We start from the raw sequence: 60,948 nt of genomic DNA, 5'->3' as shown, positions 1-60,948 counted from the left end.
GTTACAAGTTTATTGTCCGCATGATTGACCTAGGCATCAAAACCTAGACCACTTAAACTGATAGAAATATAAAGAAAAATAAAATTCGAGTTATTTATTAAAAGAAAGATGAAAACATAATTTGATATAAATTTTATAGGTTGAAATAAAAAGCAAAATTTTAAACATAAACTTATATTTATTTACGCTTTGATGTAGAACGATCAATATCAAATATTTAGATGCATTGGCTAGCAACAAAAATTGACATTAACAATAGACTGGCCAGATGAATAATCATTAAATACATAGAAAAATGACTCATCATTAATAGAGTAAAGGTGCTGCTATTATAATTTAACTATAAACTAAGCTAAATCTTAAAACTAAATCAACGGTTGATAAAAATTACTTATTAATTTTACTAACACAAACATAATTCAGATAAAACTTTTTAACTTTAAGCGAAAGTCTTTAAAATTTTCGCAAAAAACTAATTCACTTAAAAGTTTGTTCCATATTTCATCAGACCAATAAAAAAAAAGAATTCTGCCAAGCCTCATTATTGAAATATTAAATCAACTTGGGACGAGTTGAAATGGGAAAAAAACTTATTAAGGATGTTTATATCCGGAAACTGAAAGCTCTTTAAATCTTGAGAAGATGTAGTTGATGCAATTCGGTAAACGTAATTAATATGGTGAGTCAATTAAAAATTTTTAGCAATAAAAGTTCAAAGATCTTTAAACACCTTAGTTGAAGATAAGTTGATATTGTTTATTTTAAACTCAAAAGTAGAGATATGAGTGTTTTTTTTAATATTTAGAACTTGATGTTTACTAGGGTTTTAGTTTAGTTTGCTTTACTTAAGCCAATCGTAAATTTTATCTAAGGAATATTGTAAAGTTGTGTTCGATTGGTAAAATATTTTTTTGTCATCTGCGAAGAGGCTAATGTTGCTGCCAACATTAACTTCTGAAGTTATATCATTTAGAAACTCTTTTAACTAACTAACCAGACTGCTATAAATTTTGTATTGCAACAGTTTTTTTTTCAAATGGAGAGACAGAGTCAAAAGCTTTTACTCTGTATAGATAACTTAGTAGACATATTTCTCAAAAAAGATACCAACTAAGAGTGTTAGCAATCGAGTAGTTGAACATTTTAATTTAATTGTATTAAATATTAAAAAATCTGTATTCATCTAGTTTATTTAAATTAAGATTATAAATATTAATTAATGAATTGTGGTACGTTATTATATTGTTCTACGTAAAACTTCAAATAAAAACATTACATTAAAAAACTACCGCATTTTATTCATTCAAAACAGCTTGCGTTTAAAAGCGAATATTATTTAAGAAGACAAAAATAAAATTAATTAATTTAATTTTTATTGGAGAAAATAAAAATTAGAAGCGCGCAAAAGTGAAGCTCCGTTCAAAATTGATTGTTTTTTTTAATTTTTGCAGTTCATAAGTATACCCGTGAAAATATAACGCCGTGCAAAAATAAAGCTTTGCAAAAATGTCGCCTTGCAAATGTAACGTCGTGCAAAAGTTTTGACGTGTAAAAATGTGGCCGTGCAAAAGTGACGCCGTGCAAAAATGACCCTGCGTGCAAAAGTGACGCCCGCAAAAGTGTCCCCTCGTGCTAAAGAGACGCTCGTGCAAAACAGTCGCCGTGTAAAAGTCCCCTCGTGCAAAAGTGACCCTTCGTGCAAAAGTGACGTTCGTGCAAAAGTGTCTCCTCGTGCAAAAGTGTCTTCGTGCAAAAGTGAAGCTCGTGCAAAAGTGACCCGTTCCCACCTAAAACATAGTTTCAACAATGCTAATGTTGTCAGATAACTACTTATTTTATTTTGTGTAGCTTTTATTTGATTAATCATTTGGCAACTATGCTTGATAACTATTAAAGTACTACCAATTCTGTTCAAGTAAATTTTAAAAAATAAAGTGACCTGCTGAGTCTGTGTTGTTAAACAAGTTATGTCATTTCACGTTATTTATAAAACATTTTCACATATGACGATCCCCTAGAGAAGAAACCCAACTATTATTTATAACTTTGAAAAAGTGTACAAAGACTCTCTATGATTAAAAAAATCATGAAGTCTGTTAAGGATAAGAAAAAACAAACACGTATAAATATTTGTCTGTCATAGAAAAATGGAAACAAAATTACTATGAATTAATCCATTGGTCGTTAACTTTTTCGAAACTTTGGAAAGTAAGTTACTTGAAAATAAATTCTGCGCACACTAGACTATAAAAAAAAAAGTTAAAAAAAAAAGTTTTTTGTGGTTTTAGTTTCTTAAAATTTGATGATGTGTTATGTACTTTTAAATTATGTTTAACTAGCTTTTTCTTATAGAACTAGATAAAACTATGGAAAAAAAAATCTTTTTTATATAAATAAACATTCTGTGCACAGTAAAATAGTTTTTATGCACAAGTGCATATCGTGATTACCACTAAGTTACTCAATCGATATGATCTAATTGATTCAGTTAAGAAAATAACATACCAATATAGTGAAAGTTAAAAACATAATTTTTGAATTTTTATTATACACTATTATAACTTCTATAGCAATGAGAAAAAACGCTTCTAAACCTATAAAGGATATAATAGATATATAGTAAATTTTGTAAAAGTGTTATAGACGTTTTTTTACAATAGTTTTACAAAAGACTATTGCTCTTTTCAATAAATTTGATTCGGATTTTGCCGGATCAACTTTTATTAGTTTCAAAAAATAACTTTAAATAATTTAGAGCTTCAAAAAAAAGTTTTAGAAAGCTTTCACTAATATTTATTTTACATAAAACTTAGCTCTTAATGTCTGGTTCAGCATGATTCAAGCACTCTTTTATTTATGTACTTTTTGAAAAAGTTCTTAAAAATAATTATTGCAGGGACATAGATTAGGTATACATAAGAAGTACTAGGCCGCGTAAAGTATGTACTAAAATCTAAATCTTGAAAACGAGTGAGATTAAAAATAAATTGTCAAGTAAAACTAACGAAGTAAAATTTTCAAGATCCTGATAATAGTTTGATTCTTGAAATTAAAAAACAACTACTTTTTGAAGAGTACCTATCTTTAAAATAAATTAGATTACTTTGTATTTTGATAAAAACAAGTTGATATTAACTATTTTGCAGTGTGAAAGGTTAAAGGTAGTCTAAAATATTATGTAAAGTATGCCTGTCAAATAAAGTACGACTTTTGCTTCTGCTGCGTAATACGTAATGCGTATCTTATCAATGTTAGTTCGTAGAGTTTTATGTTATCTTAATTAAAGGGTTTTATTAATTTTGGTATCTACTTTTAATAAAATTGTAATATGTGTCAGTAAAAATTTGGAGGATTAAAAATAAGTGCCGTAAGAATCTTAATGACGCCTCTCTGAGTTGAAAGTTGCATCATCGAAACTTTTTATTCATTCATATTTAAATAGTTAAATAAAAAACATAGCTAAAGTCATAAAACTGTTCCTATACTGAATTTTTTTTCATACTTGTTTAGTGGTTTTTCTAATTAGATGTAATGTTGAGAAGCTACTAAAGAAGTATAGTAGGAATTTTAGTATATTAAACCTTTTTTTTTGTTTTTTTTATAGCTGTAACATTAATTTGATATGGAGTTTGTACAAGTAAAACTTTAAAAGCTAAATCGTGAAAAAAATCAAGTTTAGACATTTGAACTATATAGTTTAAGTAAAATACTTTTGTTTAACTTTTAGTTTTTACTAAGAGGAATAACTTGTTGAAACATATTTGAACTATAGCTAATAACGCTAATTTTAGGCTTTTAGTGTGAATCTAGTCTAAAATAGCAAACCTCTAAGTTTTTATTGAAATTAAAATCGTAATTAGCTTATATACATAATGCTACTATGAATGACAGAATAACTATGTTAAATATTAAATCTTAATCATTTTACTTTAGATCAGCATTAAACAAAAAAAACTGTAGTAAACAAAAAGAAAACGGTGAGTTATCTAGAAACACACTTATATATTTGAAAAAATCAAAATTTGAATTTTATTTGTTAAAATTAAGTTTGCTTTGTAGTAAAGTATTTATTGTTATTGGTGATGAAAAACATCTAATGTATGTTTTTAATAACATTAGTTAATTAAAAAACGTTCTATAGTCATATTTATTTTATATTTTTTCGTCAATAAAACAAGAAACGTACTTTGATTAGAAAATAAAATCTTCAACATAGTGATTGAATTAGATCTTTAAATCTTTAACTACCTCAAACATACTAAATTTGTTTTTAATTTGAAACTGCTTTAGACTACATTTTCCTGTTTTCTCCAAAAACTTTATTGTTGTTAATTTAGTAGTCATTAATCTTTAATTAGAAACTAGCAATTAGCTTTAAAGTTCTATACTTTTGTAATTTATACATGATATAGATATAAAGTTAATGCTAATGCAATAATGTTAATTTAGTAGTCATTAATCTTTAATTAGAAACTAGCAATTAGCTTTAAAGTTCTATACTTTTGTAATTTATACATGATATAGATATAAAGTTAATGCTAATGCAATACTTATTCAGTAAACACGACCTAAAGTATATTAAAAATTTATTTATACAGGTATATATAGGTATATACAGACAAAAACTTTATACTTTAAAAAACATAGAAAATAAAAAATATTCCAATTATTAAGTTTAACTTTTTAAAACTATGTGAAAAAACAATAATGTAATTTCAATAACAACTTTATAATAAACATTGGTAGTTATCATATCGTATTTCTGTTTTGAAATAAAAACCTAAGCTATAATTTTTAAGTATATGATGAAGATATACTAACTGCATACTTGATACCAATGTCCTGCTAAAACTTAGAAAAAGGATATGTTAGATAAAACATCTTAAGTTCGATGTAGTGTTTTCAGAATGTACTTGCAGAGAAAACAATCTTAGTTTTCTATTATTAAAAAAACTGTTTGCCGATTTTTCTAAAAAAAGTTTTAAGTAAGCAAGCTTGTTATTCCTGTTTATAAAAAATAATTTTTTAAATTCTAAGCAAGTTGTAATTTAAAAGATTTACTTTCTATATAAATATTATATAAATGAGAATGTCGTAATTATTTACAAAAAAAACTAAAATCTAAAAAAGTTAAACATAAAAGTTTTTTATCATAAAGTTAGTACTTCAAAACATAGTTTCTCACTTTTTTATTTGCAAACATAAGAACGTTTTTAAACTAAATAAAAAAATAAATAAAATATTAAAGAAAAACTTCAGTTTTTGTAGAAGAATAGATAATAAAGACTAGATATTATTAGTTATTTATTTATTAATTTAGTTATTATCAAAAACATATAATGGTTTGCATACAAACATTGTTTTAATAGTAAATCAAAATACAAAAAAAGTGTTCCTAAAACTAAAGTTAATCAACTTGACTAAATATTTTTGTAGACTACATAACACGTCTAGATTTGAAATTAGACAAAAAAGACCTTGATTCAACTAAATTAAAACTTTATTTAAATATTTGTGTAGCTATGTAATTTAAAAAGTGGCATAAAAAAATCATAGTTCTCTGCAGTTATTTATATTACAAGTGTATCTGCAGTGTTTAGACATAATTTTTAAGTAGGTGCGTGTGTTGCAGTGGTCAGCTAAGTCAGTACAGTACTTATACGTATCCTCACATCCGAGAGCTGAAAAATTTAGTAAAGTGTCTAGAACCCATTAAATAAAATATTTCGGTATAGAACATAGTGTTTTAAAACTTTTAGAAAAGTTTTTTATTTAAAATGACCGGAATGTACATTACATAAACTTAAAAACTTTTTGTTCTATAGTACACTACATACTTTTTGTAAAATTATAAAAAGCAAAAACTTTAGTTTCAAATTTTACTTGTTTAGTTAAATAAAAAGTAAGTTTAAATGAACAATTGATAATTAAGTAAAGTTTTAAGTGTTTATTAATTATACATACTTGGTTCTTAATTTACTAAGGTGTTAAAAATTCATTTAATTGCCTGAATTAGTTTAAGTTATATAGTTAATTTATCTGTACTAATTCTTACTTTTCAGCTATGTAAAAATTTATTTAAAATGTGTTGTAATGAAATTGGAAAACTGAGAAAAAATATTTAGTTCTAAATGACAAAAATTTTATTGTTATTATATTAATGACAAAGTTTTAAACTAAACTTTGAAATTACTTATAGTTCACAGCTAACTGTTTTTTTTAATTCAAACAAAATATTACTGATTTAACTAGATTTTTTGTACATCACAGAAGAAAATGTTCTATCAGTTTAGTAGTTATTTAATTATATCCACAAAAAACATCGGCGAAAGTCAGCAGAGCAGAAGCCTGGACTTTCGTTTGCTGTGAGACAAGCTCAAGTTTAATAAAAGGGTTGATCATGCAAATTCGATAATCAGACCACAAGTTTCGGTAAACTGAGACCGGTTTCGTCCTTATTAGGACTCATCAGTCAGTCACAACCGAAAAAACTTGCGGTCGTCAATCTACAAACGGTTTATCATGCTTTCACATAAAGCAACCATTTGCTGGCAATGATCAGTGACGTCAGCATTGTCGTTTGCCGTGCAACGTTTAAAACATTGTCCACTAGGCAAGACATCTGGTACGCTCGTTTTAGTACGATCAACAAAAAACATCGGCGAAAGTCAGCAGAGCAGAAGCCTGGACTTTCGTTTGCCGTGAGACAAGCTCAAGTTTAATAAAAGGGTTGATCATGCCAATTCGATCATCAGACCACAAGTTTCGCCGAAAACAAGATCATCAGACTTAGTGGTATCAGTTTACCGAAACTTGTGGTCTGATGATCGAATTGGCATGATCAACCCTTTTATTTAATTATATTGTTTTAATTATTATTAAGATAATCATTTTGTTAACTATGGTTAACAAAAATTAAGTCCAAACTAAGAGTCAATTAAAAAAATACCACTAATAAGTAGAAAAAAACTAATAGAGAAGATACAAAAACTAACTCACTGAAAAAACTTTAAAAGCAATATTTTATGAGACCTTTATTTTTAGTGGTTTTATTATAAAAAAAAATTATATGAGTTTGATTGATGATTTACGGGAATATTTTTCTACTGATGACAATCAAGTACTTATTCTATCAAAAAAATCGTTTTATTATCTGTTAGTGAAAAACTACTATATAATAAGTTTCTGTATGATTATTATTTTTTTCGCTACTTTTATAAGATATTGTAAATTAGTTTCAATCATCAGGGAACTTTCATTCATTTTCTAAAATGTCATCTAGGTCATGTATTTTAAACAAAAATAAACATTTTTGAATATATATTAATAGTTAACAGAATTTATTTTTCTCTTGTATAGTACAATTTTACGTCAGTTTAAGTACCGTTGACAGTGTTATAAATATAATTTGGTATAATAAAGTGTAATTTGAGTTTGAAAATGCACAATGGTTTACAATTTCAAGGAAAAAACTTATAGGATAAAGCTAAAAAACGTATGTTTAATCAATAGTTTTTTGTTGCTATTTTCAATTAAAGTCTTTAACTTTTTCTTAAAAACAAACTATAATAGTTAAGTATTAGAACGTTTTTCCTAGCTTTTCTACACTTTTTTAAACAAAAATTTGAACGGTGAGAAAAATTATAAGTAAACAAAAAAATTTTTTCTAAAGTATGAAAACTGTTTTAGATCTCAAAAAGTTTTTTACCTTTGTGTGCTAAGCTAACATATTCAAAGATATTGAAATCAAACTTTGTATTTTGATTTCATTTTTAATTTACATACACTTATAATACTTTGCATTAAGGTAAACAAGTAGTAAGTTTTCACTAATTTTATTTTTGAAAACTGAATACACTATCATTTTGTAGACTTTTCGGTTCGATTATAAAAGGTTGTATATATTTTTTTAATCTGAAACAAAAACATGTATAAGTTTAAAGTAAAAAACTAATTGTATAACCGCTTGAATTTAAATAAATTAGAGCTTGTAAAGTCCAATATATCATCAAAGAATTTAAAATAAGTTACCATAAAAAAACTTTTAGAAGTTTTTAAAAGTTGCTTAAAATATTAATCTACTGGTTTTTAGAAAGCTAGTGGAAAATTTATTAAATTTTGGTAGACATGTTTTAAAGTTATACTATTTTTGATACACCTAAGGATAAACTTTGTTAAGTGTATTAATTGGGTTCAGATGACATTGATCCAGTTTAGCTTGTAGTAAATACTATTGCATCTTAAATATACTTAGATTTTTATTAGAATTTATTTTTTACTAAAACAATGTTTCACTCATTTAAAACAATTTAAACGAGATCCTCATTGATTAATAAAATCTTATTCAAATAGAACATCTCGTTTAAACTATTTTAAACGTGTGAACCATGGGAAAGGAATAAGACAGAGAAACGAAAGCAATGCAACTGCAGAGATAAATGCATGGTGGATGGCAATTGTTTATTAACAAATTTTATCTATAGAGCGACGGTAATAGCATCAGATAAAATTAAACAGTATGTTGGCTCATCAGGTTGATCGTTTAAAAGTAGGTACACACGGCATAAATGTTCTTTTAACAACAATAAATACAGACTAAAAACTACGCTTTCGAAGCATATCTAGGATTTGAAAGATAGAAATGAAGATTTTAGCATTAGCTGGGAAGTTTTAGCGTGAACAAAAAACAAACTCAACTTAAAACATGGCTGTACTCTCTACAATATGGAAAAACACGAGATCTCAAAATTAAACTCAAATTTAGCTGTAAATAAACGAAATTAACATTTTAGTAATGGTAAACATTTTTCAAGCTTTTATTTTAAACAACTTTAAACATTATACAAAATTAGTGTGTATTATATCTTTTAATGATTTATTTAGTGACGTTACAATCCTTTAAGTTTTTGCTTAATTTCATGTACACTTTGACTTATGTTTTAAGATATTATCACAATAAACAAACTGAAGATCTGTTCTGTTTAACAGAATAGTGAAATAACTGTATTTGAAAACTTAGTGTTTTATTAATATATATATGTATGTATTTACTTTTATATATAGTTTAAAACAAGTCAATAAGGCTGAGTTTATTGTTCTAAGCAAAGTACTATTCTACCACTAAGGTATCACTTGTTTTTTCATGTTAAGATGTTCTGAGTTAAATATCTTATTGTGAATTTTTTTTTCTTTTGATGTATGTTTTTCTTCTTATACTTATGTTTAAAGTTCAAATTTTTAGTGCTAAAAAAACTTTTTTTTAAATTGATTATAACACAAAGTAGATAAAGTAAACAGTTGAGGTGTTTCTTGATGAGCCTTAATCTATACACTAGGTCCTTTGACCAAAATTTTGAGCACTAACTTTTTTAAAGTGTTAAATAAAAACATTAAGATTAAAAATTTAGATTTTCAAAATGCTTTTTTAAAGAAAATAAACTATTGATGTTATGCACACATTTTTAAGAGTCATAACTACTAGAGTATATCTATATAACTATAGATAATTAGTTTTATTAGTTTCCTTTTTTACAACGTTTTATATTTAATATATAAAACTTAAAAACTCACTCAAAGAAGTAACTACAGCTTTTTTTGTAGACTGAGTGGTTGTCATTTTTGTGGTTGTTACTACTTTTTGCGTCATTGGTTTTAATGTTGTCATTTTCAATGATGTTGGTTTTATGGTTGTTTTTAAAGTAGTTGGAACTACAGTTGTGATAGGCGTATTTGTTATATCGTCGCCTGTGATTTTTGTAAGACAAAAATGCTAATAATAATCAGTATTTATTAAAATGTTTTAGAACAACATAGATTTACTTGTTCAATAGTGATTATGAACAAAAACATAACACAACGAAATAAAGAAATGTACAAGAAATTACAAAGAGACAATACAATACTTAAACAAAAATATAAATGTTCTAACATTTTTAGAGTCACTTTAAAAATAAAAAAAGCGAAAACAACTGTTATTAAATTTCACACGGTTGACTATTTTGTAAAAGTAAGTTCCATATATATTTAGGTATTATTTTTAAACTATAAAATATTCCTTAAATCTCCAATTGTTTTAATATTGGTAACTTTTAACTTTAATATTTAAAAATCAACGATAGTAAAAACACTCTATTTTAATCTATATTTTATTTTTAATATTATGTATAATTGTTCTAAAGTAAGTTTTTTGCTTTGTTATGTTCCTTTTACTTTTATAAATATTGAACTTTATTTAGTAAAATGTTACAAATACTTTTAGTTGTTTAAGTTAAGTACCTGTGCAGAGCCCACATGATTTTCTGCATCCTTTCCGGGCAGTTGCACTGTATTTGCAAATTTTCTTCCATCTAGAACAAGTTAAATCATTGAGGTTGTTGAAACATTGAGAGCCTGCGTAAATTTTATAAACAAATTAGAGATCTTGTATTTTTAAAACGATGTTTTAAAAATTTATGCCGGTCAAGGATTATTTTTCAAAGGCTCAAAATGAACAAGTACATATAAACTGTTAACTAAATACTTTTTACTAAATAGATTTTGAACAATTACAAAGAAATATAAAAATGTCACATTAAAAAAAAAAAAGGAGTTTTGTTTTTAAATTGAAATTGTTAATTTAAAACTGGTCTAGTAACATAAAAGTTTATTTTCTAAATAACTTATAGATCAGTGCTTCTGAAATGGGGTTCCGCGACGCCTCTCAGGGGTTCCGCGAAGCCTTTCGAAATTTGAAAAAGAACATTTATTTAATTAAGCATTTTATGTAAAACTAAAATTAGGTTTTCCGTGGAAAAGTTAAAATTTTAAAAAGGGTTCCGCCACTAGAAAAAGGTTCAGAAGCACTGTTATAGATCACAAAAAATCTGATGAAAATAAGTTTCGGTGAAAGAGCATAAAATGTGATCATAAATAACTAATTCTTGATATAAAAAAATTTAAAGCTTACTATTAGTTATTCATTAGTAATAAATCTTAAAATAGTTTGAGATGTTTAAATTTGCTTAAATATTTTATTTCTAAATAAAGTTAATAAAATTCTCAGCTGGTTTTTAGACTGAGCTCTGCACAAACTCGGGTGGGTAGCTGTCAAATTTTCACGATCGTACACAATTGCTTGAAGACACTTTTGCATTAGGGGACAAAATTGCACGAAGATACTTTTGTACGAAGGGTCACTTTTGCACGAAAACACTTTTGCAACAGCAGACAATTTTGCACGGAGACATTTTTGCACAGGTTGAATTTTTTTTTTTTATAATTTTTTTTGTTAATTGTTTTTTTTTATTGTTATTTTTCTTTATTATCACTGTTACCCCTAACCCTTACCCTCGGTCGGTAGCTTTTTTTTCTTTTTAATTAGTTTATTTTTTTTATTCTTTTTTCTTGTTTTTTTTTTTATTAAAAAAATTTGTTAGTTATTTTTGTTTAGATTTTTACTATCACGGTCACCTTACCCTCGGTCAGTAACTTTTATTTTTCTTTTTGTTTTTTTATTAGTTTAATTTCTATTTTTTTATTTTGCTTTTTATTGTGTATTTTTTTACTCTCGTACAAAAATGACCCTCCGTGCAAAATTGTATTCGTGCAATTTTGTCTCCTCGTGCAAAAATTATTTCGTGCAACTTTGTGCGCTCGTTTAATTCTGTTCTCGTGCAATTTAGTAACCTCATGCAATTTCGTCTTTGTGCAATTTTGACCCGTTCCCCACTCAGGTATAAAGGTAGAGTAAAAATAAAAGTAACTTGATTAGTACCTTATTAAAAAACTAAATCTAAATTTACTTTCAATGCATAAAATGTCTATTATTTTTACTTATGAATAAGACCGAATAAGTATAAAAAACTTACTTGAGTATGGTGTTGCAGCTTGTTGTGTTGCAGCTACCGAAAAGACACTTCTTGGAGCAGAAGTACTCTTTGAAGCTAAAGCACTTTTAGTAGTTGTAGTTAGAATCACTGGAGGTGATATAGTGCTCACATATTTACTAAACTCTGTTGCCCTTGGAACCGTGAAGCAAAGATTACATGTTCGTCTATAATATTAAATGTTAAAACGAAATAAACATAATGTTATTTAACTTTTATTCAAAATTTAAATAAGTTTCGTTTCTATTTTAGTTAATATGTATGTATATGTAGTTTTATACGTTTAGATTGATCTTTTATATTATTATTTCTTAAAAATATTATAAAAAGTTATGTTCCATACGAAGAATATCTATTACATTTCAATATAATGTAGTATGTTAGAAATGTTTTACTAGTGTTTAAAAACTTTAATTTATAACTACTAACTGCACCTTTAATTAAAGATTTTTTATTTATATAAATATTACACAACTATTTATTTTTTATTTATTTATTTATTTTCTGGTATTCTATAAACACAGGCTTAAATAACTTCTTTACAAGGAATTTCACGTAACTATCGCTAGTTATATGCAAATGTCTGAAATAGATATTAAAACTATTTTATACTGGGATTTTGATAAAAATTTTTAAATATTAAGTTGTACCTGCAATACAGTCTCATTTCCCTTCTGTGTTTCATCTCATCACACCATCCTTCCACGCGTGGACAAGTTTCAAACTCATCAATACATCGACCTAGAATAAAATTATTTCAAGTAGGAAAAAATTAATTTATGTGTTAAAAAAAACATAACAATAAAGAGTATTTTAGAGTTTTTTTATTACTAGGTCCTGTTTTATAACAACATAACATAACTCGTAATAAGAGTTTTAGAAGAAACTTAAAAGATGAATAATATAATTTCTAAAAACAATGTAATATAATATTATAATAAGCCTTGTAAATGTAAATCGTAAGTTGATTTTAGTTCCAATCAAAAAGTTCTTATACATTCATTAGGTTTGATAAAAACATATATAAATTCTAAGCCTTATTATGTATAGTTAGTATTACATATGTTTGTAGATTGTAATCAAAATATACTTTTTATTTTCAAATATACATTTATTTTTAATGACAGTTAACATTGATATTTGTTTATTTCAGTTAAAAGTTTTTATTAACATAAAAAAATTAAAGAAAAAAGTACATAATATTTAAAAATATACAGTACTGGTTTTAAGTTACTTTTTTAATACTAAAATTTCAAAAGTATTTTTAACAAAGTATTCACTAGTATTTATTTTTTAGTAACAACTTTAGTGTTGTTATATCACAAAAACTTTACATAAAATTAAAGCATTTTAAAAACTCTAAGAACCCTCACAAAAGTTAAACTCAAGCTGACGCACGCTTTTCTCTGAATAACTTTAAGTTTAGTATACAGTCATTCGTTTAAAGTGAAATTAATTCTTGTTGCGGGCTATGGTACTTTACCTGAAAACAAGATTAGCACTTACAACATATCTTCGCAAGCTTTATAGTCATACTATTTCTAGCTAGATTATACAGAAAATAAGCTAAAGAAGTGCTAAAAACGTGGCTAAACGGATTTGCAAGTTCTGAATTCGCTTTACTCAGTTTTAACATAAATATTGCTGCAGAGTAGCATGTCGTCTAAAATGGTACTGACTTTAACGTCTTCAACGGCGACTTATCGAATGAAAGTACGGGTGTTTTGGTAAAGTAAACAAACTTTGACTCAGATAATAAAGAACATGCAGCAAAGAAGTGCCCGTTCAACTTACTCTATTTTATTATTTTAATGAGAAGAGGACCATACGTTAACCGACGAATTGTTGCAAATAACGTTGCTGAAAAAATTGTGTTGGTATTTTTCGAATACTCCGAATATTTAATAATTGATCTTATGCTTACTATACTATCTTATATATGCTGAAACTACTCAAGTTCTTTAGATGAATCTTTAACCACAAACTCTCTTAACTACCAGAAGTCGTAGGATCGAAAAAATTATTATAGTTATGTTTATAATAAAGCATAGACTTTGTTTTAGACATTCTTTTAGTATTATAATGTTGTGAAATTTTGTGTTTTTATTTACGAAATTTACTTTGTTGAATTACCTTATTTTGAATCTTAAAAAAAATTATCATCTAGATAGAAATAAAACTAACTGAGAGGATATTTTGGTGTGTATTCTGTTGTTGAAATGACTGCTGTCGCTTGCTTGGTTGGTGCAACTGTTGTTAATAGAACAGGTTTGTCGCTGCTTTCGCCGCACAATCCGCAAGTTTGTTTACACCATTTTCTGAACTGAGCTGACAAAAACCCCTGTGTGCAGAGTTCTGGGGCCTGACTACAAGTTGCAGATATATCTTTGCAATCCTCATCTACAATATCTGTAATAAAGATGTCTTAATAAAAAGTTGTAAATACAGATGGGTGTTATTATAAAAAAAATCAATAAAACAATTACGGAATACAAACCTGCGCTTTATTTGACTCATTTCTAATTAGTATTTTATTTTTGCTCTTAAACATTTTTAGTAGTTCACTATAAAAAAAAGGAAATAAAAACTTTGATTTTTAGAGTAACTTTATTCTTAAATAAGTATAGTCAGTTCAGTATTTTAGTCAAAACAAAAGATTATTTTGGTTTGATATATATTCAAATAAAAAAAATCTAGTTTCTATTTATTTCTTTTTTTATTATCTATTTTAAACTTCTTATAAAATGTCGTTACTTATTCTCATTAGATAACCATGAATGTTAGACAGAACAATTATTCTTTTTTTTTTTTATTTCACTTAAGCACTTAGATTTATCTAAAATTTTAGTTTTGTATATAACTTTTTTGATGAATATACAAATGTCATTGTTGTAAAATATTTCTTAGATGGGTATAAATACTCTTTTTTGTTTGCAACTTAAATCTTATTGTAAGACTGCTAAATCGTCATCATGGTCTTTCCTTAAAAATAAGTTTAATCACATTCTGAAGGTGCGTTTCCAGAAAATTTGAACTAAGTCACAGTGTTTGGCTCCCATGTAACTACCCATAGTTACACATCGACCACACTACTACTAGTTTGTGTTCGATTGGAGTCGTTCTTGCCTGTTAGAATTGTTACGCAGTGAAGCATAGTTACATTATTGTAGTGTTTTGTAAAACAGAAGTAAGCTTTCGAAAATTCAATCGCTTTATACAGTTCATTACATCTAATGAAAGAATTTATATATATTTAGCTTCAAGAAGTTTAAATACTAATACTAAGGATACTAATTTTTAAACTAATGTATTGTATTCGTAAAATTCAGATATTGTATTAGATTGATTTTATACCTATTATCTGAATTTGGTGCTCGGCAGTTCAAACTCTGACAGTTTAAACTTTAAATTTTTAATTTTTTTTTAATATTCCAAGTTGTTTTTCGTTTTCTGTAGTTATAAATACTTTTTTTTACCATCATAAACTTATCAATTAGACCTACAGAAAAGTATTTTACTTATTTTTTAGTTTAATTTACTTTCAATTTATTGCTAAAAGAAAATTTGAAACTTACTAAAATAAAATTATTTTTAGTGAGAATTAATTTTGTTGGTTTTTAAATTTTAAATATTAATTAGACTTACATGAGATTTTATACTTTTTCAAATTTAACTTATGTTTTAAATTTAACCTAATAAAAGTTTTAAAAAGAGTTGAATTATAGTAGTTTTAGTCTTCCTTGCAACTCTATCTAGATCAGAGTTGTTGAGTTTAATATTCTACATTCTACTTTATTGTGGAATTTTTGTTTATGATCCTTATTAGTAATATAAGCAGATGTTGTCTTAAATTTTTTAATTTATCTTCATATTCTAGGGTCTTCTACAATATTTTAAGCGTTTCCGCTTGTAGTGCGAATGCTTATAAAAGTTTTGTTTATTTCTTTTGTTTCATGCATTAGCTTCATGTATTTTTTATAAAGTACAGATTTCTATTTGTGTCACTAAGAACGACTAGTTTATGAATTGACTTAGTTTTTGATTTCTAATGTCAACTTGTTCTGGAGTTTAGGTTTAAAAATTATGAACTCTATGATTCTAATGAGAAATTAAAATGCTTCTTAAAATGGTTTTAAAAATCACACTCAAGTACTGAAAGCTTGTTAATGAAACAATTAAAATTACTACTGCAACTGTGCGTTTATTACCACTGTACAAAATCCATAACGCTTGCCATCTCATTTTTTGATAGATTTGAGATTAAATTTAGAACATTCTGGTACATTTTTGTTTATAGAGCTACCAGTTAAAAAGAGGTATGACAAAGAGTGTGTGATAAAGGTTAATTTGTTAAAGATCCGTAACTTATTGCTAAATTTTTAGTTTAAATTAAAGTTTTTTTATTAGTAATTCATAGATAATTGCTTGTACCTGTTAGAAACAAGAATTCAGCTGTTAGCAACACTGAAACACAGTATTGTAAAAATGTTAGTTGAATATATCATAAAACTTTAAAAGATTAGAATTAAAAAACAAATGAATACTAACGTGTTGAAAAAGATATAAATCGATATTTTTACAAAAACAGTTTAGTTAAGTATTTTAAATCGTAGCAAAAGTCTAAAACTATCTAAAAGACAATTATAGTCAAGCTATAACACGAACATAAATTAGTACAATTATTTGAAATACATTTCTTTTAAAAATTTTAAAGAAGTTTTTGTTTAGTGTTCTACTCTATTCACGATTTATTTGTGCTTTATATTACTTTTGCCTCTACTTATCTAGTTTCGTTTTTAATTTTAAATGTAATTACATTAGAAAGTAAAAAAAACCTATTCTGCAAAATCCACATGTAATTGGACATTTCTTTCTTAGTTCTTCGCTGCCTCCACATTGAGATTTTTTTCCGACACAGAAATTGTCATCTTGCTCGCAAACGACTAAATCATTAAAAAAATAAGTCGACATTAGTAAACTTCAATATGAACAAAAAGGTATTAAAATAGTAAACGTTTTATTGTAGAATTAATTTGTTAATTTTTGAGATGATTTTTTACTGACTTTAAACCACTTAAAAAAGGTTTCAACTAATAGCTTATAATTATGTAATCCAACAGTAAGGCTAAAGCTTTAATTCAGGAGTAATTCTTAACAGGACAAAAAAAAAACTTTCCTTACAAATGATAGTATTTAAAAAAGACTTCATAAAAAAAATAATGAAGTTCTTACTAATTTCTCCCAGAAGTGTTGAGTAAAAAGGATAAAAAAACTTTATACCCATTAGATGATTTTTAGCTTTAAAATGGGAACAACAAAACCACTTGAAAATTGTTTTTCTGAACATTAGTTAGAAAAACTGAAAATAACTATATAAACGCTATTTAGAAAATAAAACTACATAAAACCAAAATAACTCGAAAGAATAGATTACTTATCAAACATTTATATCGTTGATATATATGTACGAAAGTGTTCAAACTTTCCGTTTTTTCTTCTCCACACTTATGAGTGTTACACATCTGAGACTCAATAGAACTTCCTATCAAGCAAAGTCCCTGAGGAGCGAGTGTTCCAGATGCGTACAAACACGATCTCTCCCTCCTCTTTGTCCCACCTCCGCCACATGAAGCCGAACATTTTGTCCAGTTGCTCCATTCCGAGTATTTTGGTGCTGCAGATTGTCAAAAAAAAAAAGAAGTAGGTGTAAGTTTTATGAATAGAAATATATAGGTAAACTTATGTTTAGTTATGTTTAATTAGTGATAACTTTTACTTGGATAAGATGAGAAAAGAACATATAAAATTTCTTGCTTTCACCTAACTTAGAAAATAACACATTTTACTAAACCCACCAAAAAAGTTTAAAAACAAAAGACATAATAATAAATAAAAAACACTAGTGTTAAACTAAAACTATGAATTGAGAATTTTTTTAAACTTAACATACTTTTTTTCTAAACCAATTTTTATTATACTCAAGAAAAATTATAAGAAAATAAAACCTAGGGACTTGATACATTAATAGATTTGTTCTAGTATATAAAACTGCAAGTAGGTACTGTAAAAATAAATAGTTTATTGTTTAAACAGTTAAACAGTAAGACTCGCATCCATTTTTTTTGAAGCGTTGTTTAACTATTTTATTTTTATTCGAGCGATAATCAAACAAGTTCATTACAAATAAACAATTTTTTTTTATTCATACCAAACAAGTTTTTTTACAATATTTAACAAGAGATTGTTTTTTCACTAATTTTATTTAATAAAACGAACGCTTTTCTTAATTTTGGAATGTAAACACTCTTTTAGGTTAGACATTAATAACTTTGTGTTTTACAAAACTTTTAAAATAAGTACATTGTTGTATTACATGTATAAAGCTATAATGTTGAAATTAGTGGAAAAATGTTGACAATAGCTTTTGCTTAACATTCGATAACTTTTAAATTTATTACTTGCAAGCTTTTAATAAGTACAAGACCTCTTCAATATTTCACCTTAAATTTTTGTTTTTAGTGTGAACTAAAATCTCAAGTTGTTTAGTGATTCGTTTTACAATTTATAGTTAAAGATTAATTTCAAATAAATAAGTTAAATATGATTACATAACGATTCAAATTCCCATAATTCAAATTCTTAAAAAATTGTTTAAGAGACCATATCTCAAAAAATAGCATATACAGTAGCCTCTCGCATATTTACGCACTCTCGTTTAGTTACGCACTCTCGTTTAGTTACGCATTTTAGAATTCTAAAAAATTCAAAAAATAAAAGGTTTAATTTTTTTTAATATTGCACAAATTAGGTTTATTGTAAATTTTTAATTTAAAATATGTTTTTAAATGCTAACTCACCTCTCTATATCTGTAGAATTTGTTAACTTATGTTCCTTGACTAATTGATAAACATTTAGTTATACCTCAGTATTATCAGAAATTAAGTTAACAATAAAAGATTAAATTAAAATTCTGAAAGAAATATGACAGTGTTAAATAATGAAAGTATAATGAAATAATGAGAGTTTAAAACACAAAAAAATAATGCACCACTCTTCCCCTATATATGAATAAACATCTAAAAAAGATTTCTAATGAAACTTCCTAGCAAAAAGTAGCAGTGATACTTAATAAATATAGAGCTTACACTTAACATAAATCTCAATTGTTTTTTTTTAGTACATATCACTAATATTATATTTCTTAAAAATCTACTTATTATTAAATGTAGTAAAATTTTTCAACAATATTATTACTTTGTATAAATTTAAATCCTTTTTTTAATATATGTACAGTTTAACCTTTTGTTTTCATATTTATGAATAACTAAACAAATTGTTATAAATGGATAAGTCCTCAGTCTGCTTTTAACTAGAAGCAATATCAAAAAAACAGCCATTATAGTAAGTATTTTTTGTACCTCTCGTATCTTTACGATCTTTTGTATCTTTACGCATTTTTTGTGGACACAATGTGCGTAAATAAACGAGATGTAACGCCTCTGGCTAAAAATTAAATTTAGCAAAAGAGTTTTCTCTAATTAGGGGTTTTTTATTAACTTGTTAACTTTGCCGCCTTTAGTTTTGAATTATTAGATTTGTAAAAGCTCAAGCTGAACTTCCTATGTGCTAAATTGTGAGTATTGTCATTAATCTCTTATTTTCTAGTTCTGTCTCTTAAATTGAAATTTCTAATAAAGTTTAATTAAAGTTAATTTTACTGTGGTTTGCATAAATATGAATAAATAAACTCTGCTGTTGATAAAATTAAATTGAAGTTAATTGTACTTTTGGTTTTGCATAAATTTAAATAACTAAACTTTGGTGTTAATAGATCATTATATTGAAATTATCTGTAAATTGGTTATATAAAATTGAATAAATAAGCTTTGTTGTGGATAATTAATTAAGAAGCAAGCTGCTGTTGGTGCTCTTAATAATCTCTGAAATTTACAAATCAAATTTAATTAATTTAAATATCTAAATATCTAAATATCTAAAATATCTAAATTTAATTAAATAACTAGTGGGCCATACCTAACTCTTGGTATATCATAACGAGTAATAGAGCCAAGCCCACCAAAAAGGATAGTATGTTCTCTAAAGAGAACATACATCACACTTTAGACAAGGTCAACAACCCCGAAACTCGCTGTAGCCAGCGAAACATTGACAGAGGAATCAACAAAAGGGGTGTTGACCCACACTCTTCGCGCCGTAGCCAACCTGGTCCATCAGACCAACCACAAGCAACGTGCGAAAGATATGGTGACCACGACGTGAGTGAACACGCTCTAATTGATACACAGGGTAGAGAAATCAGTGCCGAGATTGACATGAACATAGGGGGGTATCAGTCAGGAAATAACCAAAAGGAAGAAGAACCCCAGGCAGCAATGGGCAGTTATCAACAACCTAGAGACCAGCCTAATCCAAGTGGTCTGCCAAGACAAAGCTACCCACCCCAACAAAATTCTACACCTAGCAACTATGGGCCTCCACCAAGGGTGACAGGACCACCTAGCAACAGCTCCATTCCTCCAGCAAGAACTTCACCTTTGCCATTCCAACAACAACTCCAACCTAACCACTTAAACATGGACTATTCCCTCCAAAACAACAGGAGACCCCCTATTCAAGTGCCACCTCAAGAACTGGGTGCCGAGGAGTTAGTACAGGGGATCAAAGATTTGAAGGAACAAATTCGACGGGCTAAACTTCTAGAGGAATTTCGAAAATTACAAGAAGAATTACATGAATTGAGAAGTCTAAATCCATCCACAAGGACAAATCACGACATCTCAACTCAGGTTAGACAGAATACATACATGGATCCTCAAATCCAGGTTCCCCACCAGGTTTCACACACCTCAAAGGCTCAAGACCTACCAAGGAGCCAGGTGATATCTCCGCCTCATGCAAAAAACGAGCTCCCAAACTCTCCGCAGTGAGAGGGAGAGTGATTGGGGCTACACTATCTCACACCCAAGCTGTCCAGTTTGTAAATAAAACCGCCCCTCGACAGCAACCCCCATCTCAACCGAGATCAACCAGAAATGCCTCAAACTGCGCTATAAGTCATCCAGGAAATGAAGTGTCCACACCTTCAAACAAACCAAAGATGACTTTTCATATAAAGCAAACAGCCTCACGTAGTGCAGCAGAAACACCTGATGAGAACCAAAGTTCTGAGCAACCGCAGCCAGCATCAACAGGGCCAGCGTCAACGGTCAGCGCCACCAAAGCCAGCACCTCCACGACCAGCGTCAACGATCCGAGCTACCTTAGCCAGCACCACAACGGGCAGTCCCAACGGTCAGCGCAAACACAGCCAGCATCACCAGGGCCAGCGTCAACGGTCAGCGCCGCCGAAGCCAGCACCTCCACGACAAGCGCCAACGATCCGAGCTACCTTAGCCAGCACCACAACGGGCAATCCCAACGGTCAGCGCAAACACAGCCAGCATCACCAGGGCCAGCGTCAACGGTCAGCGCCACCTTAGCCAGCACCTCCACGACAAGCGCCAACGATCCGAGCTACCTTAGCCAGCACCACAACGGGCAGTCCCAACGGTCAGCGCAAACACAGCCAGCATCACTAGGACCAGCGTCAACGGTCAGCGCCACCTTAGCCAGCACCTCCACGACAAGCGCCAACGATCCGAGCCACCTTAGCCAGCACCACAACGGGCAGTTTCAACGGTCAGCGCAACCGCAGCCAGAACCACAACAAAAATCTCTCGACACTACCAATCACAATAAAGACAAAAGTGTAGAAAAATGGACTTTTCAACTGAATAAATTCCCTGCACCCAAACCGAAAAACCTCCCTCAGAATCTATTATTTTTAGCGGATTCAAACACAAATGTTATCTTTTTGGTTGACAGCGGATCCGAAATTTCAATCCTGCCGAAGGAATTGACTAACGGTATAGACAAATATTTTCCTAAACAAAGTAGAACCATCCAGGGGTTTGGTAACAAAACAACCCACCCTATTGGTAGCGCGGATGTCGAACTTCAATTGGGGAATTTAGAACCCATCAACCACTCGTTCTGGGTTATTCAAGAATCACGCCACTTTGGCATTATTGGCATGGACCTGTTAAGAAAGAACGAACTAGCGATCCTGCCATCTACCTCTCAACTATGCAAGATGGGGTCAAACGAATCAGCTAGACTGTTCGCACCTGCTGAGTTGCCCACCCCTATAGTCGCTTCAGTCAACCACATCAATCTGGGTGGTAAGAATACGACTCCGTTAGAAGAGAAATGCAAAAGACTATTAATGGACTTCCCTGAAATTACCAGGAAGCCAACCTACCACGCAAAGCCAAAACACAACTACGAGCTCGAGATAATATTGGATAATTACAAGCCTGCCATGGTCAAAGCCAGGAGACCTGGTGTTTTTTTGTACAAGCATAGAAAGATATTTGGTACTTTTTAGATGAATACTGCTTAAGGGCTTATTCAAATAAGCAACAGTTGATTTTCACTGATTATTTTGTACAACACCTAGAAGCTGCTTGCATTGTTTATATTACTGTTAAATGACTTAAATTTAAGAATTTTTTTAATTTTAAAATTAATGGGGTTTTTGATTTTATATTTATTTGTACAACCATTAAAAATTGGTATCTTATAGACATGTATTTTTTTTTTTGTAATTATCTTAGCTAAAATAGGTACTGTGTGATATTTTATATAAAAATCTAAAATTTTCTATATTGCATTGAGTTTTGGTTGTCTCCTGTTTAGCACTGGGAAAGCTTGCCAAGCAAATTGTAAAAATCATGGCTCAATAACTTTCACTCATCTAGTTTGGTGGGGTAAGTCGAACTGCCACACCCCAGAGACCTCAGAATGAACCATTCTAATAGGAACAGACTGCCACTACGTACAGCAGAATTGTAGTGACGATGTCGATTCTTATGGAAATGCATACATGGCAGCACACCTTCGAATGCCATGGGGGGCAATGCCAACCCGTCTGCTGATGATGTCAAGCAGACCCTCAAATCCGTTGGCGTTGATGACGATGGTGAACAACGCCAGGTCGCCAGCGATTAATTCGCGGAGAAGGACGTCAGTGGAGCCAAACTTCCCGCCAGAGTTCCGGGAGAACCGCTACAAGAAGAGCGGTCGCAGCTGGAGCAACCAGAGAAGAGGAGGAGAAGGCGAGTAAGAAGAGGCCGAGCCTCAACCTCCAGTGTAAGAGTAAGGAACCATCATCATGAACGGTAAACATTGACTTTTAAACAAACTTTTGACTCATGATTGTAATTAGGAATTTGTAAATTTATATTCAAAAAAAGTCTTTTCTTTACAATTTCTTTAGAATTTCTTTTTTATTTTGTAAAAAAAGCATTTTTACCACACTTAAAAAGTGTCTTAAGCATTTACTACATTTAAATACTTATAGTTTTAATTTTACTTTAAAAATAGCTAGTAGAGTGTTTAAATCCAGATTTTGAATTAGCTCAAAAATGTTGTTATATGCAAGTACGTTTTAGCACATAAAGTTGATGATCATAAGTATCTCTTAAAATATTATTTCTGTTTATTACATGTAAATTACAAAAAGAAAGTTATAAACTTATGTTGCATGCTTATATATCTCTAAGTTGAGTGCTTTAGTGTATAATGGTTTTCACCTGGACTATATTTAAAGTTTTTTTCAGTTTAACAAACGTTTAACACCTTAAAACTAATATTTATCTAAAAAACCTAAGTTAAAATTCTAAAAATGTTTAATAAGAGGGGAAAATGTAACGCCTCTGGCTAAAAATTAAATTTAGCAAAAGAGTTTTCTCTAATTAGGGGTTTTTTATTAACTTGTTAACTTTGCCGCCTTTAGTTTTGAATTATTAGATTTGTAAAAGCTCAAGCTGAACTTCCTATGTGCTAAATTGTGAGTATTGTCATTAATCTCTTATTTTCTAGTTCTGTCTCTTAAATTGAAATTTCTAATAAAGTTTAATTAAAGTTAATTTTACTGTGGTTTGCATAAATATGAATAAATAAACTCTGCTGTTGATAAAATTAAATTGAAGTTAATTGTACTTTTGGTTTTGCATAAATTTAAATAACTAAACTTTGGTGTTAATAGATCATTATATTGAAATTATCTGTAAATTGGTTATATAAAATTGAATAAATAAGCTTTGTTGTGGATAATTAATTAAGAAGCAAGCTGCTGTTGGTGCTCTTAATAATCTCTGAAATTTACAAATCAAATTTAATTAATTTAAATATCTAAATATCTAAATATCTAAAATATCTAAATTTAATTAAATAACTAGTGGGCCATACCTAACTCTTGGTATATCATAACGAGTAATAGAGCCAAGCCCACCAAAAAGGATAGTATGTTCTCTAAAGAGAACATACATCACACTTTAGACAAGGTCAACAACCCCGAAACTCGCTGTAGCCAGCGAAACATTGACAGAGGAATCAACAAAAGGGGTGTTGACCCACACTCTTCGCGCCGTAGCCAACCTGGTCCATCAGACCAACCACAACCTCCGTGCGAAAGATAGAGAGGTTACTTATGTAAAAAGAATAAAAAAAGCAGTAATAGATCTATTTAAGAAGTTTATGATAATAAGATAAAAACTGCAAAAAAAAACATATATTAAAAGAGAGCTTTAGGAATTATTTAAAACTACTTGATTTTAAAACAGTAACAAAAAATTCAACAAGTAAAAAGAAAACCTCATAAATTTAAAGAAAAAAAGTTCCGAAAATGAATAGTCTTAAATGTATATAATTAATAAAAAATACCTGACTGTGTACTAAAGTAACATTCTTTTCTTGACTCATCGTAACAACAGTTAGATTGTTCACATTTGTATGAAGGAATATTGCTTATTCCACACTTCTGTCTATATAAATTTCATATCCAATGGTTTGGTATAAGTTTTTATTAGAATATTATTGATAATAGAACACACTGCTAGTAAGCAAAAACAATCTGCCCTTATCACTAAATAATTTGCATGGTTTTAATTTTCTTATAATGCAAAACCTCACCATTGAAGTAAGATAAAGTATATTTGAATGTAGTAAATAGATTATTTGAGTTAAATTCTTATTTATCTTAATTTATTCAAACTTTGAAATTAAAAACAAACCTTTTGTTTAACTCGATGTTGCATGCATCTTGACCTGTGTAAAAAAATATTATAACAGTCTTTTCAGTTGAAGTAGTTAAAAAGTATTGGTAATCTTTTACGATTAATGACAAGTTTCTAAAAAAGTATTTTCATTAGTCTAAGAGCGTTACTTTTGATTCCATATATGTAAAGAATACATAGATTACTAAGTATCTAAAATAAAAAAGCTACACTTTTTAAGCTTTGATAATTTTTGTTGTAGTATAAATTTGTAAAATAAGTTTTTACTAAAAACATTTAGGTTGAAATATATATGGTTTGAATATGTTGTTATAAACAGATAAGTTTTTGACTTTTACTTTTAAAAAGTTTAGATCAGGGATGTCCAACCTTTAAAATTGATGCTCGTATTGCAAAAATTACTATTTAACTAAGTCACAAAACTAACTCTTTGCTACTGAATTTTTAACATTATTTGCTTTTTGATAAACAATTGCATGGGAACTTAACTTTACCATCTTTATAAACACGTTGCAGTTAAGCCGGTTTAAATTTGTAAATAAAAACCAATCGTTATAAACAGCTAATCTAGTATTAAGTTTTATAGCGTTAAGTTTTTGCTAAACTTAACCAAACGCTCTTCACAAGTTAGTGATTTGATCATTGTATGATTGTGCACTGCAGGTTTGGCATCTCTGGTTTAGAGCATAGGTAATATAACCAACATACTTTAAGATTTTTTTAAATAAAATTTATTTATTTTTTGTTATTGGGTTATTTATATAGTTTTAAATATTATTTAAATTTAAATTTACTAAGTGTAAAATTCATCAGATTAACTTATTTTTCAATAATCTATTAAAAGACTAACCATTATTTATTTCGGCCATCATCAACCAAATTGAGATGTTTCGTGCCATCATTAATAGATAATGAGCTTCAACACACGACCAACAACAACAGCATCCGTGACAACCTACGATCGGTTTCGTATTTATTAGAACTCATCAGGCAGGCATAGTCGCGACAAACTGCTGATGAGATCTAACAAATCGGGCTAGAGTACATGAAGACTGAAACGACCAACTTTTTTTTCAACTCTACCAATAATCGGTCGCTTCAGTGCTTATTTACTTAATCTCGCCTGGTTAATATCAATAGCGTATTCTCACGACTTTGCCTGCCTGATGAATCCTAATAAGGACGAAGCCGGTAGTAGGTTGTCTTGGATACTGTTGTTGATGGTCGTGTGGTAAAGTTTATTATTTAATATTGAAATAAGGAAACATCTCAACTTTGTTGATAGTCGTGTGGTAAAGTTCATTACTTAACAAAAGACTAGTGTATACTTAAAAACTAAAATATCAAAAAACATATAAACAAGGGGTCAGCAAACTTTGTTTTAACGTGCTCTTTTTTATTTGCTTGAGAGTAAACTGTGCCAGCTACTTTATGTACACATATACTAAATCTTTTTAAAAGGTAAGTTGTCTAAAAATACTTTTACCCGCAAAGGATTTTTTCCGTTTAGTGTATCCTGAGAATAATAGTATTTCAACATACTAGCCTCTTCTTAAAAAAAGGCTTTATATACTGACTTAGATAATAATCTTAGTGTTAGTTTATGATTTCTTATCAATAAACTTACCAGATGTTTTTAAGTAAGTACTTTTACAACTGTTATCAATAACAATAGTTGAAACAATTTTGCTAACCACATTTATTTTGAAGGAACGAAGAAAATAGTTTTTGTACATTTGACGAAAAAGTAGACAGTTTTAAAAAGATTGTTAATAAAATCTTCAATCTGCTAAAAATACAAGCAACTTGTTTTTTAGCATTGCACTTCTAGTTTTCTTTAAACAGAAGTCTCCTGATTTCGAAACAAAATGTATTTCCTTTAAATTAATGTATATAGTTTTATAAAAGTTCATATTTTCTGTCTAGGCAATGTAGTTAAATAGACTGGTTCAAACAATTTAAAATGTTGTTTTTTAAACAAACTAAAATTAGAGAAAAGAGAGCAATAATATGCATTTTAAGATAGCTTACAATTGTTTTTATCTGTTTTAAAACGTAAATTTTCTTAACAGAAGTTTTACTCCGACTATTTTGGCAACTTTACTATCAATTTTATGTTATGCTATTTTACAGAACGATAAACGTTGTAAAATTGTTGGTGTTATCAGTTTTAAACCTCATTGACACTAAAAACATATTTTTGACATAATGACAAGTTTTAAACTACATGATGTAAATGTCAAATGTGTTGTAAAAATAACTTAGAGCTTAGGTTTCTAGCAATATTTTAAGGAAAAAGGTAGATAATCTTAACATATTTTAATAAATTTTGTGTTTTTACTCAAAAAGTAAGCTAGTTTAATTTAATTGAAACAATATTTTAGCAAAACCTCTGCTAAAATAACTTAAAGTAATTAAAATATAATTTAATTAGAAAAAACGCTTTCAAAAAAACATTAAAGGATAAAGACATTGAAGCACTTTTTCATCAATGATATATTTGTATTATTAATTACATTTTAAGACACTCTGGTGTTTTTTGTTAGTATTAAAGTATGATAAATAAAGAATATATATATACTAAACTAACATAAAAAAAAAAAATTAAGTTTAACTTTAAACGGATTTTAGTATTAAATCCAATCTATAAAGATACACGAAATTTGAAAAAAGCTTAAACATTTGAGCTTTAAAATGATGTCTTTATCAAAAACTAACTTAAACTTATCCGGTAAGCTCTTTTCTATTTTGAATATAAACAAATTTTGGTAAAAGACACGTGCTAAGTTTTTTTGTAAATTATTTTTTGTTACATGGCAAAAAAAAAAGAAAGTTAAATTGAGGCGGAACAAGTTATGAGTCTATATGATTTTATCAAAATGACTATTTTAATTTTTTTATAATTTATTTTTCTATTTTTTTTTATTTACTTATATTATTTTCAAATAAAGTATAGCTTTTTTAAAGTTTAAATAGTTTAAAATAAAATTAGTAATTTTGAAATTAAATTCATAGTATTTCTGAAAGCTTAAAGTTTTGGTTCGAAAAATTTATGCTTAAGTTTTAAAATAAACCCTTTTAATTTTTACTTTAAAAACCTTAAAAAAGAATTAGAACTGAGCTTGTTTTTAACGTAATTTACACTCTACAGCTTTAAGTATGCTTTTTATAAAAAAAATATATAACATCTAGTTTGAGTTCTCTGTCTTAAATAGCTTAAACATTTAAAGTATAAAGTTATCTTATATTATAACACTTTAGGTAAAACGTTGAGTTTGTAAATGACTATCAATATATAGCAACTTATTGTCTTATATATTTTAATTTTTATCTTAACCTTAAATATGTAGTAATAAAACAAAACCATACCTGAAACAACGGTACAAATAAAGCTAGTCAAAAAAGCTAACAGTTTCCACATATTGCTTTATTACTGACGGATTTACTTTTCTTTATTAATTTCTTAAAACAGTTTCCTATAAATGTACATCTTTTAAATTTTATATACCTAATTTATCATAAAATAAAACTATTTTGATTGTAAACATTTAAGCATTTTTCGCACTTTCTACATGTAATTTTTAACTAAATACTAATTGAGTGTTAACAACAACGTAAACTTAACACAAATGAAGTTATACGGCATACCTCACTTAAAAACTGTAAACAGCCCTCAGGCGAGTAGTACGTCCTAAAAAGTTTTCTTTTTAACGATGATCGCTTGCTTAAATAGAAGCAGAAGTCAAAACACCGGTGATAAATTTATTTATAAAAAAGGAGGGTATTTTGAACATTTTCGTGTCGAACAAACTCTTTGATCAAAGTTTGTCATTCATTGAATTACAAGCTTATCAGGATGTTTATTATTGTTAACTTCTCCTAAAAGCACTTTTCACAAACTTTAAAAAGTTTTGTCCTATAATTGTTTTTATTAACATTTTAATGATTTGTTTAGAAATTAGTTTACGTCACAAAGTTAGGAGACATCACCTTTGGAAACTGCTTATCTACATCAAGATAAATATACAAACTGGTTTGTCACGTAATTACTAAGGTTTTTAACACTTCTGAAAATAAAACGTTTTTAAAATAGTTTATGGACACTGGGCAGTGAATTAGCTTAGTATGTCGCTGCATATCTTTATCAACATATGAAAATTGATTATAAAATAAACCTATACTTAATTTATTTCTATTCTTCGGCTTTGTAATTAATTTCAAAAACTAAAATAGTCAGATTAAAAGTTAAAATTATAGTTATTGTTAAATTTACGTTAAACGATAAATAAGTTAAACACGATTCTGGTGTAAATTTAAAAAAATCAAACAAAGTGTAATAGCTTTCTACTTTCATTCATATAAATAAATCTTTATTATTTTGTGGTAGTAGTTCTAAAGCTTAACAATCTATAAGTTGTGTTTAAATAATTTCAATAAAACAATATTAAAAAGCATAATATATATGAAACGTTACTAATATAAAAGACAATTCATAAAATAATTTAATATAATTAAATAAATAATTAATACCTTCAGATTTTTACAAGCACTAAGGAAACATTTTTCATATAACAGTTTTCTAATTTTCTAAAAATAATGTTTTAATTTTATATTAGTTGCAAATTTTACTCGTTTTTGCATTTATTGTAGCTTAGTTTTTCTAAGTTTTTAGTTAGTTTTATAACTACCCCTATCTATGTAACAACAAATGGTATTGTAAAGTTTCTGAACATTAAACATATTTTAAGTAAAAGTACAATAATTTTAGTATACTTTCGCAAGTTAGTTTTAAAGGAGTTAAGCCTTAATATATATAATTTATTAAGGAGATTTGATTTAAAAAAAACAGAACATACGTTTCATAAAAACAAAAAATATATTTTAATTTTCAGCTAGTACGGTTTGAAATAGCACTTGCTGAACAATGATACAAAAGTTAAATAAAAAAACAAAAAACACTATGACTTGTTTTTATGTTATAATGTTTTATATGATTTTTGTTATGTTAAGAAAGTAAGAACAGTATAATACTTATTAATGACAAAAACTTGTAGGAAAGTGGATATTTTGTATAATTCATCTAAAATTATTTCGAACCTTTTTAAATACAAAAAGCCTAATGTCAAACAAACTCTGGAATTAAAAACTTACAGATTTGTTTAATTTTAAATCGTCCTTGTAAAGCTTAATTAATTTGTTTTTGTGATATAAGTTGTTTATTATAAGTCCTTGAGCTGTTAGAATAAACAATTATTAAATCGACTTTAAACAAATAAAACGAACTTTTACAGACACTCTAACAAATAATGCATTAATTTTAGAAAGTAAATACTGTAATTCGAAACAACTGCACGGTGTATTACTAGTAAAACTAAATTGCGAGACTTTTTGTTAAACAAAATAAATTATTCTAAAATTATTTGACTAGAGTTATTAAAAACTATTGTATTATTCAACTTTAGATTTTTATATTAATTACTTAAACATTAGCTTACTAAAATTCAAACTACAAAATAAGTTAATTTTTTTATTAAAGTAAATACACTAAACAGATTATTTTAATAGTATTTCGCACAACAGTTTTGATAGAGATCAACTTTTGAAAACTATCTATTAGTTGATACTTAAACTGATTTAAAATTTGTTTTAAAACTTTTAAAGAAAAATTGTTCTACATAAAATAAGAAGTTAATATACTTTTTAATTGTTTATCATCGAAACATTCCAAAAAACGTATATTAAAAGGATTTAAAAAACATTTTTTGAATTCATTAATTCGACCTTCAAATATAATCTTATGTAATTTAAGAAAAACGAATGATATTTTATAATACTTTGAAACGTTATACACAGAAAGGTTTTTTTAAAGTAATACTTTTGCAAAAGTCTTAAACCTATTTTCTAAATATTTAAGTATGTATTACGATAAAAAAAAAAGTTTTAAACATCAATATTTCTTGCGGTCTACACATTTTACGCTTGACATTAAACGATTAATCTAATTATTGTGCCACTGTTGGAAATAATTTTTAATTCTTGCGGTAAAATAATTTACAATTATATACACATATATATATCTTTTTTATTTAAAAGATGATAAATTACAAAAAAATTCCCACCAAAAAAGCTGAAAATAATTTTTACTGATTAAAAAAAAAGTGTTTTTTTTTAGATTTTACTATATATCACAACTAGCTAGAGGCTAACAAACTATCATTGCAATCTAAAGTTATTTATTTAATTTTCGATCACGTTAAATACTTTTTTGGTGTTAAAATAAAGTCATGTTGTTTGTTATTTTCAATGCATAGAATTTAAAGTTTTAATTTTCAAAAGTAAACATTAAATTTTTCAAATTAATTTTATTTTTATACGAAAATTACTAGGTAGGCTATAAAATTATATAAAAGTTAAATCAAAAAAATCAAATACATTTATTTTGTAACATATATTCTAATACATAATAAGTTTTCTATTATTATTTTATGTTTAAACTATTTTCGTCGAAATTTTTAAAGTACTACTTCTAGTCCTGTTTCTTATCAGTTTAAAGTGATTAATTAGTTTTATAATTTTAAAACAAATATATTTAAAGGTGTTATTGGTAGCTAAGTTTTTTACAAAATATTTATGTATTCTTAGAACCTTAAAACTATAACTTTATGCTTTTTGTTTTTAACTAGGCTAAAGTTCAGATTATAAGACAATTGGTAAAATTTTGTTGTATAGCACTATGTACATTTTTAAATTACTTTTCTGTTCATTAATGCTTTGGTAAACAAAAAGTTACACATACAAACTAAATTCTTTTCTATTTTGATAATTGCTTAAAGGATTATAAAGTGTTTTAATTAAAAAACGTGAAAAACAATTGCGATGAAGATGCAGGGTAGTTCAATATTATAAAAGTTGTAGAAAAAATATTTCTATATTGGTGTTATAAGCATAAATAAAAATAACTGTACTTAAGTTTAAAAATATATTTTTTTATTTTCAGTGAATAGGATTTTAAAAAATAATAATAACAAATTATACAGTATCCATCTTTTATTACACTGACATATGTTTCTGTGTGTAAAACGAGTCAACACACATTTAAAAAATACAAAGTCTATTCGAGTGTTGAACCATGCATTTTTTTTAAATTAAAATTTAGGAACATTGTGGGTTATTTAAATACAAATTACTATAATTCTTTTCGAAATAGTTTGTCTTCAATGACAACTCTATGCTAGTGATTTGTTACAAGTTAAAAGTTTAAGTCAATGAGGTGTGTTATCTATATGCTATAGAATTTACCAAAGCTCGGTTATCAAGTGGGTATGAAAAAATTAGACCAGCCATAATAATAGTAGTTGTTTTTTAAAAATTCTGATAAATTGTCTAATTTAACAGCTTTTGTCAACTTTAATATTTCTCATACATTTTAATATGAACTAAAACTTTTAGACATATGTTTAATGTAGCTTGCTTTAAATTAAACAATAGAAAGTTCTCTTTAAGGAAACGAACTAGATTTTACTTTCACAAATTGTTAAAAACAATACAATTTTTCACTCTTATATCAAATTATAAGAAATCATCAGTTGTTAAAATAATTTTTATTTAAATCGAAATAAATGTCAAAAAACACGTTGTTAAGCTCTACTCAACTTTTTAAAAAATTTAAAATAATTGTTTTTTTAATTAAAAATGTTAATCACATAGTAAGTCATAAAGTATTAGATAAAGTACTTTAAAGATACGATAGAAAAATAACTTCTGAAAAAAAAATAATACCTTGAATTATTTTTTTTTTAAGGAATTTGATAAAAATTTATATGTCTGCTTTTTTTCGTAACAGTTAGGTTTTAATTTATAGATATTAACTTACAGTTTGAAAAAAAAATGTTTAAATATTTTATTACTTATATTTGTTTTCCTTAAAAACATAGTTTTAAACTGTTGTAATCTTTATATTAGCTATTGTTTTATTAAGAAGTTATTAAAAGTTAGCACGATTTAGTTTATATTTTTCGATAACTTTTAGTTAGATCTGTATTACTCATGTGAATTTATTGATAAATTAGTAATTGCATTTAGTTTAGTTTCTTGAACTTATTTTTCAGTTTTATTTCTTTAGAATTAAATTGTGAATCTTAATATTTTTTCTTTCTTGTTTAAGCTTGTCTTATGACTCGATGACCAAGAGGTCCTTTCGTACACCAAGGTCCTCAGACCAATTTTTTCAATTGTATACTCGTTTTTCATTTTTGTTTAAAAAACTTACTTAACATATTTACGTCAGAATAATTCAATTTATTTAAAACACATTAAAAAAATAATGTAAAAAATTGTTACAAACATAAATATATACATAAAAACATTAAGCCTCTTTCTTTAATTTTATCCTTTTAACTGTTTAAGAAATAGGTAGAAGTATAAAGTTACTAAAACTTATAATTAATGGTTATGACAACTTTTAAAGAATATAAATTAAAAATTTTGGTATACGGTTTTACAAAAACTCTTTAAGATTTGTAAAAATATTATGTAGTTTTACATTTGAGTTTAAATAATTAAAACATATATATATATATATAAAGCTTAAAGGCGCGGTACAAAACATAAAAACATTGTAACAAAACAATTTAATTTTAAACAACTGTTATTGTTAAATTTTACTCGGGTAATTCATTTATGGCCTCTCCTTTTCTGAAGTTTAGTGATTTTGTTGCGAAGAAATAATACTCATGTTTCTCGTTAAACTCGACAAAAGGCCTTTTTCCTGACTCGGGATCTACAAATTCTTGCACCTTTCTTGAACCTACAACTTTGTAACCCATTTTCTTGTACATGTGCATTGCGTAAGCGTGAGAAACAAATGTCACGATTTCAACACACCCAACTTCAGTTGCTATAGCAACTGCCATGCAAGCTGCTTCTGAAGCGAGACCAATTGAAGCATACTGTGGGTACACTGCCCCAATTAGGCAGTCCATGTAAAAGCTACTTTCTCCTCTTTTCAATTCGTAATACTCTTCCTCAAGACACTTCTGAAGAGATTCTTTCCCATCAAAGTCTTCTGGGCAATTGAGAGACCCTCTTTTGTCCCCGAACCTTCTCTTTTCTTGGATACCTATTGCAGAAAGTTTCCCAGTTCCTTTATGGAAAGCTCCAACAGACAAACTGTTGTAAGCAAACTGGTCTGCATGCCATCTGGCCACTTCTCTAGCCTTCTCTTTGGGGATTCTCATAAAAGGGTGGACCCTGGCTTGCTCTAAAAACCATGTAAGAATATCCATGACCTGCTGGTCGTCATTGCTTCGGGATAGCAGACGAAACTCAAAGTCCTCCCGACTTTGAACGCATCCATAGTTGCGAGATAAGACTTTTTGAAGACCCATGATGTTATAAGTTTGTAAACAACTAGTAAAAAATGTAACACTTAATTAATTTTCAAAAAAAAAGTTAATGCAAGCTGTGATGAATTTTTCTCGTTAAACTTAAATTTAAAAGTTGTTAGTTAGTACTAAACAATAAATTAAAGCAAATAAGTTTACAATATGTATGTCGTCTACATATAAACCAACAGACGAGCAAACAAACACAAAAGTAAACATCAATTTCAATGCCGATAATCATGCATAACAAACAATCTGATTAAACTAGTTTTAAAGTTAACTAAGTTTAGTATTGGTATCTAAGCTGGTTTTTTGTTAAGTAAACACCAACATGTTTTTAAAAATCATAAAGTAAGCACTTGATAAAACAGTACTTATAGTAAGTGGACCACTATGTGCCTGCCTGAAAGTTTTGTTTTCTAGTTGTGTAAACAAGCTTGTTTATTTTTTAAATCATTCATATTAATTATAAAACAGCGAGCTGTTTTAAATTTATAGTTGAAGAATTTTATTTGTAAAAACTGTTTTCCTAAAACATGTTCCTTTTTTATTTTTGTGCTCGCGCACACTATTTTGCAGAGATAAATTAATATTTTGTTATTTTCAAAAAGATATTACTTGTGCAAATACTTCTGAACAAATACTAAATATTCTAAAATAAAAATTTAGTTAATGAAAATTTTTTAATACGAAAAATTTGCCCTTTTGTTAGCCATATCGTCTACTTTAAAAAACCTTATAATGTGTCCCACTGTTTAGTCGTTTTTGTTCATAAAAAGTTTTCAAAATTTTATTATCTTCAAAACTATTGCTTTTTAAATTCAGATTTTAAACATAAAACTATAGAATTATTATACAAAATAAACTATTGACAACAATTTTTTTTTTGTATTTACTAAAGTTTTGCTTGTTAGAAAACATTTAAATACTTACTTTTTATGTAAGAACCACAAAAAGTTTTTAACTCAAAAATATTCAGCAAAGAAAGTTTTGCTCAAATATTTCTTCAAATGCATGAAAAATGAATTAGATTTTGTTACAAGTCTTAACCAACAGCTAATTACTAATAAATCAATTAAGATATAATCTTTTATTACTTTAAATATTTTTTAGAGTGATTTAATTAATACACTGACGAGCTCTTTAAGCGAAAACTTGTTTGTTAAATGATTTTTTTGAAGTAGTTTTTCTTAATATATTTTTAAAATAAATATTTTCTTATAAGAAAACTTTAAAAGTTTTATAACTCAAGTTCTTTCATATTTTAAATTTAACTTTTTTCATTGAATTTAAAGTTGTTTTAGTTCAATTTTTGAACCGTTTCATCGATGATGTTTAGGTATAGTTTCATTACATACACTTAAAAAAATACAACCAAACTTAAAACATAATTATTGTGCAAACTCCGATTGCAATTGATAAAACTAAACTACAATAACATTAAGGATTACTAAATATGAAAACTTGCTAAACACTTTTAGTTAAGTTTAATTTAAAATAGTCTATAAATGTAAAACATCTTAATATTCTTTTGTTTTTTAAATTGGTAATTAAGCTTTTAATCAAAATTTAATCTTGTCGTTTGACGTTTACTAGTAAAATATTTTTTACTATTGTATAGAAGTTTTTTGAATGTTTTTTTTTTCATTCACAATTGTTTTGACTTGAAAGACTGCTTAGAAACATGCGGAAAAATTTTAACAAACTGACAATGTATTTTTAAAAACTAATAAATAATTTAAACACATAATTTATTCGACATTAGCAATGAATCATAGCAAATTATCTATCGTGTTATTGTAATCAAGATAATCAAAACTATTTCTTGTTACTATATTTATTGAAACACAAAAAAAGCGCTCAAAAAGTTCGGTTAAAATACCTGGTGTACGAAAAAACTATTCGGTTATCGAGTCGTACACCATCTGGATACCTTTTAACGTCTTGTCTAGGACTCTTAATCTTGTATGCCAATAGTTTTTAGCTTAAAAAGTCTTTTTTTTACGATGAATTTTCATGAAGTTTTCTTTTTTTTTACCAAAACATTTTTCTAGAAAAATTACGGCTCTATTGAACTTGTATTTAAACGATTTTGAGTAGCTTTATAAAAATTTAAACATTACGTTAATGTTTTTTTAATATAGTTTTAAAGTTAAACATTTTTTTTTAATTATCCTAGTTACTTTCTATTTATATAATTGAAAAAAAATAAGGTGATAATAATTTATTTTATATGTTTTTTTTTTCGTGACTAAATATTTATGCTTTAAAACTAGTTGTCTACCGAATCCAAGATCCGAATACGGTCAGATCTGGCCTTTTTTGCTTGGATACGGATCCAACCGGGTCTTTAAAAAAATCCGAATCTGGTTCCGGCCGGATCCTAGCTGAGATTTGACCGGATCCTGATCCAGTTTATAGAAAGACTTTGTTTTCCGCGATCAGCTTCTTTCAGTTTTATATTTAGATTGTTGTGTTTTTGCGTAGAAATAATTTTATTTTTGAAGATTTCACTGCTATTTAGCGCCTTTGGAATTTCTAACTAAACAATAAGGATTGTTATTTTTGTCTGTTTCACGATTAATTATTTATAAGCAAAGGTTAAAAAAAAAAATAACGCATGTATGAAAAGGAAATATATTTGAAAAATTTGTGTAAATAAAAAAGAAAGTAAAGTTTTAAGAATATTATTTAAATTAAGAAATGTATCGTTTTGTAAAAGTATTTTAATTAATGATTTTCTTAAAAAAACAATAAGAAATGTTTTTACTATTTAAGCAATTGGTTTAAAAATTTCAATAAATTTTGGCTTTGAAAAGACTATAAAATTTAAAAGAAAGTGTTCGGTAATAATATCGTGGATATGAGTAAATTTCATTTACTAAATAATATACATATATATATATATACAGTTGCTAAAGAAGTTAAGAAGTTAATGTTTTTATTTTTAATTTAAAATTTTATACATAAAAAGCTAATCATAAAAAAATCATTAAAATTTATTATTTTTTAACCATTATAAGTTTTAATTTATTTTTCTTCGCACCATACAAGGTACAACATTCCACTTCAATTGTATAAATAGCTAAAAATCATATCTTGGAAGTTACACCAAAATTTCGTATAGATTATTTTTGTCATTTTGTATGATATTAAATTTTCTTAATAGTCTTAAAAATAATATACTCAAACAACAACATTTTTTTTTTTTTAACAAGACATATGTTCAAACAATTTTTACTAAACTAGTGGTATTACAATAATTGTTCTTTATAAGTTTGTTCTCTACTGACATTACAAAAAACTATAAATATTTAGGATCCAGATCCTAATTTAAAAAAATATCCGATCAGATTTCAAATTAAAAAAGAATCATAATTAATGAATTCGGACTTCGGAAGATAATCTTTTAAAACACTATAATGATTTTTAAAATAACACTATTAAGTATACAGTTATGGTACAAACAGTTTATAAAAATATTTGTAATTTTTTATCGATACGAGTTGTTTTTCTAGCAACAAATAATTTTTTTAATGTAGTAAATACTTTTAACCCTGTTCTACTTAAAGTAACATCATAGTCTGATGATTTTGCTTAAATTCATTATTTAAAAGCTTCTCATTATTGTTTTTATTTTTTATTAATAAAGTGATAGTTTTAAATATCAATTTTACTATTATTGATATAAATACTATTTTAATAGCTTTAGTTGTTTAATTGAACCCGTATGATTGTATAGTATTGTAGTTAGAAAATATATAATTATTACTATTACTACATATTATTATTAATAGTTTTACCCAAGATTTTTGATCTATACCAATACAGTTATAACACCTTACCCAAATATATAATAAGTCAATCGAAAAAAACATTAATTGAATTTTAAAATAAAAATAAGCAAAGTTATAACCAATCAGAAGCGCTTAGAATTTTCAGCTTACAGAAATCACACATGCTTTCTAAACAACAACAATAAGTATAAACAAAATCAAAGTACACACATATAACTACTTGGTTTAAATAATTTCTAAGTCTATTACTTATAGCAAGCCTGATAATTAAAAATATATAAGTCATTCTCAAGTTTTTATTTAATCGAAGAATATAAAAAACGTACTCTTTCAAAAATTTATCAAAATTATACAAAAAAGGATAAATGTTTTAAAAGATTTTGAAAATATGTCTAGGATTATCCAGAATTGTCTTAAAGCATTTCAATCTGCTAAAGTATATTTGCTAAAGTATGTTTTACTTGAAAATCAATTGGATAAGTCTTAAGTTTCAAGTTTTTATTTATACTATTATTTAATTAAGATTCATCATTTATAGTATTTATACTTACTTGAGACTGATTGTTAATAGCCTTATTTGTTCTGTATGAGTAGTAATATAATAGTCCACAGTGGACCAGAGTCCTGCTGAACTAGAAATGGGTTTAAACAACCTAAGAAACTTATGTAAATGTACCTTAGTCTTATCTAACATGTAATTTATAACATATTTCAAGTATTAAAAAGTAGTTTTAGACTTTAAACCAAAATTTTTAAAGTTTTATTTCCATTAAAGTTAAAAAAATCTATATGACTAAAGTGAAAATTTTAGTTATAAGTACAAATTATAACTAATTTTGTAACATATCAAAACAAAATTTTTCTTTTGGTTTTACAAAACAATTGTATCATTTGAAACACTATGTGTCTAACAGGATATAATGTATTGAATTTATTAAAACAAATATCATCATGTTTAAGATTAATTAAAAAAATACAATTAAAAAAATTGTACGGAAATGTTTTAAAACTATCAAAGATCAAGACAACTTAAGACAATCTAATAACAGTTCATGGAGGCACTTCTTGATTGTATGTAAATGGTATCACTTTTGTAAATTTTCTTAAATTTCCTTTTTTTTTTTATCAAAATATTCTTCCATGAAACTTTCTTTAAATTGTTTTTAATTTGGCAAAATGTACATTTGTGATAACTTTCTCATGTAAAACAACTTGTTGTATTTTTTAGGTCCCATACAGTTTGCATTGTCTTGGTTTTCAGAAAATAAAAAATTGCTATCATGAAAGTTTCTTCAAATGATTTTAAATTTTCAGATTTTTTTTTGTGGTATTTTCCAAGCTAAAAGATTTTTTAGCTTTAAACTCAAAGGTGGTTGTTTCTTAAAGCACTCTGGTGTCCATGGTTGACTATGGTTTTTCAAGGTCAATGTTAGCATTAGTGAACTTAAAAAAGAGTGTTTATTATTTTTTAGTCTGAAATTAATTAATTAAGTATGGGGTTGCCACACACTCATGCTAGTTTGAAGTTTTTGAAAACAGAAGACTAACTCATGTCAACACAGTCTATTTGGATTTTAAAAAAAGGCCGACTCAGACTTATATCTTTTTTTTTTGCAAAACTCAAGCTATGTATGATTTTCATGCTAGTTTCTTTGACAATAGATATTTTTCTTAAAAGTAGTAATTTTGTAAAGTCTTTCTGTTATTATTTTGAAATCCAATGGTACTTAACCCAGATGAACAGTAATTTTAAAAGCATTTGCCTGTATTATTATATTTTTATTAGTTTTTACAAAGTTATTGGTGTGCATCTCCATTTCCAAAAGTTTTTTTTTTCACACAATTCTATTAACTACCGTTTTGAGTTTGCTTTTTTATTTTTTAAACTGTGCAAGGTAACACCAAAAAAATTGCACAAAGATATTTTTGCAAAGGGGACTAAATAACACAAAGACAAAATTGTTCAAAGACACTTTTGCACAAGCAGACAATTTTGCACTGAGACATTTTGCATGGGTTGAACTTTTATTTATTTTTTTTTTTACTTTTACTGTTACTCCTAACCCTTACCCTCGGTCAGTAGCTTTTTTTTCTTTTTAATTAATTTGTTTTTAGTTATTTATTTTATTATTTGTTTTCTGTTTTTTTTTATAGTAATTTTTATTAGTTGTTTTTCTGTTTTGTTTTTACTATCACTGTTATCCCTAACCCTTTTTTTGTTTTTTAATAATTTTTTTTTGTTTTTTTTTTAATATACATTTTTTATTTTTTTTTACTCTCTGCAAAATTAAACCTCCATGCAAAATTGTAACTTGTTTCAAAACTCAACTTTGTTTTACTTTTTATAAAATACAAACTTTTTTTAAAATGTAGTTTTATGTGTATGTAAAAGTACATTGATTTTAAAGTGAGAATGTATTTAAATTTTTGCTAAGAGGACTATGTTAAGTTTTCTCTTAGTTTGTAAAACCTTTAATTTACGCCTGTTTTGCGATACAAAAAACTATTTAGTTAAACTTGTTTAATTAAGATTTTAGGTAGTTTGGTATACAATTTTAACCTTAAAAAATACAAGTGCTTTATTAGTTTTAATTATTTTAAATAAATATTAGTTATATAAAAGTTAAAGAAAAATTATAATGGAAGTAAATAGAATCTTTGTCTTTAAACCATTTTTTAGTGTTTATAATTTTTCTCTCATAAAGTGCACCTAATCACAGCAATAAACTCAGGTTAATTTTCCACTGAACGCAACAGTTTTAATGACTTCAAAAAAATTTTCATTTTATTTTATTTAAAACTGTATTTTTTATTAATTTTATATAGGTTGGTTACATTTTTTAATTCTTAAAACTTTTTACTTAAAGAAAAATTTAACAATAAAAAGTATACATTATGAAAAAGTTCATTATAGGGTAGATTATTAATAATTAGTATTGGTAAATAATTTTTAGTTCGTTCTACTATTTTCTTCTAATTCTTATTTAAAATCAGAGCCGTTATAAAACAACTTCCATTAAATTAATTTGTTTTAAGACTTCTAGTTTTCATCTTAATTCCTCTAGTCTATTTGAGTTTGAAAACTATCCATTCACCACTACTAGATTTACGTCACAATAAAGTTAGGGCAACTATGGTCTATTTTGGGCCAAAGTTTTTTATGGTCATCCACTGTAAAACATGTAAAAAAGTCTTAGAACCACTGGTATGTGTTACTCGATTTGATAATTAAATATAGTTGTTAAATTATATAAGTAAAATAGTTGTAAACTGCTCTATGCTAAATCTTTAAATAATTGTACATTTGCAAACTAAACTACTAAATCTTAACCATACTCTATATTTAGTAATAAACTATTAAATTTAGAGTTAAATGTTTAAATTTAATTTGTTTGTACGAGATAAAACAACAAAAAAATTTTTCTAAACTTCAGTAATATACTTTAATGACTACGTAAGTGTCTATACAATAGTATAATATATAAATTTTTACAACAAAAGAAGAATTTTCAAAGTTAATTTAAGCTTAAAAAAGTAACAACAAAAAGCTTGTTAAGATTGGTATGAGTACTCGAATTCTTTTTGTTTGCATAAAGTTGTCTTGTAAGTAAGTACTAGTTTAGCTTTAGTTAACTAAATCAAAAACATTTTATAAATACACTTAAACTTACTTTACTGTTACTTTTTGCTTAAACTGGATTCTTAATCACGTGCTCTGCTATTGACGATCTTTTTATAAGCATTCTTAGCTGTAGTACCAACAGACTTTGGTTGATTTAAAACTCACTTTAGAACATGTTCTCTGATTCTCGTTACTTAGTGTCTGAACTCTGGAGGTTTAATTTATATAACTGTTTAACCAACATCATCTTAGCACCACTGTTGTAATTGCTGGGTATTAGATCTTTACCTCTTGGACTAAGAACTAATTTAAAAATGAAAATTAGTCTAGCTCTTGCTGTATATTAAACTTTTTGTTATTTTATATAAAACTTTAAATTGAATTGATTTTTCACTTAGATAAGGAAAAACTAGTGTAATCTGACATAATTCTGAGGCTTGTTCATTTATTAATACCCTTTCAATCAAATAATTATATATCCGTTGTTTAGTAGTACTTCTTTTATTATATCTAGTTCAATTGTAAAAACTGTAGGCGAGAATTTTTTTCTGACTCTGTGAAACAAAGTTTTAATAAATTCTACTTCTTTCTTCTTTTATTTTAGTCTGATTTAAAACTTTAATAATGTCTTTTAAATGTTTGTTTTTTAAAACAGACGTGATGAAGTTATCAACTTTTATTTTTATTAAGATGTTTAAAAATGAAAGTTGATCATTTGCTTAAGTGTCTTTTGTCAAGGTTATAGCAACCTTGACAAGGACACTTTTGTCAAGGAAAAACAACCTCGTCGCTGTTTGCTAAATTTAATTTAGCAAACAGCGACGAGGTTTTTTTTTCCTTTCATCAAAAAATCTAAAGTAGTTACAGTTGAAATTGAGTTCTAGCCTCTAGCAGTGTCTTATATTCAATATATCCCATGTTTATCTGACTACGTAGATCCTGATGGAGACCCTTCTGCTCTGCCATTAATTTGACAATACAGAACATTGTTGAAACAGAATATTACTCCTATATTAGCCAATATCATTAATTAAATAAAACTTGAAATTTTTTAAATAGGATTTTCTATACCCTAATGTTTTTTATATTTAGATTCTTAACAAGTTTCAGTGGTATATTTGTAAACAAACTTTTTACATCAAATGACAAAAGAAATAGATTGTTTACCTTAAATGATTGAGTTTGTTAACAAAAGTAAAAAAAAATTTCTAAACTTATTTCGAGAAAAAGATCAAAATTGGTTGTAGTAAACTATATAAAAATTTAACCAAGCCATGTTGATGAGACTTATTAATGGACAAAGTAGGCCTTAAAGGAGCATCTTTTTATTGCAGTTTTGGTAATCTATGTAATCTCAGTCTTTTGAACCTATTTGTTTAATTAGCTCATAAGTTATTTGTTTACAACTAGACCTTTAAAAGTTTTACAATATCTCATTTCTATTTTAATTGTTGCTGAGTTATCTTTAGTAATTATAACAGATTTTGAGATATATTCATCTTTTTTTTAAAGATTACTAAACCTGATCCTTTATTAGTTTTAAAAATGACAAATTTATCGATAGTTTTGATTTTTGTTAAACAGTCTTTATTTTTTTTGTTGTATTAATCAAAGAGTTTTTGTCTAGTATAACTTACAGTTTTTTTTTCTTATTTTATTTATTGTTGTAAAGTTATAAAACGTCTTGAAGAATGTATTTCATTTCAATAAAATAAACATAGTTTTTTTTTAAGTGACTTATGTACCTTCCCAGCTTGAAATTTTATTAATTACTTTTTCAATCTCTCTAATTTAATATTATAGTTTAGAAGAACGTTCAACTTGTAACCAAATAGTTTTATACAAATTTTTATAAAAATTATTTAGTTTATTTTATTTTATCTACCTTTCTAAAAATACCTTTTTTATACTAAAAAGTATTTTACGAATTAATCTAAATGCATACCTAAGTTTTAAAGCTTTTAAGACTAAAATTGTTTCTTTGCATACCTGTTAGTAAAAATCTAAACGAACAGAATAGACTTTTTTTTTGTTTATAAATAAACTCATAGTAAATTTACTCATTTAGAAAAAGAAGCAGTAACAAGCATACTAAAATCGTTAAGTTATAGAAAAAGTTGAAAAACAGTATGTTTTGAGAAGTACTTTGTTAACTAGTAAAACATTATGTTCTTTAGAATATTTTTATAAGTTTTAAAATAAAAATCCAAATGAACAGATTTCTGCTCGAAGGTGTTAGATTTCTGAATAAAAAGTATAAACATTTCTGTTATATTTATGTTTGTTTTTGTATAAATTTTGCTAGTAAGACAACCTTATTATTTATTAAAGTGTCAAATATATTCTTTTTTATCTACAGTTAATTTTTTTTAAGTAAGTTTGAAATAGATTTATATTATTTTAAGTTTATATGTATATTGATAGGTGTACTTTTGCTCGGGATAGTAAACATTTATAATTTATACAAAATCAAAGTACTAACTAAATATTAGTTAAATTTGAATTAAGAAAAGATTTACTCTATCATCAAATTTAACTACAAAGGTTTGGTTATAAGTTCAAAAATAGTTTTTTATCAAAAAATTTATCAAAACATTAATTAAAGATTATTAAACTAAAACTAAGGAGATCATGAACAATATTTAACTATTTGTCCTTGACTTGGTGTCAATCGTTTATGATAAAGAAATGTTTCTTTCTCTAAAATTGTTTTCAAAGCACTACGTGTTTTAGCTTATTCTTTCATTAGAATTTTCTTAAAATCAATAATTTTGATGAACCAGGAGAAAGATTTCTTTTTTTATAGACCACAATAAAAATCCACTAGATTCAAAACTTGCAATACTTTACTAAAAAATCTATAAAGTAACATTTTTACCAGTCAAAAGATTTTAAATGGTGCTCTATCTTGTTGTGTGGTAAAAGACTGTTCTAAAAATGTAGTTTAATCTCTTCCAAAACTGGAATCAAAATAATATAATCTTGAGATCTATGTCGATTCTAACAGCTTGTTGAATGCAATCATAGATGACTTCAAATATTGAAAACTGCTTTTGTTGGCGGTAGGCTCCTCTTACAAACTCATCAATGTCTACGAAACACTTTGCATAATTTCTGTCATTCTAATTGTTATGAAATACTTAAATTATAAACTATTTTATAAAAAAACATATCTTGCTCTGCTGTGAAAGGCTTCAAATTGAAAAGGAGAATTTTTGCATTTTGAATTTTTTGTTCTTGAAAAGTAACATGTATTATTTATTTTATACAATGTAGGAAAGCAGCTTGAGGTTCTTTTTGATTGTTCTTCTTATTAAGGTCACAGTGACATATTATGTTTAGCTATTTGCTTTGCAGATCTCTTTAGATATTCTTTTTTACCTTTTCTTACACAACTTAAATCATATTTTAAATTGGGCAGGGCGTGGTCTTTCTCTCTTATTCAGACTTTAGCTTGATAAATATATTCATGACATGATAAATTGCAAATTTAAATAACTTAATAATCTCTTAATTAGTTTGACCTTCCGCACATTTAAGTTAGGATTTTCCTCTTTTTTTTCTCAATTAAGAAAATTATTGTAAAAAACTTCTTTTTATAACTAACACAAATGTTTACACTTGTTACTAATTTAATTTCAAAGAAAAAGTGTTTGAAATGTATTTATTTTTTAGTTTAAAAGAAAGCCTCAGCTCTTTGCTTCATCCTATAGGTGTAGAATTAGAATAAATATTCAAAAATAATTTAAAAAAGTGTTTACTTTCTGCATGTTTTATAACACTGTTTATTGAACGACAATAAAAAAACACTTTTAAACTATGGTATAGGGATCTGGTATAAAAGAAAATAATTTAAGTTATTGAGTTGTACTCCATAGACACAGTTTAATGTCTAGTCCAGGACAAGTTTAGGACAAGAAAAAAATCAAATAAAAACATTCTACATGAGTGTTATTCTAGTAGAATATTAAAGTCTGGTTATATAATTCATTAACCTGATTATCCATGCTATAAGATTGATTAAATTATATATGTGTATAATAAATTTATGTAAAAATTTGATTGTACTTTCAGACAAAACTGCAAACTTTTATGAAATTTCGATTGAGTGAATATAAAAAATTATTCATTAATAACATTACTAAACATTATGAAAACTAATAAAACGACTTTAAATGAAATAAACTTAAAAGCTAAGAGTTTAAGAAGAAAACAAAAAATACATGATAGAATAAAAAAAACTACCATTAAAAACGACAAATGTAACAGTAAAAGACCACAAAGAAAATTTTCAACACACCCTAAATGTAGAGTGATTAACCCCACTAAATCTGATGTAGGTTATATATGTAAGGTCAAAATCGACCACATTAACAAAGCTGAGCACTTGAAATCCAAACTGATGCAGTGGACCAACACTGACCAAGTCTTAAGTTGGTTCATTGGATTGGAGGAACAGAAGTACAGTTTTTTTAAGTTTGAAGTGGTTGATTATTATCCTTCTATTAGCGAAGAGTTGGTGATCAAATCACTGAACTTTGCTAATTGAAACATTAGCGTACCTGATGAGGACTCAAAACTGATAAAAAATGCCTGTAAATTGGTACTCTGCGAACAAGGAGCTCTGTGGCACAAAAAGGGAGAAAATAACTCACTTTTTGAAGTACAGTAACCTCTCGTTTATTTACGCACATTGTGTCCACAGAAAAAGTGCGTAAAGATATGAGAGATCGTAAAGAAACGAGAGGTACCAAATATACTCACTAAAATGGCTGTTTTTTAATATTGCTTCTAGTTAAAAGCAGACTGGGCACTTTCCCACTTTTAACAATTTGTTTACTTTATTTATAAATATGAAAACAACAGATAAAACTATACATATATTAAAAAAAAGATTTGAATTTCTATAAAATAATAATACAAGTAGAAATATTTTTACTATTTTAATAATAAGTATAAATTATCTTTATATTTATTTATATGTGACATTTATATTCTATTCTACTCAGCAAATTCAATTTATAATTAATCATTTCTTTACAATTATAAAATGGTGTTTATTTATATATAATGCAAGACTGCTGTATTATTTCTTTGTGTTTTAAACTCTCATTATTTCATTATACTTTCATTATTATAAACAGTTATGTTTATTTCAGAATTTTGATTTAATTTCTTATTGTTTACAAAATTTCTGATATACTAAGGTATAACTAAATGTTTATCAATTAGTCAAGGAACATAAATTTACAAGTTTAAAGATATAGAGAGGTGTGTTAGCATTCAAAAACATATTTTAATTTAAAAATATACACTAAACCTAATTTGTGCAATATTAAAAAAAAATAAAATTTTTATTTTCTGAATTTTTTAGAATTCTGAAATGCGTAACTAAACGAGAGTGCGTAACGTCACGAGTGCGTAAAGATCCGAGAGGTTACTGAATATGATCATGCGGAGCTATGCAAACTTGTATGACGTTTTTTGTTAGACGGGTTAAAATATATCTTTGGTTTAAATAGAGTTGGGTTGTACAGAGAAAATAGTCTAGCTGTATTGCCTAACTCTTATGGTTTTAAAGTTGAGAAGCTAAAAAATCAAACTCCTGCCTTCTTCAAATCTATGTGGTTACAAGTCACTGTGGAATTGCCACTAGTGATAACTGACCTCCTAGATGTGAAGCTCAACTTAAATAATATCTCTTTTATGCGGTATAAAAAGCAAAGCGTAAAAGTTATGTTTGTTAACAAATAATATCATAAAACAAATTCCAAAGATAATTTATCAACGCTTAAATAATCCTGTAAAGAAGAAAATTTGCAATAAATATGAAACAATAATGAAAAAATGCGGTTATGATAATAATCTTAAATTTAAAAAACCTAAATAACAACCTAAAACTAATCAAAAACATAAAAGAAAAAGAAATGTAATTTGGTACAACCCTCCTTTTAAAAATTCATTAAAAACTATTATTAGAAGAAAATTTATAAATCTAGTCAAAAGAACACTTCAATAAACAAAATCCGCTAACAAAGTTGACAATCATCATATGCAAATAAGCTATTTGTGCCTGGCAAGTTTAAAGAATATCATTAAAGCATACAGCCAAAAAATTTTAAATCAAAACTCAAGAATTTGAAGTCAATGTGGTTGCGCTGGTAGCTGTAAATTTTATACTTATTTTAAAGGTCCTGCAAATTTCATATAAATGAAAATAATGAACAATTAGCATTTACATTTCTCTTGACTGTAAAATAAATGTTAAAAGGCCATGAAAAAAGCAATATTAATGTAAGTATAGAATAGGGGTGGGCAACGTAAATATTTGACTGGCCGGATCCAGAAAAGTATAGTCCTCAGCGGGCCGGATTATTTCAAGTTAGTGATCTTTTGGATTCAGCTGGATCCTTTTTTTAGATCCGGATCCCATTTTAAACATATTATCCGGATCCGCCTAAATACTAATTTTAGACAAAGATCTAGATCCGAATGGAAGCTAATTTCAAAAAGATTTGAATCCGGTTAGATGCTTATTGATCGGGTATTTCAGAATTTTGAACCAAGATATTAATTACCAAGGTTTTCAAGTATGAAATTTTATGTTAAATTTAGTTAAGTATTCATAATTCTATATATATTATAACTCTGGACAGAATTAATACTAGTTAGTCCTAAAAAAATTATAATTTGGTTACTAAAAGTTACTCGAGCCTAACATTTCAAGCTAAAACATAAAAAAATTGCTAACTATTCGAAATTAATTAATTTTGGAAATCCTTATCTTGAGTTTATATTGTTAATGTTTGTTCAAAAATTAATAAACAATACAATATTAAACTACTATTATTTTATTTAATTAAGCTAAAAAAGATTCATTACATTTTTCGCATGTATAAAAGAAACGAATAATAAAGAAACAAAAATAATTCTGATATAATAAACAGTCTTACCATAAAAAGCAAAAAAAAATAAATGAAGGATCTCGATGAAACACTTAAGGTTGATCATGTATTACAGTTGTTTAAATCTAGTTGCATGACAGTTTTGGAAAATCTGCTAGTGCATTGAAATACCGATTTGGTTTGAAGTTAGCTTATCCTTGTTAATGTTTGTTTTCAAATGTATGAAGTATCGAACAACACAACTAGTTCCATGGTCATCTTTAGAAGTTGACAAACTTTGGCTCGATCAATCATACATAAAATCTATCTAAAAATCTTATAAAAGCAACAAAAATTATATGTTTGGTTTCAAATTTTCTTATTAACTTATTTAAAAAACAGTTAAGCCTAGATAAAAAATTACTTTAGCTTGAAATTTTAACACGTTTACTTTCAAAATATCAAATAGTTATAATTAACCTGCGAAATTTAACTAAGTTCTGTACTTTAAAAATATTATTATCAAACAGTGCACCTAAAATACTTTAATAAAAGTACTAACATAAAATAACGAAATATTGAAACAAAATTTAAATTAATATGTATTTTTAGCATAACAAATATTTTAGATTAATTGACTTTTAGATTAAGATTGATTTCGCTACTGAAAATATTAATAAACGAAAAAATAAAACATAAAACTGTCACATTATACTTTAAATGTTAAGTTTAAAGAATTCAGCAAGAATAGTTACACTAAAAAGAAGTCAATGAGACATTTATGGATCATAAAAGTTTTTAACAAGTTGTTTAAAATCTGGAAGTTTATTTGAAGTAGATATTCTCAGTAATGACTGCAAATTGGTATCAGTAAGATTTGAACGCAGCTTACTTTTGTTTATATACATGGTTAAGAATGTTTGTTTGCAAAAATATGTAGACCAAAACAGAACAAATAACTTCATTGTCATCTTTTTTAAATTAACAAATTTTGACTTGTTAAGTAAGTCATAAATCTGTCAATTTTTCAGTTTTGAACTTTTCTTTTGTGTACTGCCACATTGAAGTTCAACAGTTCTAACAATATTACTAAGTACATTTTTGGTGTCAAACGTCGACGGTGATGAAATAATGTCGAATTCTTCACTTAATTGTTAAAAGTCTGCAAAAAGACGACCAAACTTATTATCAAGTGAAAGTATTGTCATCAATTGGTCATCACTAAACTTAACCATATATTTAATCAAAAAGTCCTTAATGAAAAAACAATAGCAGAAAAAGTGCATATTGTAGTCTAAACTTAAAACATTTGACAAAAATTTAAACTTGAGCAGTTTGACTTAAAAAAGTTGTCGATGTTTAAAAAGATTTTTTTTTACTGTTTTAAACATTTAAAAAACAACTCAATACTTATCTGGAAAAGACAGCAATTTTTTACACGTCTATTTTTTATGAAACACTATGGTAGGTATGATCATCAAAGTTACTTCAGCAAACAATTGCTTTTGGATAATTTGAGAAAGGATTACTTCAACTGACTTGAAACAGAACAAGATACTATAACAAAATAGTGTTTTATCACCACAAAATAATAAGCCATTTTAACAAACGTTTTCAGGATCAAAGTCTTACAGTCTTGTTTAATGAAATAGTTCAAAAAACGTTTTGTACAAGTTTTGTGATAATTAAATTGGTTCGCAGGATTTTATATAAATTTTGAAAATGCTTAGCGGGCCGGATCATCTACTTGCGGGCCGGATCAATGTTGTCCGCGGGCCGGATTCCATTTAAAATTAAAAAAGGTTTGGGGGCCGGTCATTTTCACTCTGCGGGCCGGATCCGGCCCGCGGGCCGTACGTTGCCCACCCCTAGTATAGAACATTGCAGTTGACAGTTGCATACCCCACGATTGAAATATAAATATAAAAAGCGTATAAAAAGCCAGATTAATGTAAAAATAAATATTTATTCAGCACACTGTTTGTAATCAATGACCAAAACTTCTTGTGTACACACTGCTGGTTGGGTAGGTACTTTTGCTATGTGTTCAAAGTTCATACCTAAGTGGCAGGTTATTGTATTATTTTAAATTAGGGTTGGCAAACTGCCCTCAAAGTCAAAATCTGCAGCCTGCTAGGTACATTTTAGTCAAAATTAAAACTTTTTAAATAAAAATAAAAGATTTTGTGGTAAAAACTTTCAACTAGGTTCTTAAATTAGTAATCAGTCTTTACATATGCTCTACTATTGCTACTTTATTGTTACTATTTTATCACATTTGTGATTTAAAATGTTATTTTTATGTTCATTATTAGAAAATAACAGCTGCAATTTGTGAAATGCTGCAGATCTCTGAGTTAAAAACTGCAACATAATAACAATAAATATATAAGAAAAAAAAAACACTTATTGTTGCTCATATAACTTTGAAGCCTAGAACCACATCTGTATTAAGTCACAATTTTATGTTTTTCAGGTTTAATCTTGAAACTTAGATGACACTTAAGTTTAAAACTAAGGCTAAGAACGAATTAAAAATATTTAGTTTTGTTTTTGCTATATTGTTTTCCTAAGTAACTCTCTTAAATATACCAATGCTATCTTCTAATTATAAATGTTTATCTATATAAGAGTTTATATCAGTACAAAAAGCAATAAGCTTTTGTGTTATAACTTAGTAGATTGAAAACTTAAAAAAGTGCTTCAGTATATCTATTTTCAAAATAAATATTTTAATTTTTATTTAAACTTGAAGCTTCTTTTATTCATAAAGTGGTGCAAGAAATTAGATAACGTTTTTAAATATTATTTTTTGTAAGTTAAATACCAATTTGTCATAAATTTAAATAAACTGTTAAAATATTTATGATCTTGGGAAAACAATTTTGATTTTTTGAAATAATGCTTTCTTTATGTCTAACAAGGTAGTTTCATTTTTATTTTTCCATAAAAAAAAAGAAAAAAAATTATAACAAAATAGATAACAAATATGTCTTTGAAATTGATTTTCTTATTTATACAACTTTTGTAATGTACGTTTTCAACACCATTTTTTATAAGTGTTTCATTTAAATAATTTTTATAAAGATATAGTTAATATACATAAACGTTGATGTGTCGCCTAACTACCAACAACACACAAAAAGTTATTTCCAAGAATGGTTTCAGCAAGCTTTCAGCTATTGGATTGAAGAGAAAACAAAAACTCCATCGGGATCGGCCAAATTTTGTTTGTACTAAGAAGAAAAGTTTTTTGTTGAAAGGAGGACGTGAAACCAGTGCAAAAAAACTGATGGTTAAAGCCAGTAAGGGGGATATGCTCATGACATCAGGTTTTTATAAATATAGCATTTAGGTGTTTCAAAGCACTTTTTTAAAATTGTTTAAAGTTGTTTGGATTTTACATGAAAGCTTAATGTGTACTTATGTTTTTTTTACTGAAAATTGAATTTTGTATTAACTTCTATGTGAAGAATGTTATTAGAATATTATTAGAGTTATGTAAAGAAAAAAAAAATCTTGTTTAAAATTAACAGAAAGTGAATTTTACAAGGTCAACTTTAAATAGCATTTTACTTTAAGCTTATCTGCTTTAAATTTTCAAGCTAGCAATGTTAGGTATTTACAAATAGGAAGGAGTTCAATAATTTTTGAAATATTATATGTTTTATATTTATATAAAATCATACTTTTGTGACTTGAAATAGTACTTAAACAAAAGAAAAATCAATATTTAAAATAAATTAAATTAGTAAATTAAAAATGTTAAAAGTTTCAATTATGTTTAGAATATAGTTAATTATAAAAATACTAATATGTTTTTTTTACTGAGCGAGTTTTATAAGTAAAAAAACATAAAATGAATAAAATTAGCTACGTTTAAAAATCTTTTAGCTGTAAACATAGCTTATGAGCAAAGCAATGGTAGATGAAAGAAAAAATTACTTTATATCTACAGTTTTCAAGCTAAAAAACATTTACTTTGAATTTTGTTTTTTTACTTTACTACATAACCGAAGTAAAACTTAATACTACAATTAAAATTTAATTTCATTTAACTTAAACAACTTTTATAAACAACTTTATATGCTTTATAATTCAAGTAAGAAGTATTTAATTTGTTGGAGATTTATATTATAACCGAAAGATTCCTTTGTACACCAGGTCCTTATACCAAATTTATTGAGCGCTTTTTTTTATTGTTCAATAAAAAATATATTATTAATATAAAAAAGCGGGTAGCTGTCAAATTTGCACGAGCGTACAAATTAGCACGAGTGCACAAAATTGCACAAAGATACTTTTGCACAAGGGGATAAAATTGCACAAAGATACTTTAGCACGAAGGGTCACTTTGCACGAAGACACTTTTACACGAGCAGACAATTTTGTACGGAGACATTTTTGCACTTGTTAGTATTTTTTCTACTATCACTGTTAACCCTTACCCTCGGTCAGTAAGTTTTTTTTTATTAGTTTATTTTATTTTTTGATTTTTTTAGTATCACTGTTACCCCTAGCCCTTACCCTTGGTCATTTACTTTTTTTTTAATTATAATTGTTTTAATTTTATTATTAATGATTTTTTTTACTATCATTGTTACGGCTAACCCTTGCCCTTTTTTTAATTATTTTCGTTTTATTTTCTGTTTTTTTTTTCTGTATTTTTTACTCTTGTGCAAAAATGCAACTCGTGCAAAATCGACCCTTCTGCAAAATCGTCTTTGTGCAATTAAGTAACCTCGTGCAATTTAGACCCGTTCCTTAAATACAGTAACCTCTCGCTTATTTACGCACATTGTGTCCACAGAAAAAGTGCGTTTAGATATGAGAGATCGTAAAGAAACGAGAGGTACTAAATATACTCACTATAATGGCTGTTTTTTAATATTGCTTCTAGTTAAAAGCAGACTGGGCACTTTCTCACTTTTAACTATTTGTTTACTTTATTTATAAATATGAAAACAACAGATAAAACTATACATATATTAAAAAAAAAGGATTTGAATTTCTATAAAATAATAATACGAGTAGAAATAATTTTACTATTTTAATAATAAGTAGAAATTATCTTTATCTATATATATATGTGACATTTATATCCTATTCTACTTAGCAAATTCAATTTATAATTAAGCATTTCATTACAATGATAAAATGGTGTTTATTAATATATAGGGCAAGACTGCTGTATTATTTCTTTGTGTTTTAAACACTCATTATTTCATTATACTTTCATTAACAAACACATTCATGTTTATTTCAGAATTTCGATTGAATCTCTTATTGTTAACAAAATTTCTGATATACTGAGGTATAACTAAATGTTTATCAATGAGTCAAGGAACATAAGTTTACAAAGTCTAAAGATATAGAGAGGTGTGTTAGCATTCAAAAACATATTTTAATTTAAAAATATACATTAAACCTAATTTGTGCAATATTAAAAAAAAATAAGATTTTTATTTTCTGAGTTTTGTAGAAATCTGAAATGCGTAACTAAACGAGAGTGCGTAACGTCACGAGTGCGTAAAGATCCGAGAGGTTACTGTAAGCATATAATACAGATACATATTTTACAAATTTGAATTAATGGTTATAATGAATCACTATTAGAAAAAAAATGCTTTTTAGGCTCTGAAGATGATGATGGATGTGAAACTCTAAGAAGTAGCAACAAAGAAGCAACAAGAAGACCGTTTTTTCGCAGCATACCTACAACATTTGCAGCTAAAATAGATGCAAAAAAGGTTTTTTCCATTAAATGCTTAAAAAAAAAACTTTGATAAACATTAAAGTTTATAACTTTTAAGATATATTAGTTTTTATTGCATTTTTTATTTTTATAGATAATCTACAAATCCATTAGGCTAATTTGATAAACTCAAAATTGGTTAATATATACTCTTTACTTCAAAATTTATAATTCTTCTAATTTAATTATAACGTAATTATCTTAAAAATTTATTTGAAAAAAACTAATGTATAATTTCATAAATTGTTTTATTTCGTTTATCTTAGTTGATAAGATTTTTTTTAAGTGTTGCTGCTATTAATGTATATATATATATTTTTTTTTTTTTTTAATGAAATCCAAGGAATGGTAATTTATTATCTAAACTATTAAAATAGAGAAATTATTTTTTTAAACCAGTGGTCTGCAAACTGCGGGCCAAATACATTCTGTAAAGCAAAATAATGCTGCTTGCAATGTACATTCTACATAGAAACACTTTTTTTTAAGTTAAAAAAAAAATGGAATAAAACCTTAAAATAAGGTTTTTTATTTAATAGTTAGTTGTAACTCATGCTTAAAAAGTATATTTTATTATCTAAAATTAAAAATAATATTTTTCTACAATCAATTTTAACAACTACGCCCTGCGGTTTTTTTTTATAAAGTTCGGCTTGCAAGCATCTTTTTCTGGAATATTGACCCTTAACTATAAAAGGTTGCCGACCATTTTAGAAAAGTATTACTAACTGAAAATAAATAAGTAACCTCCTTTCCATTTCTTTAAATTTTGAATAATCCTTAGTAGTAACATGTTTTAATACTTAAACAATTAAACTTTAAGGAGGAGGAAACAAAGAAAGAAAATGGGGAAGATTTTGAAATTACCAAAATTTCACTGAAACCTTTTAGTAAAGGTAAAAGAACTTAACTAATATTAATTTTATTAAAATTAAAAATATCATTTTTTAGAAGTAGTTATGTATCATTACAAACAGATTTATTTTTAACTTGAATAAAAATAGAAAAGTATGTGTTAAATGATGAGTTAAAAAAAAAATTATTAATGTATACTGATTAAAGTTGCTAATAAAACTTTCTAACCCTTTTTTAAATAAAAGCACATTTTTTAATAATTTTCAATCTTATTACGATAAGTGAAATTTATTGTCTAAGAATTGTTAACATTAAACTAGATGTTTTAATAGTATAATATTGTTCACTTAGACAAAGTATTTATTTTTTATGGATGTAGAACAAAATATTTTGTTCTTGGTAAGTTAGTAAAATTAGAAGTAAATATATGTTTTAATTAATTTTTCTTAAGTTTGTTTATAAGTAAATATTTTTTTAAGTTAGCATTTAAAGTTAAAAATAAAGTAAGATCATACAAATGTAGTGGAATGTAGTGGAAAAATTAAATTAAATATATTTTTTTAAACAGACGAAGCTCACTGCTCAACATCCAGATTGGTAAGACCCAACTCACCAATCCCTCCTTATGTGTCTTCTAACAACGTTGGAGCATCTAAAGATGTAAACTTGCTGAAATATTTATTTCGCCACCTAAAAATTAATAATTAGTAAAGAACTTTTATTGTTCCTCTAACTTTTAATTTTCAAATACACTAAGTTTTATTTTCTGCAAGTGTATAAATTGTACATAGTTTCAAAATTAGAATAGGTTTCAAGCAAAAGTTTATGGAAAACATATTTATTTTTAAGTACAAAACACCTATTTTAAAATAAGTTCTGTAAATTTTTTTTTTTTTTTTAATCAAAAATATCATACAGCATTAGTAATTTGGTTTTTTGTGTTTTCAATTTCATATATTTAATTTTTTTTTTCATACTTAAATGTATATATTAATTAACTTGTGTTTTAAAAGTGGAATTGTTAATCTTATATATATGCAAAAAACTGTACATGTTTAAGTCAGTTTTAATAAGAAAATTAGTTCATGTGTTCTTTCTCTTTCTTTTATATATTTATTAAATAATTTTTTGTGCTTTGTTATAAATATAATTCTAATCTTTTAATCACAACTAAAAATTAAAAACCACAAAGTAGGTAGTTCTTTATCAAATCATATTTCAATAATAGTAAATCATGTTATTCTTTTTTTTTTTTAACCTTTTATACATTTACTTCTTACTGGGTTGTCAAAAAAACCTGGAATTTGACAATTTAGGCTAAAAAACCTGGAATTTGAAAAATTAAAAAAAAAAAGGAAAAACGTGGAATTTTGAACAAAAATCACTAAAAAAACCTGGAATTTTTAAGATGTTAATAGTAAAATTTCGATTTGAGTCAAAAAATCTATCCTATAGATTAATTTTTTTGTCAACATCTCAATTTTGTTCATTAAAAAACACATTTAAAGTAGCTTTACTGTATCTTTTAATTTTTTTTTATACTATTTAACACATTTTCTTACCTTAAACTTCTCTTAAAACTAAAATAGACCCAAAAATGTGTAATATTAAAAAAATGGAAAAAATTTTGAAAACCTGGAAAAATTTGCTAAAAACATTTGACAACCCTGTACTTAAAATTATTTATATTTAAAATGCTTTTTTACACTACTTGAAAAAAAATATTTTAATTTTGCCTTATTTTATGTAGAGTTCAGATTATTTGTCTTTTTACTGCTCAATCTCTGCATGACACACAAAGGTACTATTTTTTATTTTAAAATTATTTACCTAGACATATGTTCAAGTCTTGTCTAATATTACTACATTGTGTTTCAGCTTTGTACTTGAATCGTTTTTTTTAATCACATAAATTTTTAATTTAAATTTATACTTTCCATTAAGTTGTGTTTTTAACTATTGCATCTTGCTCTCAATAATAAATTAGTATTATTGAACTTGTTTCTTTTTTTGTTTATAAAAGTCTGTTATACATCTAGTTAACTGCCTGATATATTTTTAACTTTAGTATTCAAGATACCTTATAAAATTATGCATAAAAAGGGAGATAAGTTAAAAAACAAATTAAATATGTACTGCTATTACATCGCTGTTTCAAAACTCCTTACTGCTAACAAGATAAGATATTTAATAACCAGAAAATATAAAAAAGCTGATCGTATAGTTAAGTTTAGGTAGCATTTTATTTTCTTGTTTATGTAGCTCCGTCAAATATACTTTTTTGGTTAAAAGATTTGACGCGGTTTTTAAATAATACGATTACAAATATATTTTAAAATTGTATGGAAAATCTGACTATCGATTTATTTTAAGTTAAATACTTTAGTTACAATCAACGAAAACATTCGCGAATCCTGGACTTTCGTATGATGTGAGACAAGCTCGAGTTAAGAAGATTTGATCATGATATAATGTGGTCTAATGATCGAATTGGTGTGTTCAAACCTTGTTAACTACGTTAATTACAGGAATATTATATTAAAACGTTAACTAACACAACAAAATTACATTGTATTAAATAGTAAAATAAGTGAGTCTTTTAAAATGCTATATAATCTGTTACTTAAAAATAGTTTATTAAGATCTTTACTAAGTAACGTTTCAAATACTGTATACATATATATCTTTACTTTTTTTTAATAGTTTTATAATAACAGAATCAAAACACAGTCAATTTTGGTGAGAGTTACTATACAAGCTTTACTATGGGGTGAAGAGTTACTTTTTAAGAACACGTGTGGTTTAAAAAGTCAGTTAAGTTACGTACTTTTTGTAACAAATATTGTTAATATTTTTTTTTTTTAGCTTTTATTTGATTATCATAACAGTTTTCTTATAGTAGAACTAGTGATCTTAAAATTGTAGAACGGTCTAGTAAAACTTTTCAAATGTTTCTTTGTACAAAAAACAAGACCTTATTAAATGGCTGCAGTGTGTACAAATTTATTAACCTTTTTAATTTTTGTCAGATAAGAAGCTATTTGTTTACTTAAAAAAATCATATTTTTTAAAAACATTTGCTTGGTTTTAATTTTCAAAACTCTTTTTAAATAACAAGCATAGTTTTTAGTTTTGAAAATGGATATTTTTTAAAACCTTTCATTATAATTAAGTAATTACTTATCAAAAAAATTTAAACTTAGACTAATTAAGTATTATATTATATAGTAAGGAAGTTATATTAGAAAGTAATTATTTGAATGGAAAAATTTTCTGTATCTTAATTTAGCTAGACGTGTTCGTTAGTTAACTTTTGTGGTATTATCTGTTTCTGTACGATTTTTTACATTAAACACAAAAATTAGTTTATCTTAACATAGATTTGGTTTCTAAAGTAATAAATATTTTATAGTTGTTTATATAAAAATAATAAAGAAATATTAAAAAATACAAAACTTTTTATATATAATTTATTCATTATTTGTTCATGTAACCACATCACACTTTAATTTTTAATAAACTATGAATAGCAAGAAATAAATAGTAGTGGAAATTAAAATTTTTTAATTGAAAAATCACCTATGAAGTTTTTTTAAGTCATATAAATAAAATTTGCTGTATAAAATAATTAGTTAAAGAATTTTAAATGTTAAGTAAGTTTTCTTAATAGTTTTAAATCTTACCGAGCTAACTTATATAAATGGAATTTAAGAATAGAAGATTGTGAATTGTCTTCTATACTACGTCACTCTCTGATAAATTGGACTATTTCTAAATTGTTCTACTTATACTGTTAATACAAAAATGTTTATAAGTATATAAATTAAAAAAGTACTACTAAACTGTATACAGAAACAATCTTAGTGGTTGAATTTTTTTTGTTTAGTACCTGTAAGTATAGTTTAAAGGTAAGTTTATTAAACTCTTGTGATGTAGTTAATTTCTTGTTGATAGTTTTTTTTTAATTAAAAACTCTATCATTAAAACATAAGTGTTGTACCGGAATTGTTGTATCTACATAACTTAATAAAAAAACGTTTTAATTTAACAATATACATGATACTTTTTGTGCAAAATATATTAATAACGGGAAGGGATCAAATATGCACGAAGGGTCACTTTTTCACAAAGACACTTTTGCTCGAAGGGAAAATTTTGCACGAAGACACTTTTGCACGGGTTGAAAAAAAAAAAAAAAATTACAATTTTTTTTTTTTTTTTTTAAATCTCACTATTACCCCTTACCCTCGGTCGGTAGTTTTTATTTGTTTTTTTATAATTTATTTTTTATTAATTTATTAGTTTTCTTTTTTTTTAATTAATAGTTTTTATTTTTTTTTTTAGTTTTTCTATCACTATTACCCCTAACCCTTACCCTCGGTCAGTAATTTTTTTTAATATAGCTTTTTTTTTATACTTTTTATTTTTACTATAACTGTTAGCCCTAACCCTTACCCTCGGACGTAACTTTTTTTTTTGTCTTATTTTTTTAATCTGTATTTTTTTTTTTTGATATTCTTGTTTTTTTATTTTCTTTCCTTTTTTTTAATCAAATTATTACTGGCGCGCAAAAATGACCCTTTGTGCAAAAAAAAGACCCTTTTTGCAAAAGTATCTTCGTGAAAAAATGTCCCTACGTGCAAAAGTGTCTCTACGTGCATATTTGACCCGTTCCCGTTATTTATATAATTATCTATGCTAGTTTCTATGTTTTTTTTTTAGTTTTAGGCACTAGTTTGACAATTAAAAAAAAATGTTGCATACACTATAATAAATATTTAACTCAAAATTTTGTCTAAAGTTTTTCAATAATCAAAAAAAGTTTACGTTTTTTTTTTATCTATTAAGTAAAATTTAATTTTGCCCAATATATCACATTTTTTTGTATGTATAAAAGATTGTTTAAAATAAATAATTAAGTTATTAAAAAAATATATAAATTTTGACATACATTTTTTTTTGAAATGTAAATTATTAAGTAAATGTTTAAACTTATTTTACTTAAAAATGTTATAACGAAAACTTATCATATTTTAAGTATTTTAGAATTATTCATAAATATACTTTACGTTCTTTTCAATGATAAGTTATTTGAATAACCTAAAGAAATTTGAATAAAAATTTCTATGGGTTTTTATATGGAGAGTTTTTATATTTTGAAAAAAAATCACATAACCTATACATTTTTGACTTAGTAAATGCTAACCTCTAATATTTTTTGGTGAGAATTGTTAAATAAACGCAACATTTTTTTTTGGATGAAACAATTTCATAATTGTAAAACGTCTAATAAGTTCTAACAAAGGAACAAAAAGCTGCGTTGTCTCAGCATACGACAATTTTTTTATTTTAAAGTACAAAAAGGCTTGTTTGAAAGTCTGTGAACTACTCTTAAGTTTTAATTTTTACTTACTTTTATTACTTATTTTTTCACAAAAAAACTGAAAATGTTTACAATTTAAGTATTTTAACCATCTTTCAAATTCAAACGTTAAGTAATATTAACAAAAATCTCCTTTTTTACATTAACTTCATTACATTTCATTTTAAAAACTTCAAAGAAAACTTTAGTATTAGTTGGTCAATTAAAGTATTTGTAATAGTTTTTGTATTTGTAGATCCTGAAAGTCATTGCTATTTTAAGTTTA

General features: G+C 26.3%; 2 protein-coding genes across 2 annotated transcripts; one reads left to right on the top strand and one right to left on the bottom strand.

Moving 5' to 3' along the window:
* Nucleotides 1-5,174: 5,174 nt before the first annotated feature.
* Nucleotides 5,175-28,482, bottom strand: LOC145829467 (uncharacterized). The gene is made up of 11 exons (XM_082937270.1): nucleotides 28,374-28,482; nucleotides 25,002-25,035; nucleotides 24,652-24,752; nucleotides 17,347-17,538; nucleotides 16,700-16,807; nucleotides 14,049-14,273; nucleotides 12,515-12,605; nucleotides 11,847-12,031; nucleotides 10,276-10,389; nucleotides 9,571-9,744; nucleotides 5,175-5,681 (listed from the first exon to the last, which is right to left on the bottom strand). The coding sequence occupies exons 1-11, from the start codon at nucleotides 28,423-28,425 to the stop codon at nucleotides 5,551-5,553; spliced, it is 1,407 nt and encodes a 468-aa protein (XP_082793396.1). The 5' UTR covers nucleotides 28,426-28,482; the 3' UTR covers nucleotides 5,175-5,550.
* A 23,353-nt stretch (nucleotides 28,483-51,835) lies between these two features.
* LOC145830061 (uncharacterized) lies at nucleotides 51,836-56,064 on the top strand. Its single transcript, XM_082937950.1, has 4 exons — nucleotides 51,836-52,022; nucleotides 54,325-54,440; nucleotides 55,269-55,341; nucleotides 55,869-56,064. Exons 1-4 carry the CDS (start codon nucleotides 51,983-51,985, stop codon nucleotides 56,006-56,008), a joined length of 369 nt encoding a protein of 122 aa, XP_082794076.1. The 5' UTR covers nucleotides 51,836-51,982; the 3' UTR covers nucleotides 56,009-56,064.
* The last annotated feature ends 4,884 nt before the right edge of the window (nucleotides 56,065-60,948 follow it).

Source organism: Thalia democratica, chromosome 2, assembly GCF_965202585.1.
Source record: "Thalia democratica chromosome 2, ktThaDemo2.hap1.1, whole genome shotgun sequence".
Lineage (NCBI taxonomy): Eukaryota > Metazoa > Chordata > Thaliacea > Salpida > Salpidae > Thalia > Thalia democratica.
This window is presented reverse-complemented; position numbering and strand designations above follow the sequence as displayed.

What these genes read in the sequence shown, in the direction of transcription:
- LOC145829467 (XM_082937270.1), bottom strand. Translation starts at nt 28,425, where the DNA reads ATGTGGAAACTGTTAGCTTTTTTGACTAGCTTTATTTGTACCGTTGTT. An exon ending in ATGTGGATTTTGCAGAATAG is followed by an intron (nt 14,274 to 16,699) that starts GTTTTTTTTACT and finishes TCTTTATTACAG; the next exon opens with ATATTGTAGATGAGGATTGC. An exon ending in AGCTGTAGTTACTTCTTTGA is followed by an intron (nt 5,682 to 9,570) that starts GTGAGTTTTTAA and finishes TAAATTTTTCAG; the next exon opens with CTCTCGGATGTGAGGATACG.
- LOC145830061 (XM_082937950.1), top strand. Translation starts at nt 51,983, where the DNA reads ATGGTTAAAGCCAGTAAGGGGGATATGCTCATGACATCAG. An exon ending in GGATATGCTCATGACATCAG is followed by an intron (nt 52,023 to 54,324) that starts GTTTTTATAAAT and finishes AATGCTTTTTAG; the next exon opens with GCTCTGAAGATGATGATGGA. An exon ending in CTAAAATAGATGCAAAAAAG is followed by an intron (nt 54,441 to 55,268) that starts GTTTTTTCCATT and finishes TTAAACTTTAAG; the next exon opens with GAGGAGGAAACAAAGAAAGA.